The 72089-nt window shown below is 39.6% G+C and overlaps 6 protein-coding genes across 6 annotated transcripts in view; 2 read left to right on the top strand and 4 right to left on the bottom strand.

Moving 5' to 3' along the window:
- LOC311488879 (SLAM family member 5-like) overlaps positions 1-6167 on the top strand; it is a gene marked incomplete at both ends in the record, with an annotated part of 13095 nt that extends 6928 nt beyond the window's left edge. The window contains 2 exon segments of the mRNA XM_084545741.1: positions 5867-6087; positions 6090-6167. Coding sequence (XP_084401867.1) covers positions 5867-6087; positions 6090-6167 — 299 coding nt within the window.
- Positions 6168-15615: 9448 nt separating this feature from the next.
- Positions 15616-19632, top strand: LOC311489853 (uncharacterized protein; the record flags this gene model as incomplete). The annotated part of the gene is made up of 4 exons (XM_084547166.1): positions 15616-15917; positions 18837-19142; positions 19227-19511; positions 19622-19632. The coding sequence occupies exons 1-4, from the start codon at positions 15860-15862 to the stop codon at positions 19630-19632; spliced, it is 660 nt and encodes a 219-aa protein (XP_084403292.1). The 5' UTR covers positions 15616-15859.
- A 7732-nt stretch (positions 19633-27364) lies between these two features.
- Positions 27365-30901, bottom strand: LOC311488880 (uncharacterized protein; the record flags this gene model as incomplete). The annotated part of the gene is made up of 4 exons (XM_084545742.1): positions 27365-27950; positions 28035-28365; positions 29895-29962; positions 30886-30901. The coding sequence occupies 4 exons, from the start codon at positions 30899-30901 to the stop codon at positions 27637-27639; spliced, it is 729 nt and encodes a 242-aa protein (XP_084401868.1). The 3' UTR covers positions 27365-27636.
- Positions 30902-32918: 2017 nt separating this feature from the next.
- LOC311488881 (SLAM family member 5-like) lies at positions 32919-34365 on the bottom strand (the record flags this gene model as incomplete). The annotated part of the gene is made up of 3 exons (XM_084545743.1): positions 32919-33864; positions 33949-34257; positions 34344-34365. The coding sequence occupies 3 exons, from the start codon at positions 34363-34365 to the stop codon at positions 33539-33541; spliced, it is 657 nt and encodes a 218-aa protein (XP_084401869.1). The 3' UTR covers positions 32919-33538.
- Positions 34366-43318: 8953 nt separating this feature from the next.
- Positions 43319-46540, bottom strand: LOC311488882 (SLAM family member 6-like; the record flags this gene model as incomplete). Its single annotated transcript, XM_084545744.1, has 3 exons — positions 43319-44265; positions 44350-44655; positions 46351-46540. The coding sequence occupies 3 exons, from the start codon at positions 46538-46540 to the stop codon at positions 43955-43957; spliced, it is 807 nt and encodes a 268-aa protein (XP_084401870.1). The 3' UTR covers positions 43319-43954.
- A 15036-nt stretch (positions 46541-61576) lies between these two features.
- LOC311488883 (SLAM family member 5-like) lies at positions 61577-67599 on the bottom strand (the record flags this gene model as incomplete). Its single annotated transcript, XM_084545745.1, has 3 exons — positions 61577-61695; positions 61795-62079; positions 67236-67599. The coding sequence occupies 3 exons, from the start codon at positions 67597-67599 to the stop codon at positions 61577-61579; spliced, it is 768 nt and encodes a 255-aa protein (XP_084401871.1).
- Between the last annotated feature and the right edge of the window lie 4490 nt (positions 67600-72089).

A 72089-nucleotide genomic window follows, 5' to 3' on the forward strand; every position in this document is an offset into this window, starting at 1 on the left:
AGCCACTCCAAAAAGAGTAAAATGCAGAAAAGTGCGAGTACGCTTGAGAAATATTAAAACGGCGCAGAGTGTGAATTTGGAGTTATTAGAGACGCCGCATGTTTGTGCTTCTAAGTTACAAATTGCAGATCCGAAGATGAGAAAAGCTTTGGAGACCAAAGGACGACAGGTGGCAGGTATTCCGATCCGAGGAATGGACATAGAAGAGCTCGGAATCCTGATCGGTGGAGATTATTACTGGAAGATAGTGACGGGCCAAATGGAGCGCATGAGTGACACGTTGATGGCAATAGAGAGTATTTTCAGATGGCTGTTACAGGGGACAGCGACGGTGCTGAACACCACTGTAGAAACCTTGGACATCGGAGTGATGCACGTCAGTGTGGCAGAAGATATTTCCCTTTCGGATCAGCTGCGCTGTTTTTGGGAAACGGAGTCGACTGGAATTTACCCAGATAAAGAACCGCTTTCCATGGATGATGAGGCAATGAAAAAGTTTCATCAAACGGTGACTCACAAAGAAGGAAGGTATGAAGTCAATTTGCCATGGAAAAAGAATCCTATTGAATTGGCATCAAATTTAGACGTTGCTAAATGCAGATTTAAAAGTCTGACAAAGAAATTTAGCAAAGATCACTTTATGAGCGATATGATGCAGTGATTCAAGATTACTTGAATGAAGGAATAATAGAAGAAGTGACAGAAGAGAGGTCAGTAGGTCCAATCTATTACATGCCGCATCACGCTGTAGTTAAAGAAGACAGAACTACAACTAAGGTTCGAATTGTGTTTGATGCATCGTCCCATTAGAGTAACAGTCCCTCTTTTAATCAGTGTTTATTCTCAGGCCCAAATTTGAACCCAGAACTCTTGAGCATCCTTTTGAAATTTCGTGAGCACAAAATTGCGCTTATGGCAGACATTACAAAAGCATTCTTGCAAATTTCATTGAACAAAGCAGATCGAGATGTTCTGAGATTTTTGTGGACCAAAGATAAGACGTTTAGCAATGGGGAAGTCAATCTGATTACGCTGAGAATGACTAGAGTACCGTTTGGAGTGTCATCAAGCCCTTTCCTGCTAGAAGCAACTATAAGACATCATCTCGAAAGGTATGACACAATCTACCCAGAAATTGTGAAAATTATAAGAGAATGTCTGTATGTGGATGATCTGATTACAGGAACAACAGACGTAAAATCTGCTGAGAACATAGCAATGAAAGCTAAAGAAATTCTGTCTACAGCAGGAATGGTGCTCTGCAAATGGAAAACTAACTCCGGTGAATTGCAAAGGCAATGGACGGACACGGAGTTCACAGAGAGAACATTAATCGAGAGTCCATCCACATTAAAGGTACTTGGAACTGCTTGGAGAACAGATAAAGACGACTTCACCTTTGAAGTAGACGAATTGATACAATTTCTGAAAATAAGGTTAACATAAAGCGCGGAGTGCTGCAATCGGCCGCCAGACTGTTTGATCCTATTGGATTCTTATCCCCATTCACAATCAGAATCAAATGCCTGTTTCAAGAGCTGTGGCAAAAAGGACTTGACTGGGATGAAGAATTACCAACGGATCTGTGCGAGAAATGGGAACAATGGTGTGCAGAAATTCCGACTTTAAATCAGCTGTCAATTCAACGCTGCTATGACGCGTCTCTGGCAGAAGGTGAGTCCAGTGTTGAAGGCAAGGAAGTTCACGTATTTTGCGATGCCAGTCAAATTGCTTATTGTGCAGCAGCATACTTAAGAATTGTAAAATCCGATGGCACTTGGACAAGTAGTTTAATTACTGCTAAAACCAGAGTTGCTCCTTTAAAACCAACAACATTACCTAGATTAGAGCTTTTAGGAGCAGTAATTGGAGCTAGGCTCAGAAATTATGTCTTGACTCATTTGAAACTAGACAGAAGTCAATTGAAACTTTGGACAGACTCAATGATTACAATTCATTGGATTAAAAGCGATGCCAAGCAGTGGAAACCATTCGTATCAAATCGAGTGTCAGAAATTCAAAGTTTAACTTTGCCAGAAAACTGGAACCATTGTCGAGGGCAAGAAAACCCAGCTGACTTAGGCACAAGAGGATTGTCGGTGGATTCAATGATTGCAGCAGAACTGTGGTGGAGGGGGCCACGGTGTATGAATCGTATTGATGCACAGGAGATCGAAGAGTTTTCGGAAACCAACACTGAGATTGTTGAATGCATTGTGCAAAATCAATTAGCTGCAACCAAGGTAACAGAAAATACCAGCCCGATTCTTGACTTAAGCAAATACAGTAACCTGCAAAGAGTTCTACGAATTACTGCATGGGTGTATAGGTCCATTCATAATGTGCGAAATGCAGAACAGTTAAAAGACGAATTAAGCGCAGATGAGATAAGAAACGCAGAAAGATATTGGATCTCAAACACAGAACGAAAGTTTCTCTACAGATATTGAGAATTTGCATGCTGGAAAAGAACTACACAGATACTCAAAACTACTAACTCTCAATCCATTTATTGATGAATTCGGAATCTTGCGAGTTGGAGGTCGCCTACAAAAGAGTGCGTTACCACATGAAGTGAAACATCCATGGATTCTTCCAGCGCATCACAGGTTTTCTGAACTGCTTATGAGAAGAGCACATGAAGAAGTTCTACATTCGGGAGTAAGAGATACCTTAACCCAAGTTAGAGAATCAAGTTGGATTTTGAGAGGACGTCAGTTGTCCAAGAAAGTAGTGCAGAAGTGTTTGATGTGTCGTAAATCCAAAGTGAAGCCCAGCCAGCAAAGCGAAGCGCCGCTACCAAGAGAGCGCATCACGGAAGCCCAGCCATTTGAGGTAACGGGAGTTGATTTTGCCGGTCCATTACTAGTCAAGCCAAATCATCACAAAGTGTATATAGCTTTATTTACGTGTGCAGTTACAAGAGCTATACATTTGGAATTGGTGTCAGACTTAACCACAGAATCCTTTATTATGGCATTTAAGAGATTTATTGCTAGAAGGGGTATATGCAAAAACATCTATTCAGACAATGCCAAGACTTTTAAGAAAGCTGCTAACGATCTGAAGTCAATGTGGCAACTTATGAGGGGAAAGGAGTTGCAAAGTCTTTTCGCAGGAAAACAAATCACCTGGAAATACAATGTGGAGCGAGCCGCATGGTGGGGAGGATTTTGGGAGCGTCTGGTGAGACCTATAACAACCTGTATCCGTAAGATATTAGGCAAAGCCTGTTTGACATTTGAAGAGCTACAAACAGTCATTACAGAAGTGGAAGCGGTAATCAATTCACGACCACTAACATATCTCTATCCAGATAGTGAAGATGTGTCACCGCTAACCCCCGCTCACTTTTTAGTAGGCAAGAGACTCACCGCTCTACCCCCACAGAGAAGTCCTACAGATGTTCGAGGAGCGGACGCGCATTCCCTGACGAAGCGACTCAAATACCGTCAATGGATTATGGAATCCTTCTGGACACATTGGAGGAACGAATATCTTCTTCAGCTGAGGTCAGCCCATACAGTGAAGAAAAGTGCTAATCCTACAGTTAAGGTTGGAGATATTGTGTTAATACACGAAGACAGAGTACCAAGACACATGTGGAAGTTGGGAAGAATTGAACAATTGTTCATAGGAAGAGATGGTAATGTAAGATCTTGCCTAGTAAAAACATCAAATAATTTCCTGAGAAGACCAGTTCAGTTATTATATAACTTGGAATTGTGATTGGATGAACATTGCTCTCCGACCAAGTTCATCGGGCCGGAGTGTGTTGTGCCTTTTTTCTGTTCTTTGTGTGAACGCAGGTCGCGCTAGTTGCCAATAATGACGTCACGCAGGAGTGTCTTATCACAGCCGTGAATCAACGCATAAAAGCGACCTGAACCTGTGCGTCTGGGGTGGTTGGGTGCGCTATGCTGAAGCGCTTGGCAGTGTGAGAGGCGGCGCAGTGACGTCACACGACAACAGCGCCAGTTTAAAAATGGGACTATCATGCCAAACTATTTTAGCCTCTTTCTTGTTTTCTCTTTTTGTATATAGTTACAAATAAATCTTTTTGAAGAGCATTTTTGCCTTGTCCGCAAGGGAATTTCCACTACAGCATGTACAGGAAGTACAATACAATACAAAAATAAGACAACATTTCTCCCCCTCCTGTGACAGCAGCAGCATTTGGATAAAAAAAACTAGTCAGGTCTCCTCTTTAATGAAACCGCTGCAGTCATACAAGAGAGAAACTGAAACTTAAGTGTCAGTCTCATTACACTGGTATCGGTCAATATCGATACCAACGTTGGTATTGATATTATCGATATTTGGATCGATCCGCCCACTACGCAGGCCCAAGTGTTAGAACAATGACTCGTGTTCTTCTGTTTATCGCTTTTTTGCTGTCGTTCCTTCTACTACAAGGTAAAAACTTTTTGTTTTTCCTCATAAATATATTGTTTTCTTGTTGTACTGTAGCACTGTCAGGCACTGCCATGATGGTGACAACTTCACTGAGCTTCACCGCTGTTCTTTAGGAATAATACGGGCGACGTTTCACAGGTTTCGTCCATTTTTTATTTATTCACATGATAACATGGGGAGGACTAGCTCTATCTAGGAGAACAGGACACTCTGAGATCCCTTTTAAACGATGACTACAGTTCTGCTAGGAATTACAGTTAGTCACTGTTCTTAAACTAATCGTATTAAACAACAATCCAGACGTGAAACACTCATAAACGGGGTCTCAGTCTGTGACGAAAACTTCAATCGTCTTATGTGTGTGTGTGCAGCAGTTGGTATGTTGTAGGGGAGAGTGCATTTATCTCACATGTCAAACTGAAGGCAGGCGGGAGCAAGATAATATTTTATATATTTATCATTTTTGCAATAGCTGAACTTGTGGTGTCATGCAGGTACGTCATTAGTTTCTTCTAACAACTTTAGTGACAAACCTAGAATACGCTGGCCAGGTCAACACATTGTGCTGTTCTTCATGTAACATCCACATGAATGAATGCCAGGTCCAAAAGTTTCCCAGCAGAACACTGTATTTTCACAAGATGGTCAATGTAATTAACTTCTCCTGTCTGCGTTTCTACACATTTAATTGTAAAGTAGATCTTGGACAAACTGACATTACTGTTTGACAGACTGCTTCACTGTTTGTTTGCATGTTTCTTTGTGACTGACACATAATTTCAAGATGAGTCATACGTCTGTGAACTCTATCGCAACAAACGGGGAATCGAAAAGGAAGAAAATAAAAGCAACAGACACATCAGTGGTTGTTGATGCCAAAGAGGTTTTCACTGAACTATTTCAGCTAAAAAAGATAAACTGACAAAACTCTATGAAGCCAATTTTGATTATAATAAAGACATGGAATAATAACCCTAAGCAAGTAAAGAAATTTTCAGCTAAAAATGAGATTGATTGATTGATCTTTATTTTTCATTATTATGTATCTACTATTTTACAGGGTCCAGTGCTGTGACTCCTGTGTTTGTGAAGAGAGGAGATGATGTACTTCTGGAAGTCATGGATAACGCTACAAAGAGATTTGACTTTCTTGTCTGGAAATTTAAAACTAGCAGTGTTTTAGTAAGATATTCACTTGGTGGAAGACCAAGAGTCTCTGAAGGTTACACTGGAAGGGTTGAGTTCTCTGTGGAAAATTACTCAGTGAAACTGAAGAATCTACAAGATGCAGACAGTGGAGTTTATACAGCACGAATGACAGGGGACCAACAGCAAACATTAGCTGAATACATGGTCACAGTTCAAGGTAGGTTTCTTAACATTTCAGACACTGACAGAGAACATCTGCTGTCATGTTTCTAAACCTCCTCCACCTACTTTCCTCCATCAGATCCAATGTCTCCAGTTGATCTGAATCCAGACTCTGTGTCCATCAGCTCAGACTCCTGTAACCTCACTGTGACCTGCAGCACAGAGGACTCAGACATCAGCAGCACTTTCAGATGTGACACCAAAACCTGCTCTCAGGAGGGAGGAGAGCAATCAAAGGTCACCAACTCTGGAGCTTCCCTCCATGTCCACCTGTTGAATGAAACAATCCTCTGTAACCATATAGCAACCAAGTCAGCTGGACGGAGAAAATGACAAAGATTCAGGATTTCTGTTCCCTACATGCTGGTAAGACTCATTGACTGAATAACTATATTAATTTTTCTGGAATTAATTATTAATTTAATAACTGGTTTTATAGTATGCTTGGGAAGGTTAGTAGTTTTACACTTTTACACTTTGTTCTTATTAGGGTTTAATTGAGGAACTGAGATGCAAAAAAGACGTGTTCTCTAATTTTGTCTCCTAAAAATGATAATTTATATTAAACTCATTTTAAATTTAAATAAAGTCTATCTGTCAAGACATTTAGACACAGAACCTATCAGTAAATTGTCCACTGTCACTGTGTTTTGTTTGGGTTTTCCTAAAAAAATATTCATTCTTGTAATATAATACCCACTTTTAGTGAGTACAGACTTAAACTGTTCACCTCTGGACAAAAGATTTATGTTTCTGTTCATCATCACAGAGTAACTGGGAAAACAGTTTACTGTTTAAATCTAACTTCTAGGACATAGTTGGTTAAAGGTTTAATCCTCCAAGACACGATACTGCACTAGTACACGCTAAACTATGTTGAGTGATTGAAACCAGGCATCATTTTCTAATCTGTTTTTTTGTTTTTCTGTACAGACTCTGAAACCAACCACCACCGTATTATTGCCATTGTCTGTGCTGTGATTGCTGTTGTTGGCCTTATAGTTGCTGCTGCATGTTATTATCGTTGTAAGAGAGGAAAAAGTAAGTCCAAATGTTTATTATATCTTGAATTACAAACTAGAAAGATGAGTATATTTTATCTCCTGCCTTACTCATTAATAATGCTGAACCCTTCTGTATATAGTATTCATGATAGTTTACAGCTGTTCTTTAGAAACAGCAAATGTTCAGACAAGCACCTGTGTTTTAGAGTCTCTAGTCTATGTGCTGCTTTAAGCTCGTTCATTCTCAGGATCCTTCACTTGTGACCACCTACATTATGAAACATCACATATGGAGACTTTATAGTGTGTGTCTGTGTGAAATTAGAATTATTTATATGTGCAAGAAATTTGGACTCAATGTAGAAACAGCTTAAGAAATGTGAGTGTGAAAACAGAAATGCAGTAAACTAATAGAAAAGGCAGCAGTCTGAAAAGAAAAAATACATTTAAACCTAATCACCATTCATTTCTTTATCTCAGACCTGCAGATGACAGAAGGACCATAGAAAATACAGAAACTACAGTGTATGCGGTTCCTGAGGTAAGTGTCAGGTTTTGTTGGCCAATTTTTACAGTTGAGCTTTGAGCATCTGTTGGATAATCCTCTGTACACAAGTCACTGATGAATTCCTGATTTTTCTGATGAGGTGTTCTGTTTATTGTTAAAGAAGATGGATGACAGGACAGCTCCTCTAAAGTGAAGCCAACACAAGTAGAGCTCCCCCTGGTGGCTGGCTGCAGTATAGATCATAACCTCCACCTCCTCTATGTTAGTGGATGGGACTTGGGCCAAACTAAAACACTTATTTATTTGAAGTACCCTTCAAATAAATGTTTTTCAAGGATGGTTTCTGTCATTTTAGGTAGTTAATATAATCTTGATGAATGTTCAAGTGCCCATTTTTTCTGATAAGTTTTGTTTTAGTTAATTATTTGACACTATCAAAACAAGATGTGACATCATGATAACTACCAGTTTCCATCTTGGTTTTGCCGCCCGTATCCTCTGGATTTTAGCCTCAGTTTGACCACCGGGATGAAGTGGAGACGTGTCGTCCATATTTATATACAGTCTTCTGTCTTTTTTTAGCTCACACCATGTAACCTAAACCAGTGGTTTTCAAAGTGGGGGCCGTGGCCCCCTGGGGGGCTGCCAGGGGGTGCTGGGGGGGGCCTCAGACAATTGGAGGGAAGATAAGAAAAAAAAATGAAAAATGAAAAAAATATACTCAAATTATTTTTAACCATTATTATAAAATATCTAAGGATTTTATGAATCATTATTATAAAATACAATCTAATTTTTTTTTTTAAATCATTATCATAAAACATAATTATTAATAATATATCATACCTAAATGCTCATCTTTCTGATTCCCTGCCAGTCAAAACATCGTTCATGACCTCATAATCTGTGTAGATTTGGCGGTTTGCCCCATTTATCAAGCTGCTTTACTCCTCAAGCTAGCATGTAGCTAGCATGTAGCTAGCACCAAATGGACAGGTTTTTGACAAAGAGACCGAAGGAACAGACCAACAGCAGTGGAGGACACTGCTGCTGCAAAAAAAAAAATCCCTAAGAACTCCTGGCCAACTAATAATCAGAAAATATGAGGCAGCACTTATGCTAAACAAATGTAATAGTTATTGAATAGTGAATAAAATTAAGAAACATTATAAAAGGTGACGTTTCTTTACATATTTTGTAGCATTGTCTGTAGGTTTGCAAAGGGGGTCCCCGGCCAGAACTTAATGCTGTTTGGGGGGCCTTGGCATGGAAAAGTTTGGGAACCCCCGGTTTAGGATCACTTTCAATGATCATTTATTTAATATACAGTAGTATGTGGTGGCACAGGCCAGACGGTAATATATATATATACACATATTAGCATGTTTTAAAGAGCTACTTTTATGCACTGGGCCCACTGCTTGTTCGTATTTGTGTTTTGTTTGTTGAATTTCTCATGTGGTCATTTTGTGGCAACAACTTAAATAAATATTGGTTGTCTCTATGTTTATGTATGCCAGTTCACCTTAGTATTTGTATGTGGGCCATTTATGGCAATAAATACATTTTCTGGTAATGCATGATGAGTAAGGGGGGGCTCCACACAAAGAGTAGCCTAGGGGCCCATGACCACCTTAATCCTCTTCTGTACACCACAGTACTCTGTTTTTGCCTGGGTGTTTTGTCTTTAGGGTGGACCAGTCTTTGCTTAAGTGTATTCCCTGGTTTGAAATAAACTGGAATGCAGTGATTTCTGAAAATTCTCCTGAGTTTCTTGGACACTCCAGCCACGTAAGGAATAACAGTGTTCTTCCTTTTGTTGCTCTCCTCCTCCTCTGCCCTTTTTGGGATATCTTTTTGTGCCTTTGACAAAGGCCCAGTTGGGATATCCACATGTCTTGAGAGCAACAAAAGGAAGAACATCGTCACCCCCTACTGGCTGGAGTGTCCAAGAAACTCAGGAGAATTTTCAGAAATCACTGCATTCCAGTTTATTTCAATATATATATTTTATATAAGAATAATAAGAAGAAAACCTTTATTTGTCCCTCAATGGGGAAATTGTAGTTTGCAACAGCATGCAGAAATGGCAAATATATAATAGATAAAATATATATTGCACAGACTGGTGTTATTACACCATAAGGTGTAATAATATTGCACATATTAGGAGTGCTCGTTGTGAAGCCGAACAGCAGCAGGAAGTAAAGACCTGTATCTTTCCCTCACACATCGAGGGTGAAGCAGTCTGTCAATGAAGCTGCTCCTCAGTCCTGTCAGGTCACCATGCAGGGGGTGGGACTCATTGTCCAGCATGGAGGACAGTTTAGCCAGAACTCTCCTGTCACCCACCTCCCTCACTGAGTCCAAGGGGCAGCCCAGGACAGAGCTGGACTTCCTGATGATATTATCCAGCTTCTTCCTCTCCCTCTCTGTGATGCCACTGTTCCAGCAGACCACTCCGTACATGGATGGCTGATGCCACTACAGAGTCATAGAAGGTCTTCAGGAGTGCCCCTTTCACTCCAAAAGACCTCAGTCTCCTCAGAAGGTAGAGCCAGCTCTGTCCCTTCCTGTAGAGTGCGTCCATGTGGTGAGTCCAGTCCAGTCCAGCTTGGTGTTAAGGTGAACACCCAGGTACTTATAAGAGTCCACTTGCTCAATGTCCATTCCCTGGATGTTCACTGATGAGGGGAGGGCAGAACGGCATCTACGAAAATCCACCACCATCTCCTTGGTTTTCCCCGCGTTAATAAGAAGGTGGTTTTGCTGACACCAGTCCACAAAGTTCCCCGTCAGTCCTCTGTACTCTGCATCGTCATAGTCTCTGATGAGTCAGACAATTGCAGAGTCATCAGAGAACTTCAGCAGTACTCAGCTGTCGGTGCCAGGACAAAGGGGGCCAGGACAGTCCCCTGGGGGGCACCCGTGCTACATGTGAGCAGGTCAGACACAGAGTTCCTGTTTCTCACAAACTGTGATCAGTCTGTGAGGTAGTCCGGGATCCATGTAGACAGCTGGTGGTCCACATCCATCCTCTCCAGTTTGTCCCTCAGAATCACCGTCTGGATGGTGTTGAACACACTGGAGAAATCAAAAAAGGTGATTCTCACAGTGCTGCTGGGCTCTTCCAGGTGAGAGAGAGCTCGGTGTAGCAGGAAGATAACAGCATCCTCCACTCCAACATTAGGACGGTAGGCAAACTGTAGTGGGTCCACGGAGGGGCCCACCTCAGAGCGGAGATGTCCCAGTATCAGTCTCCAGTGTCTTCATCAGGTGGGATGTTAGAGCCACCAGTCTGTAGCTGCTGAGGTCTTTAGGGTGCGATGTTTTGCGCACCGGTACCACACACAAGGTCTTCCAAATCTGTGGTACCACTCTCAGCTCAAGGCTCAGGTTGAAGACATGCTTCATAACTCCACACAGTTCATCTGCACAGGACTTAAGGAGTCTGGAGCTGATACCATCCAGTCCAGCTGCTTTCCTCGCTTTTATCTTCCTGAGCTCTTTTCTCACCTGGTCTGCTGTGAAGGACAGGGAGTGGCTCCATTTTGGTGTGAAGATGTGAGTACGTGGTCTGGTGAGCCAAAGGTGTGAGGGGCTGAGTGAGGAGGGCATAAGCCAGGTGACAGCAAGTGAGGGACCAGCTGCATGGGGGGAGGAGTGGGTGCTTGATCAAACCTATTGAAATGTAGATTTAGATCGTTGACTCACTATCCGACCCCCCCCCCCCCCCCCCCAACCTGTGCATATGGTGTTTTATAGTCTGAAATGGTTTCCAGGCTTCTCCACACCTCTCTGATGTCCTGCCACTGCAGCTGCTCCTCCATCTTCCTCCTGTAGCTGGCCTTTCCCTCCCTGATCTTCTTTCTTAGCTCCTTCTGTACAGTCTTCAGCTTCACCTCATTCCCTGATCTGAAAGTTCTTTATTTTTCCTTCAGCAGAGCTTTAATCTCACGGTTAATCCACGGCTTGTTATTTGAGGAGCACCATACCACCCTGGAGGGAACCATGTTCTCAAAACAGAAGTTAATATAGTCTGTAATGCAGTCTGTCATAGCATTGATGTCCTCCCCATGTGGATCACAGAGTTCTGTTCACACAGTGGTGTTGAAGCAGTCCCTGAGAGCTGCCTCGCTCTCCGCAGTCCACCTTTTCACCATGCGTGGGACCACAGGCTGCTTGTGTACAGTAGGCTTATACACAGGCTGCAGGTGCACAATGTTGTGGTCAGCTCTTCCTAGGGGAGGGAGGGGGATTGCAGAATATGCCTCCTTGGTGTTTAGAATCAGAATCAGAATTAGAATACTTTATTAATCCTTCAAGGAAATTGTTTTGTTGCTGTTGCTCCCATAAAGTGACAGTTGCTAGTTGAATAAAGGTAATACAAAAATATATAAAAAAATAAGTAAGATGCATTTAAAGTAAAGGAACAATATTGCTCAAGTATTCACAATATACAGAGGTAGAGGTTGCAAATAAATTAATGGCGTCTGAAGTGTTAAAGGTGTTAGAGTGACCAACACTCAGTGAGAGGAGTTATAAAGTTTGATGGCCACAGGCAGGAATGATCTCCTGTGGCGTTCTGTTGTACATTTGGGTAGAATGAGTCTGTTAAGGTAAGGTACTCTAAGGTACTCCTTAGACTGGCCAGTGTGTTGTGGAGTGGGTGAGATGTGTTGTCCAGGATGGTCTTAACTCTTGCCAGCATCCTCCTCTCTGACACTGTGTTTAAAGAGTCCATCTCCACCCCGACAACATCACTGGCCTTGCGGATCAGTTGAGTCTATTTGCGTCTGCCGCTCGCAGCCTGCTACCCCAGCATGCAACAGTGTACAGGAGCGCACTGGCCACCACAGACTCATAAAACATCCTCAACATTGTCCGACAGATGTTGAAGGACCTCAGTCTCCTCTAAAGGTAGAATCGACTCTGTCCCTTCTTGTAGAGTGCCTCAGTGTTCTTTGACCAGTGCAGTTTATTGTCAATGTACACTCCCAGATACTTGTAGTACTCCACAATGTCCACCTGGGCCCCCCGGATGGTAACAGGGGTCACTGGAGCCTTTTTCCTCCGCATGTCCACAACCAGTTCCTTTGTCTTCGTCACATTCAGCTGAAGGAAGTTGTCCTCGCACCATGTGACAAAGTTTCCCACCACAGTTCTGTACTCAGCCTCCTCACCATCACTGATACATCCTATTACCACAGAGTCATCAGAACTCTGTCTGGTAGTTGAAGTCCGTGGTGTAGACGGTGAAGAGGAAGGGGGAGAGGACTGTCCCTTGTGGATTCCCAGTGCTGCTGACCACCCTGTCAGACACACTGTGTTGCAGCCGCACATACTGTGGTCTTCCAGTGAGGTAGTCAACAATCCAGGACACCAGGGGGGCATCAGCCTGCATAGCTTTGAGCTTGTCACCCAGAAGAGTTGGCTTGATGGTGTTAAATGCACTGGAAAAGTCAAAGAATGTGACCCTCTGTAATGGGAAAATATATGTATCCATGATATAACTTACAGATGTACCCTTGTGATTTAGTAACCTGTAGTGTGTGTGTTAAGAACAAACGAAAGTATTTTTGTCTTATGCCTATTATGCAAAGATAGAATATTCTGTGCTGTTAAATGTCTCTTTCCTCGAATAAGACATGCTCTCTGACTTCTTAGAAGAGCACGCGTGGGTGCGACATCCTGAGCCAGCGGCAACATCTGCTCTGGGTCCGGAGGTGCACTTCCTCAGTCTGCAAGCGAGGGGAGAGGTATATAGGTAGCATGTAGCAGGAAGGAGGCAGAGATGCAGAGGTTCATACTTGAACCAGTTCAAAGTGTCTCTCCAGTTTGCAATCTGTAATAAAACCTTTAAAACAAGGAAACATCTCTCGTGTATGACCAGTTTTTCCACAACACCCTCACAGTGCTTGCTGGTTTATCCAGATGAGCATATGCACGGTTGAGCAGGAAGATGATGGCATCCTCTACTCCAAGTCGTGGCTGGTAGGCGAACTGGAGAGGGTCCAGTTGAGTGTCGACCATGTCTCGCAGCTGTCCCAGAACCAGTTGCTTGAAGGTCTTCATTATGTTGGTGTAAAACAAGTCCAGTGTCTTATTGTCTCTTGTGGGGCAAGTGACATACTGAGTGTATGTGGGCAGAACAGATGAGGGAGAAGCGTGGTTGAAGTCTCCAGAGATGAAGAAGAGGGCCTGTGGGTGCTGTGTCTGCAGCTTGCTGGTAACTGAGAGCAGGGCATCAGAATATTGGGTAAACCAAACAACCCATCCATAAACACATGCACCAACACAGGAGAGCCAGCTCATCAGGAAACAATTTAGCGGTCCACCTACACCTGAAGGACAAAGGACACACCTTTGAAGATAACAACGTCCAAATCATAGCCAGAGAAGGCCGATGGTTTGAAAGAGGACTAAATTACTTTTAAATCTCTGAATATTTTTTATTAATTTTTATATGCAAATAATATGGGGGGCCCGGGAAGCCCGGGAAGTCCTGCCTGGTACAGTTTCCCATCCAGGTGGTGATGCTCCCACACAAGATGCTCTCGATGGTGCAGGTGTAAAAGTTCCTGAGCACCTTGAGAGGGAGGTTAAAGTCTCTGAGGTGTCTGAGGAGGTAGAGACGCTGTCTGGCCTTCTTCACGATAGTGTTCAGGTGATGAGTCCATGACAGGTCCTGTGAAATGGTCCAGCGCACCCTGCAGAGTGGCCTCCGATTGATCTGTCCACCACATCACTTCTCTCACTGCAGGGGGTTCCTGTTTTAGCCTTTGTTTGTATTTAGGCATGAGAAAAACACCGGCGTCATCTGATTTTCCAAAGGAAAGGAATTCTGTGTTACTGCCCCAGCACTAGCAATCTGTCCCTTTGGCTCCCGTTTGCTCCCACCCCCAGCTTCCTGACAAAAACAAACACATTTACTTAATGTAAATGTGGAAAAAAACAAATGCATGAATCTTTACGAAGATTGTTGGTATGATTGGTTGCACGGCCAAAGAAGCGAGGTGAGACTGTGAAGTTTAGCCAGCATGTTGTGGTGTCAACCTTTGAGGGACGACTCTGTCTGATGATCCGGGTGGATCAGAGAAACATGCCCTTTCAAGTGGACACTGCCAGCGACAGCCCCTTCCTCATCCTCATTTTCTAGGGAGGAGTGCACAAAGGAACAGGCTGTAGATCTTACACTGAGGCCTTTATATGAAATGGTTGGTTCAGAGGGTAATTTCAAGAGTGTCTCTAGTGGTTATTTTCTCAGTGATGGGTTACTGTTGAGGAAGTGGGCTCGTGTGGTCCAGGTTGTGGTTCCCTCCAAGTTCAGAGACATGGTGTTGAGCACTTCACATGAAGTGCACATCATAGTGCACTGTTTCAAAACTCTCATATCTATTTTTTATTTTCAGTTCCAGTGTCTCCAGTTGAGATAGTAGTGACCTCCATCAGCTCACATCCTTGTAATCTCAGTGTGACCTGTAGTTTATTCAAATCTCACATCAGCAAAACCACAAAAAAACCACAGCAAAACAATTCGCTGGAAACAGGACAAGAAGGAGATCAAATCCTACTGTGGGACAGGTAAGATTGAAAAGATGTAAAGATGTAAACTGTGCTCATTTTAAAGACCTTGGCATATATTGAATTATAGCATAGGTAGGATATCATTTTTTTTTCTGTTAAACATTGTAGCTTCTCCCCTCTGGTTCTAGTCTAAAATCATTTGGGGTTTGGTCTGGTCCGGTCTGTTTTGCCTATCCAGTACTATTTGTAAAATGAAAACTGCATTCATGAACTACGTCAACGCATCTGATGTTTGTTTGGGTAATTTATAGATGTCATTGAGGCACCAAAGTTGCAATTGGGATCGTTGTTGGCATCATTGTCATGATTTCCTTTTCCATTCTGCTTTTTAAAAAAGTGTGAGTACCAGTGTGTTTTTCAGTATGTATAGTCAACAGTGAAATTAGAATCGTCTTGACTGTGGCTAAACATACACTTAATACACATAAACCTCACTTATATTTTTGAGCAATGTCATAAGACTGATTAAAGTCCAACTGAAATTGTTTTGCTTCAGCAGTGTACATCTGCTCTATGAAAGAGTTTGACTGAAGTCATCCACACTTCCTGATGTGCACACCCTGCACAGCTAAAATATCGGCGTCTTTATTAGAGTATGTAAGCTAAGTGGACTTGTGTTTTACTTGACGTATCATTTTTTTTATGAGTTTAACTTATGAGCTTATCATGGCTGTAACCTGCCTTTCTCGTGAAGCGTAATAGTGGATCATCTCGCCATTATGGTTCGACAAATTAGAGACCTAACTAGAGGAGTGGGTGTTTTCTGTTCACCTTCTCTATTGTACCCCAACCACCTCTAGTTTGCTTACCCTATGCTCTTTGTAGTTACCCAATGCTCTTGCATGGTTAACCACAAACCTAAAACGGCCCTGCTCTGTAATGCCTGTAGGATGTATTGAACAGGAACCGTAATGTTTTTTCATTCACTCTGACGACCTGACTCGTACTCTTCCTTAAACTGGATCGCGTTGAAATGGCACATATATTCTTCTTATTGGCTGTTTTTGTGCTGTATTCAAGTCAAATTCAAGGTAAAATCTTATTTTTGTACTAATAGTTGATGTTTTGTATCTTTTTAATTTTAACACCTGCTTTTCGTACTATAGCGTGCAGAGGAGGAAGAAGGCCCAGTAAATGTTGAAACGTGAAAATGATGAAACAGATATTAAAGTACTATATGTCCATAGTACATTGTAACTGTAACTGTTTCTTGAGAGAGAGGAGACATGTGATTTTGTCTTGTCTAAGAATTTAATATAAAATAACAGAGTGTGTAACCATTTCCTGGGCTCACAGCTTAAAATGCCACAACAAATTTAGTTTTTCATGACAAAGTTAAAGTTAGAACTTTATAACCATTGTCATTTAATCTCCTGACTTACTGGCAGTACTATCATACACCTTAAATAATATGCAGGTTTTAGCTATATAGATTGTATTTTTTAGTGGGATCAGTAAAACATGTCACACGTGTCCGATCTTTCAGGCATGATTTCTTTAACGTATATAAAACATCCTGTAGTCAGACGGTCTCTGCTTGACTAAACTTCCTAAAAATAAGAGTTTAAAATTTAACAGAATACCAGTGGAAAAAATCAACAGACTATGTTCAGCGCTGCTTTTATGATTAAATACAGCATGAAATGATGATACAATTCTTTATATATGTACAGCATTTGTATAAATATAACAGGCTAAGATGACTCCATCTGCTAGTGATGTAGAAAACTTGAGTGAGATCAAAACTAATATGAGAATTACTATAGTTCATAAACAAAATGATATACAATGCTGTGTATATATAACATGTTTAATGTGTAGATTGTAAAAAAAATAAAATATAATTCATCATGGAGCACCAGTTGGAGAGCTCCTAGAAACCCACTGTGAGCTCTCCTGCTGCTGTTTGATGCTCTGAACTGCTACTACTGACTGAACAGCTTTCATACACCAATCAGGCATAACGTTATGACCACCTTCCTAATATTGTTTAGGTCTCTCTTGTTCCTCCAAAACAGTGATGTGACCCATCAGAGAATGGACATGGGCCTTCTGAGGGTGTCTGTGGTGTGTGGAGGGGCCTTTGAGGGGAGGGACCTCACCTTGTGCCGTTCTTCATGTTTTTTTGTTTTTTTTTAGTTGTTCCTAAAGTGTTTTTGTGTGTGTGTGCCTGTGTCAGGCTGCATCCTGCAGGGGATGGCTGCTGCCTTCAAGGAGTGTCATTGCTATGGCCTTGCTTTATATTAACGCTGATGAGGAAGACACGGAAGACGTTACCACACTGACAGTATCTCCTTCGGCAGAAGACGACAGTCACCTGTGAATAGGAGATAGGAGGCACTTATTTGTGTTCTTAGGCAGACACTTGATTCACTCACTCTACAGGTGTTTTTTTGTTTTTGTTTTATCATACCACATCTATTTCATTCACCTGAAAGTAAAAAATGAAGACAACCAGGGTAGAACCATATTTGGTTGTTTTGCTTCTTTTTATGCATACTATAAAAATACTAGGAGAGCCCGTGTCAGGCTGCATCCTGCTGGGGATGGCTGCTGCCATCAGGGAGTGTCATTGCTATGGGGTGGGGGTGCCTGGTCTGGTCTAGGTGGGTGCTACATGTCTAAGTAACATCCACAGGAATGAATGCCAGGTCCAAGAGTTTCCCAGCAGAACACTGAGTCGTCACAAGATGGTCCATGTTATTTACTTCTCCTGTCAGTGACCATAATGTTGTGGCTGATCGATATAAATAGTATTAAATTTTCTTCAAACAATACTTTTCTTACACTTGTACTGTAATCAACATGTTTGGACAGTTTTAACTATCAGCTTGCATTCCTTCACATTTAATTCTATAAAAATACGTAATATATAAAAAAAATAAACTGACAAAACTCTATAAAGAAAATGTTGATTATAATAAAGACATGGGATAATAATACACAGTACACTGAGACAAATTTAAGTTTGTCTTAGTCATTAATTTGCATAATTTTTTTTTTTCCCGTGGTGACTTGCAGAAAGAAAGAATGAAAGATTCACAGAGAAGAAGGCCGTAGAAAGTCAGAAGGGAAAGAATGGACAGATGGAAAAAAATAATTATATAAAGACTTTTACTGATCTCTTCCTTCTGTCATGTCTTCTCTCATGTCTTCTGTCATGGTTTAGTTTCTGTCATGGCTTTTCGTTTAGTCCTGTCATGTTTTCAGTCATGGTTTAGTTTTCTGTCATGTCTTTTCGTCAATTCTTTTCTCAATCACGGGTTTAGTTTCTTGGATTTTCTGTTTATTGTATTTTGTTAAGTCTTGGTTTTTTCATAGTCATGGTTTAGTGTTTAGGTTTTCTGCTTCCTGTTTTATTTTGTTAAGTTCTAAACTTCCTGTTTTGTTACCCTATGTTTTCTTTTGATTAGATCATTGGTTTCACCTTGCGTTAATTCTTCATTTGCTTCACCTGTGTCTCGTCACCCCTTTTCCTCATGTGTATATAGCCCTGCCTTCCCCTTTGTCTCTGTCGCGTCATACTGTTTGTCCGCCATGTCCACGTTCCTTGTTAAGTGTTTCAAGCCAAGTTCATGTCATAGATTTTCATGATTCATGCCATGTTGTGTTTTTTGGATTTCCTGCCCTGTCAGAACCCCCCTGGTTTTTGTAAGTTTGTTTCTTTTTTTTGTTAATTAAAACCTTTTTTTCGCCTACTCCTGCCTCTGAAGTCCTGCATTCCCTGCAACTCTTTCTGACACATTTCACTGTCACTTGTCACAAATACATATTGAGTCAAAGCAAGTAAAGACATTTTCAGCTAAAAATGAGAATCCTTACTAAATCCAGATGACCTAAATGTACATAATCATTTTTAACTGATCAGAATTCTGTTGGATTTTAGGTAGAGGAATACAGTATTTGTGATTGATCTTTAATTTCATCATTATGTATCTACTGTTTTACAGGGTCCAGTGCTGTGACTCCTGTGTTTGTGAAGAGAGGAGATGATGTACTTCTGGAAGTCATGGATAATGATCCAAAGGAATTTCTACTTCTTTTCTGGAAATTTAATACAAGCAATGTTTTAGTAGCATATTCACCTGGTGGAGGACCAAGAGTCTATGAAGGTTACACTGGAAGGGTTGAGTTCTCTGTGGAAAATTACTCAATGAAATGGAAGAATCTACAAGATGCAGACAGTGGAGTTTATACAGCACGAATGACAGGGGCTAAAGACCAAACAATAGCTGAATACATGGTCACAGTTCAAGGTAGGTTTCTTAACATTTCAGACACTGACAGAGAACATCTGCTGTCATGTTTCTAAACCTCCTCCACCTACTTTCCTCCATCAGGTCCAGTGTCTCCAGTTGATCTGAATCCAGACTCTGTGCCCATCAGCTCAGACTCCTGTAAGCTCACTGTGACCTGCAGCACAGAGGACTCAGACATCAGCAGCACTTTCAGATGTGACACCAAAACCTGCTCTCAGGAGGGAGGAGAGCAATCAAAGGTCACCAACTCTGGAGCTTCCCTCCGTGTCCACCTGTTGAATGAAACAGTCATCTGTAACCATAGCAACCAAGTCAGCTGGGCGGAGAAAATGACAAAGATTCAGGATTTATGTTTCCTACATGCTGGTAAGACTCACGGACTGAATAAATTAATTCATTTAATAACTGGTTTTACAGTATTTTTCTTTTTTGGAAGGTTAGTAGTTTTACATTTCAAGTTTGGCTGTTCTCATTAGGGTTTAATTGAGCAGCTGAGATGCAAAAAAGACGTGTTCTCCAATTTTGTCTCTTAAAAATGTAAATTTACATTAAACTCATTTAAATAAAGTTTTCTGTCCAGACATTTAGACACAGAACCTATCAGTAAATTGTCCACTGTCACTGTGTTTTGTTTGGGTTTTCTGCAAAAATATTCAGTCTTATAATATAATACCCACTTGTAGTGAGTTCAGACTTAAACTGTTCACCTCTGGACAAAAGATTTATGTTTCACAGAGTAACTGAGAAAACAGTTTACTGTTTAAATCTAATTTCTAGGACATAGTTGGTTAAAGGTTTAATCCTCCAAGACACGATGCTACACTAGTACATGCTAAACAATGTTGAGTGACTGAAACCAGGCATCATTTTCTAATCTGTTTTTTGTTTTTGTGTACAGACTCTGAAACCAACCACCACCATATTATTGCCATTGTCTGTGCTGTGATAGTTGCTGGTGTTTGCCTTATAGTTGCTGCATGGCATTATCGTTGTAAGAGAGGAAAAAGTAAGTCCAAATGTTTATTATATCTTGAATTACAAACTAGAAAGATGAGTCTGTTTTATCTCCTGCCTTACTCATTAATAATGCTGAACCCTTCTGTATATAGTATTCATGATAGTTTACAGCTGTTCTTTAGAAACAGCAAATGTTCAGACAAGCACCTGTGTTTTAGAGTCCCTTGTCTATGTGCTGCTTTAAGCTCATTCATTCTCTTGATCCTTCACTTGTGATCACCTACATTATAAAACATCACATATGGAGACTTTATAGTGTGTGTCTGTGTGAGATTAGAATTGTTTCTACATGCAAGAAATTTGGACTCAATGTAGAAACAGCTTAAGAAATGTGTTTGAAAAAAAAAATGCAGTAAACTAACAGAAATGGCAGCAGTCTGAACAGAAAAAATACATTTAAACCTAATCACCATTCATTTCTTTATCTGTGACCTGCAGATGACAGAAAGAACATGGAAAATACATTGTATGCCACTCTGGAGGTAAGTGTCAGGTTTTGTTGGGCAATTTTTACAGTTGAGCTTTGAGCATCTGTTGGATAATCCTCTGTACACAAGACACTGATGAATTCCTGTTTTTCTGATGAGGTGGTCTGTTTATTGTTAAAGACTGTATATTAAAGATGGATGACAGGACAGCTCCTCTAAAGTGAAGCCAAAGCAAGTAGAGCTCCCCCTGGTGGCTGGCTGCAGTATAGGACATAAGCTCCACCTCCTCTATGTTAGTGGATGAGACTTGGGACAAACTAAAACACTTAGCAGTACCCTTCAAATTAATGTTTTTCAAGAATTGTTTCTGTCGTTTTAGGTAGTTAATATAATGTTGATGAATGTTCAAGTGTCCATGTGGGGAAGCCTGGCCAGAGCGGTAGGAATTGGTAGGAGACAGACTCAAACATTGTTCCAGTCCAAAAAAAGTGTTTATTTCTCCGAGCCCAGGTGTCACCAAAACATACATATAATGGAAAAAAAGGAATATCTACAAAATTTACAAAAATTAAACGGTTAACAAAGCTAAACTGAATAAAACTAAACATATAGCAACTTAGATTAACTTAACGTAATGTAACGTGCACCCAGCTACACAGACATGGTTATTCTCTTCCTGAGGGCTGACAAGCAACTCCTTTTATAGTGCTACTCATTAGCACTTCACCGACATCATGTTGGTGCATACCATTAAACAGGTATGTTCACCTTTTCCATTCTGGAAAAGGTAAGTGACAAGTTGTAAATACACTTTTTTACTCAAACAGACCAGCATCTTTCTATTGGCCTTTACCTTCCATTGCTCTTTATCCTCTCTACCTAATCTTAAACAAACAAATAAACTATAACCTCATTGCAAAATACCCCCATTGATGGACCTGTCTGTGATCCTTGGTGATGAGGTCACAGAGATCTTAAAAGCAGGAAGAAATCCAAATTTCCCTCCTTTTGTTTCTGGAACACATGGTGGGTATGGTAAGTAAATCCATAATTAACTTAAATAATGCACATTTGAAATAAACTAGTTTTAACTTAACATTTGTTTGAGTCTGATTTTCTATGGAAATGTTGGAGTATGATTTGTAACCAAATACAATGCAAACACAAACAAACCCGGGATAGTAAGTGTAGGCATATTACAGCAAAGGTGGAATTTGACAAACAAATATTAAATAAACATGATTATGCAGAAATGGTAAATGAGACAAATGGTGTGGTTCTCACCCACCTTGTCACAGTCCATTTTTCTGATAAGTTTTATTTTAGTTAATTATTTGACACTATTTAAACAGGATTTGGCATCATGATGACTACCAGTTGCTATCTTGTAGTCATCGACCTTCATTAAATGGTCCTGTAGGATCGTGAGGGTGGGAAAATAATAAGTACAGTGTATAATCCAATATTTCTTTGTAACTGGTGGAGGTAGAGCAGAGCGTAGTATTAACCAAACAAAACATCCACCACTGTGTCCAGAGGAGGTGTGGGTGGGTCATTGATAATGTGGCTCCACTCTTGGACAGTACTACTCAGACTCAGACCTCAGGATTTTAGCCTCAGTTTGACCACCGGGATGAAGTGGAGACGTGTCGTCCATATTTATATACAGTCTTCTCTCTTTTTTAGCTCACACTATGTAACCTAAACTACTGGTTTCATACTAGTGAAGAAGTTTGTACTGCTGTATATTCTCAGATAATGAAAAGCAGAAATAAATTACTGCTCATTGGTATCAAAACTAAGAATAATGTGAGCATAAGACTCAGGTCAAATCTGCACTCATTATCTTTTGTTGTCATGCTCATAGAAAAGTTTAGTTTCTGAAGGATACAGATGATTGAACCCTTGCTAAACGTGTCAACAGTCTTTTTTTTTTCTTCAAGGTTTATGTGAATCAACGTTCAGCAGATGATGATTCAGGATTTTCTTCAATCTCCACCTACAGCTTCGTTGGGGCTCATACTGGACCCAAAGGATCCACTAAGACTAAATTATGAAATGTGTGGAACGTAGAGGAAGGATTTCTGTGATATTTGTTAGGAGATGGTGACGTGTTGTTGCGTGGAAATCTATTAAAAGACTGCTGCACCAGATATTCAAGTTTTTTTAATCAAATCCATGGTCCTTATCAAGCAATGTGGTTGTCCTGATAGCAATGAACAAAGTGATGCTCCTACATGTGGATGTGGGTTAGGAGGCCTTGCACTGTTATTATAATCGGAAGCAATGTATGTGTTCCTGTATTCTTATCACCTACTGCAGGTGTGCCCACACTTTATAGGATATATATATATCCTAAGTCGTATTACTTATTGCTACAGTGTTAAAAGCTCTATCCATCTTTGTTTTTATATTTATCAAGAAATTTTGCTGCAGTGCACCTTTAGGAAAATAGCGCCGTCTCTTTAAGAAAGACGATATGAGTATGGTCTTGAGTTGTTGTTGAAGTTGAGTTGTGTGTGGCTGTGGATGTGTGCTGCTGAACTGAGGACATGTTGCAAGTCGTCACACTGTTAAAATAATCGCCTAAGTCATTTTTTGTCAAAATTGGTTTTTTTTGCATAAATTATTTCCTCATGACGCCGGCCACCTATGGTAAAATTTCCTACATCCTCAGTTGATCAGATCATGTAATTTTACCCCTTTAAGATAGTGGCCTATGCAAAGTGTGTGCCTTAAGCGGATTTGCATTTTTGTGTTTCCTGAAAAACTTGAAAAAATTAGTTAGGCAATTATTTTAACAGGGTGACGAAATATAAAGTAAAAATAAATAAAGATGAACGTTTGCCTTGCTGTTTGTTTTGGAGTTGCAACGGATGAATGTTTTAGACTAACATCTAAAATAAAAAAATTCAATGGCACTTAATCTACCTGCACTACCTTCACAATGTACCGATCGACATAATGAGCACCCCTGATCTACTGCATTTCACGTATTTTTTTTTTTATGTTAAGTTTTTCACAGGCATAACATGGGACAGCTAAAAATACCTTTGTATTTCATCTTAAAAACAGTTTACCTTGCCTTGTTGGGTGTCATTCTTTTCAGCACAACCTCGCATGTGTGATTACACAGTTATTTTTTCATTCTGGCATACTGTATTAACACAGTGGACCTAAAACCACACTAAAAATATAAAATCCGAGTAGGAAAAACCTAGATTTTTCACTGTGAAAACCACAAACATATTTAACGAACCATTTTTATAACTTAGAATGCAAATCTAAACTGTAAATTTCAAAAGCTTATATAAAAATTTAGCAAACAAAGTTATTTACAGCTATTTACATTGAAATACAGGAAATGCATCAGGCGTTTTTTGCACAACTATTTAGAACCATCTGCAAAACTATCAGGCGTCACAATAAGTAATGTCTAATAAGTAAGGTAAGTAAATAAGTAAGGTCACAAATGTCTCAAATCTCAAAACTCGTTTTTCTCTCTCTCTTCAACCGTCGCCACTCCATAGATTGTATATAGCGTCACTCCCACCAATTTTCCCTCTTCCTTAGCAACCATTACCATATAATTATCTGATTGGCTGATGTGATGCATTTTTCCATCAATAGGAAAGAGGGTGTCTTGTTTTTTTTTTTTTCTCGATCACCTGAAGCCGGCTAGCGATCTCCGCTTGCTAGCGTTTTCCTTTTCGCCGTAACTTACTGCACTAAACGCGCAAGAAATATGATGACAATATTCAGGAAAAAGCATGCCGTATATTAGTTTTCATAAGTCCACTTTTACTTGGCCTATCAACACAATGTAAAAACTGGTATATAGTTTGAAGTTAGCACTTTCTGCACAAATTGAAACGGAGTCTCAGTGAGACTTCGTCTTGCTGCTACGTCGTCTTAAACTGGTCATGTGATTTGGACGCGCCGGCGCGTCCGTCGAAGCAAGTGCTAAGATTCCGATTGGCCCAGAGAAATGTCAATTATAAGAATGATCCAATGTTTTCGCAATTCTAGCCCGCATGGCATGCAGATGAAGGGCAGCCCCAGACAAGGCCAGGTATCTGATGTCTTTGTTTGGTTAGCTGCTGAGCAGGCCATACGAGCCAGCAGCATTTGGTTGGCCTATATTTCACAATGTTTGAATTATCCTCTGCTGCTCTGTGGGAATAGCACTAGCGTACGATAACAAAATATTGGTGAAATTAATTAATTTTACAGCAAATAATGTGATATTTAGAGGCTGCATTTCGGTGCTCCAGTCACTCCCACAGTATGGATATATGCTGATCTAATTATCTCCTAAAGGAATATGAATTACAGAAAAGTTATATGGGTGAGTAAACGGTTGTGAAAAACAGTAGTTCCCCTTTAAGGCTACACAGCTGTTCAGTCCCAATCCCTTGAGTTCCCTTCTCGTTGTACGTATGCTCTTACTTTCTCTATTAAACATTGCCCTGAGTTCTACTGTTTTTTTTCTTCGATTTGATTTCACCAAACGTTTAAGTGATCACAGATCACAATCACTCGGGATTTTTTTTCTGACCACATTTCTTCCTTGAAGACAATGGTTCTCCACTATTCTTCCAGTTTTTAATAATGCGTTGGACAGTTCTTAACCCAATTTTAGTAGTTTCTAAAATCTTCTCAAATGTTTTTGGATTGTCAAAAATTAGGAGGCTCGTACCTGTTTGCTTAGTTAAATGTAGGTGGCAACTTCTTTTTTTAGCCAGGCAGTGTAAAAACACAGTAGAAAGTAATGCTTAGCAACAATGAAATGTAATATTCTAAAAACAAGCACAGCAACAATGTCGACAGAACTGAACATAAATACATGAGCTTATCAATACTGTGCGTTGCAGACGAGTTTAGCCTATGTTATATACAGGGTTGGGTCAGATTACTTTGAAATGTAATCGATTACTGATTACAGATTACATGGCAAATTTTGTAATCAGTAACGTAATCTATTGGATTACCCAAAACATGTAACGTAATCTGATTACTTTAGGATTACTTTTTACACAACTTGTACAAGACATACACAATCTTATTTTCCTCTGTCTTTAATTCAAAGTTGTGGCGATGTTGCCAAGTACTGAACGTATTTTTGCCGACTGGAACAGGTCTAGTCCCAGATAGCAAGAGGCTGGCGGACCACCGTCAGCCCACTGGGGATAGACCTGGCAGTCCGCTGGAGTTTTGCTCATCGGTTCACTGGCGGTCCGCGAGCGCGTTGTCGTCAAATGCCCCAATATTTTGTCACTATTGGTCTAAAACCTTTTTCATTTATTCAGTTATACTTCATCCATCACTTTAATAACATTTCATGTATTTTCTTAATATTCATGATAAGTTAAATTTCAAGAGATGGTGGACCACAAGTGGCATGCCACCAGCGGTCTGCTATCTGCCAATCTGTTTTTTTGCTATCTGGGTTGGTTGACGTTGACGGTTCCTCCATCTTGGGTTTTGATTTGAACCTTTTTCTTGTCAAGAAACTACACAGGCAAATGGATGATAATGACATCTAGTGAACAAACAAATGGGCTGCTTGTCAAATGAAAACACTGGCTAGGCTATCATAAAAAAGTTGCATTGTTTGCATGATAAAATGTAATCAGGTAATCCCCAACAATGTAACTGTAATCTAATTACGCATTTTTGTATTGTAGTCTGGGCTGATTACAGTTACTTGATTTTTGTAATCTGATTACGTAATCTAGATTACATGTAATCAGTTACTACCCAACCCTGGTTATATAGTACTTCAGAGTAGCTGCGAAAATAAAATGAAAATAAATTCCTGCTTAAAGCATCATGGCACAGCAGTAAAGTTGACTAGACGGTACAACCCCTATTGCACATACAGTTTTTTGAGAACTGGAAAACTTTCAAGATCAGGAAGTTGAGTTAGAGTAAGCAGTAAGAAGTGTGAAGTTTCAGTTTGAGTCAGCTTACTGAACAAAACTCCTTCTGGCTGACATTAAGTACTTTTGTTAACAGTTATTTATTTTATTTATAAAATAGAGAAACTTGAATATTTGCTTGACTAACACCACTTTAGTAACATTTAATTAGACACTTCTCAATGCAGAGCATCAGTTCCGTGGGACAAAGCCTCTTGCCTTGTTGACTGCATACTGCAATGGTGTGAACCACAAGTTACAACAGGTCACAGCTTACGGTTGAAGTTAGAGTTTCACATTACACAAAAGTAACACACCCATTCAAATTAGAAATGAACACTACTCAGTTATGCTGCAAGTGGAAACACACTGCACCATTTTATTAATCAGAGAGTGATTTACACTGATCAGGCACAACATTAGCATTCCTAATATTGTGTAGGTCTCCCTTGTGCCTCCAAAGCAGACATGACTCATCAGAGAATGGACATGGGCCTTCTGAGGGTGTTCTGTGGTGTCTGGCAACACAATGTTGTTAGTGGAGGTCTTTGGGTCCTATGGGTTGAGGGGAGGGGCCTCTGTAGATCATCCCAGATCAGTTTGGCATCTAGTGAATTTGGAGGCCAGGTCAACATCTTGTGCTGTTCTTCATGTTATTTTTTAGTTGTTCCTAAAGCGTTTTTGTGTGTGTGTGTCTGTGTCAGGCTGCATCCTGCTGGGGATGGCTGCTGCCATCAAGGAGTGTCATTGCTATGGGGTGGGGGTGCCTGGTCTGGTCTAGGTGGGTGCTACATGTCTAAGTAACATCCACACCAATGAATGCCAGGTCCAAAAGCTTCCCAGCAGAACATTGTATTGTCCCAAGATGGTCAATGTGATTATGTTAGTGGTCTGCTCTAACATGCAATGTGTTGCATTTGGTGAACTATTTCTGCTTCCTGACCTTCTCCATGAGGTGGACACTGATGACGGCAGACACCATGATCATCAGACTGACGGAAAGGACAATTGTCTTCACCAGACAGATGGAGATACCTGCAGTAGAAAAACAGGGTTGTTCTGTATGTTCTGGATTCAATAATACCAACAACATGTCAAACATCAATTCCAGCCTGTGTAGTATTGTCAGCAAATGTTGTGTTTTTCAGCCTTACCGGTGTGTACGGTACAGAAATCCTGAATCTTTGTCTTATTCTGAGTCCAGCTGACTTGGTTGCTATGGTTACAGATGATTGTTTCATTCAACAGGTGGACACGGAGGGAAGCTCCAGAGTTGGTGACCTTTGATTGCTCTCCTCCCTCCTGAGAACAGGTTTTAGTGTCACATCTGAAAGTGCTGCTGATGTCTGAGTCCTCTGTGCTGCAGGTCACAGTGAACTTACAGGAGTCTGAGCTGATGGACACAGAGTCTGGATTCAGATCAACTGGAGACACTGGACCTGATGGAGGAAAGTAGGTGGAGGAGGTTTAGAAACATGACAGCAGATGTTCTCTGTCAGTGTCTGAAATGTTGAGAAACCTACCTTGAACTGTGACCATGTATTCAGCTATTGTTCGTTCAACTAGACCATCTGTTACATGTCCCGTATAAACTCCACTGTCTGTCTCTTGTAGATTGTTCAGTGCCACAGAATATTTTTTCATGGAGAACTCAAGCCTTCCGGCGTAAAGAATAGAGACCGTTGGTTTAGTTTCTGGAAAAAATCGTACTAAAATGTCCCCTTGATTGAATCTCCATAAGAGAATTAAAGCTTTCTCAAGAACATCAGCTTCCTTGACTTCTAGTAGTACATCGCTTCCCTTCTGCACAAACACATGAGTCACTGCACTGGAGCCTGTAAGACAGGAAAAAAACTAAATAACAATAAATAACACATTAAAATAAAACATACAAAAACACGATAGGACAGTGTAGACGTTGCTTTATTTTCTTCCCCCTGTAGCACAAGAACGAGCACTCTCGGACTAGTTGCTCATAAATAAGCTACTGGAACATTACATTCCAATTAGTATAATACAACTACATAATTAAAATAACTCAAGTTTGAAGGTAAATCTTTTCCTTGGATCTTTTGATTTGCTTGAGCTCGGATGAGTCAATGAGGTTTAAATACAGGAACACATTGTACATCAGGAAGCTAAAAATAAACCTCTAATCTTCCAATAGTTTGCTCAATAAAGAGGCATTAAGATTTATTGTTGTTACATTACTTTGCTCAAGCCTCTTATGTCCCCACTGCTCTATTCATTAATCTCAATAAAGAAGCTGGTATCTGTTATTAACATTTAATCAGAACATGTTCTTGTCCTACCTGGTGCCTCAATGCAGAGCATCAGTCCCAGTATCACAAAGAGAGACATTGTTGAGCCGCTTGCTTTGCAAGATGCAACAGTGTGAAGTGTTCTGCGTTAACAACTGCACCACAGATTACAGCCGTGTCACACCTGTCCGTTTCCGGTTGAGATAAAAGTTTCACATTGTTGTCAAGCAGAAGTTAACACATGTGAGCCCTGTGTTGCTGTTTACATGAAGAATTAGAGTACTGGAAAGTTTCTTTGTTTTTTTGTCCTTCACATGCCTGTCTTAGAGAAAATACACCTTCCTAATATTGTGTAGGTCTCCCTTGTGCCTCCAAAACAGTTGTGACTCATCAGAGAATGGACATGGGTCTTTGAGGGGAGGGGCCTCTGTAGATCATCCCACAGATACTTGATCAGTTTGGGATCGAGTGAATCTGGAGGTCAGGTAAACACCTTGTGCTGTTCTTCATGTTTTTTTTTTTCGTTTTTTTTTAGTTGTTCCTAAAGTTCAATTCATCATGAAACATTTGCAAATCCGTTTTTGAAAACACATACTAAATCACAGATTATTAACACCATGTTGCAGGTCTGGGGGCCTCCTAAACTCCTGCTGTTGCTGAAGTACAGCTACATTTCCTATTTGCTGATGGACACAGAGTCTGGATTCAGATCAACTGAAGACACTGGATCTGATGGAGGAAAGTAGGTGGAAGAGGTTTAGAAACATGACAGCAGATGTTCTCAGTCAGTGTCTGAAATGTTAAGAAACCTACCTTGAACTGTGACCATGTATTCAGCTATTGTTTGCTGTTGGTCCCCTGTCACTCGTGCTAAACTCCTGCTGTTGTTGAAGTGCAGCTACATTTCCTATTTCCACATTATAGCAAAAAAACAATAGGAAAAATATTTAAAAAATAAAAACAGTCGAGACGTATAATTGGAAAAAAAACAAAACATCAGCAGTTCACACTGAAGTTTTTCTAGATATGAGATTGAGCTCTATGTACATTTGATTAGTGGAGAACTGTTTATTCTTGTTTCCTGATCTTCTCCATGAGGTGGACACTGATGACGACAGACACCATGATGATCAGACCAACAGAGAACACGACTGTCTTCACCAGACAGATGGAGACACCATCAGAGAGACCTGCAAACATGATAAAAGTGTCAGAGCAAAACCAGAACAGGTTCAGCTACATTAAACTTTATGTTATTATTAGCAAAATGCTTTGTCGGTCAGTCTTACCAGCACGTAGGGAACAGAAATCCTGAATCTGGGTTGTATTCTTCTTGAAGCTAATTTGGTTGCTATGGTTACAGATGACTGTTTCATTCGACAGGTAGACAAGGAGGGAAGCTCCAGAGTTGGTGACCTTTGATTGCTCTCCTCCCTCCTGAGAGCAGGTTTTGGTGTCACATCTGAAAGTGCTGCTGATGTCTGAGTCCTCTGTGCTGCAGGTCACAGTGAGGTTACAGGAGTCTGAGCTGATGGACACAGAGTTTGTCTTCAGATCAACTGGAGACACTGGATTTGATGGAGGAAAGTAGGCAAAATTAAGGAACAAATGTCTTTTTTTGTTACTCAGTTGCTCAATTAAACCCTAATCAGAGTAGCCAAACTGAAAATGTAAAACTACTAACCTTCCAAACGATACTGTAAAACTCATTATTTAATTAATTTATTCAGTCTGTCAGTCTCACCAGCACGTAGGGCGCAGAAATCTTGAATCTTTGTGGTATTCTTCGTGGAGCTAATTTGGTTGCTATGGTGACAAATGATTGTTTCATTTGACAGGTGGACATGGAGGGAAGCTCCAGAGTTGGTGACCTTTGATTGCTCTCCTCTCTCCTGAGAGCAGGTTTTGTTGACACATCTGAAAGTGCTGCTGATGTCTGAGTCCTCTGTGCTGCAGGTCACAGTGAGGTTACAGGAGTCTGAGCTGATGGACACAGAGTCTGGATTCAGATCAACTGAAGACACTGGATCTGATGGAGGAAAGTAGGTGGAAGAGGTTTAGAAACATGACAGCAGATGTTCTCAGTCAGTGTCTGAAATGTTAAGAAACCTACCTTGAACTGTGACCATGTATTCAGCTATTGTTTGCTGTTGGTCCCCTGTCACTCGTGCTGTATAAACTCCACTGTCTGCATCTTGTAGATTCTTCAGTTTGACTGAATAATTTTCCACAGAGAACTCAACCCTTCCACTGTAACCTTCAGAGACTCTTGGTCTTCCACCAGGTGAATATCCTACTAAAACATTGCTTGTATTATATATCCAGACAAGAAAGTCAAATTCCTTTGGAGCATTATCCATGACTTCCAGAAGTACATCATCTCCTCTCTTCACAAACACAGGAGTCACAGCACTGGACCCTGTAAAACAGTAGATACATGATAATGAAAAATAAAATTCTAACTCAATATACAGCATAGTTTTTAATGTCAATACTTTATCCTACATGTTTGCTCTCCATCCTTCATATTTAACCATGTGACACCTTTTCATATGTGGCTGTTTGAGGAAATCAAGCTCATGCACCACCTAAAGACACTTGCACTACCACTGCAAGGACAGCAGAGGGGCTGCAAGGGGACGTAACGTTTTGTCTTGTTCCTGCTGACAACTATTCAATGTGTTCAAAGCTTTACTTGAAATCAAAGAGGCAAACCTCTTTCTACAGTATATTAATAACTCTTGTCACATTTTGCCCCATGACAGAGAACTCTGTACATTTCTTTTCACCTCTGCACAGTCTCCTCTGAAAAAAGGAGACTTTCTTCCACTTTGTCATTTTTCTCTCTTGTTTGATTCTTTGCTCCATCTGTCCATGTCTCAAAATGACCTCAAGCAGCCTCAGATATTTCTTCATGGTCATACATGTGTTCAGAAGACTTCACTTTGTTATAATCAATCAATCTTTAATATACCTGTAATGTGAAATATGTTTAATTAAAGGTGTGTGTAGACATTTTGATTATTTTTATATACATATATTGTGACACTGACTTGTAAGACTGAGTACTGAAGATTTATAGTTGGTGCATTTTATTTTCTCAGAACAGGAACAGGAAGCTGAGTTAATGATTGCAGAGAGAAGTGAGAAGTGTCTATTTAAATAAATTCACTTAAAATAAAACCACCTTCATTCTCACAGTGATGCCTCCTTTCTAACATTACAAAGTATTGGCACTTTTTTAAGTCTTGATCAGTTTATTTGAACGTAAACATGGATGAACAGTTACTGTCACTTTCCTCTCTCTTTCCTTCATCTTCTGTTCTTCTGAATCTTTTCCTCGTTTTAGGTCATACATACAAAGGAAGACTCTCATGCTCTGAAAAGGTACTGTCTTCTTTCATACTGCTCTGATAAGACAACATATTCTTTCAGGTTACATATGTGCATGATACAGAAAGTAAAGAAACTATATGGATTACTGTTTAGTTCTGTCTCTCCTGCTACATTTATTAATCCAAATAAAGAAGCTGGTATCATTGCTGTTCCTGTTATCAACATTTAATTAGTCAGTGTTCTTGTCCTACCTGTTGCTTCAAGGCAGAGCATCAGTCCAAGTATCACAGAGAGAGACATGCTAGAGCTTCTTTCTTTGTTAAATAGGAATGTAACGGTATAAAGTGTTTTCCACCAACCACTTCACCACGAGCTACAGTCTTGTCATCGCTGTATTTTTCTGGTTTCATGGTGTTAACTCGTTAATACACACACGTCAACTTCTCTAATTCAGTGAACTCTTAACACGCGCTCTACTGCTTGAAACTGCAGGACTTTAGAAGTTAGTCACATCTTCCCTTGGTGCTACTTTTATTAATCCACATAAAGAAGCTGCTATCATTGCTGTTCCTGTTATCAACATTTAATCAGTCAGTGTTCTTGTCCTACCTGTTGCTTAAAGGCAGAACATCAGTCCAAGTATCACAGAGAGAGACATTTTAGGACAGTATAGGACTTTATTTATACTCGTTGGGAAATTAGGGTTAGGGTTACAGTGGCAGGGAACAACAGAGCAAAATACAAAAACTAGAATAAGGTAAGACGAGAAAATATAAAAAAGTAAATATGTTAAAGGTACAAATTATATTTACACAATGTGTCGGGTTTAAAGTGGCAAACCAGCTATTACGGCTAATACTAATAAGTACAGTTGTTGATGTAGAAAGCCTCTTGATTTTTCAACTATGAAATGCAACAGTAGAAATAGTTTTGTCATCAGCCATCACTGTGTACAATCAGGGTACAAAAAGCTTCTATTTGTAAAAGTTTTAAATGGTGCATTGTTTACATCATGTTGCTGGTTTGTAGTCTCCATAATTTCTACTTCTGTTCAGGTACTGCTATACTCATTATGCATTCTTTGTGTTTTTAACTCAAAGACAACAGGGATGCATTAATTTTATAAAGAAACAAACTAAAAGCAGTGCTATAAGATAAAAAAATAAATAAATAAATAAATCCACAGGTAACTTTAAGATGTCCACTAGAAGAGATTGAGCTCTATGTACATTTGATTAGTGGAGAACTGTTTATTCTTGTTTCCTGATCTTCTCCATGAGGTGGACACTGATGACGACAGACACCATGATGATCAGACCAACAGAGAACACGACTGTCTTCACCAGACAGATGGAGACACCATCAGAGAGACCTGCAAACATGATAAAAGTGTCAGAGCAAAACCAGAACAGGTTCAGCTACATTAACCTTTATGTTATTATTAGTAAAATGTTTTGTCTGTCAGTCTTACCAACAGGTAGGAAACAGAAATCCTGAATCTTTGTCGTATTCTGAGTCCAGCTGACTTGGTTGCTATGGTGACAGATGACTGTTTCATTCAACAGGTGGACACGGAGGGAAGCTCCAGAGTTGGTGACCTTTGATTGCTCTCCTCCCTCCTGAGAGCAGGTTTTGGTGTCACATCTGAAAGTGCTGCTGATGTCTGAGTCCTCTGTGCTGCAGGTCACAGTGAGGTTACAGGAGTCTGAGCTGATGGACACAGAGTCTGGATTCAGATCAACTGGAGACACTGGATCTGATGGAGGAAAGTAGGTGGAGGAGGTTTAGAAACATGACAGCAGATGTTCTCTGTCAGTGTCTGAAATGTTAAGAAACCTACCTTGAACTGTGACCATGTATTCAGCTAATGTTCGTTCAACTTTCAAATCTGTTACATGTCCTGTATAAACTCCACTGTCTGCATCTTGTAGATTCTTCAGTTTCATTGAATAATTTCCCACAGAGAACTCAACCCTTCCAGTGTAACCTTCATAGACTATAATTTTTGTGCCAGGTGAATATCCTACTAAACCTTCACTTTTATTAAATTTCCAGTAAATAACTATATCTTTCTTTGGAGCATTATCCATGACTTCCAGAAGTACATCATCTCCTCTCTTGACAAACACAGGAGTCACAGCACTGGACCCTGTAAAACAGTAGATACATAATAATGAAAAATAAAATTCTAACTCAATATACAGCATAGTTTTTAATGTCAATACTTTATCCTACATGTTTGCTCTTCATCCTTCATATTTAACCATGTGACACCTTTTCAGATGTGGCTGGTTTAGGAAATCAAGCTCATTCATTAATTTTCTGTAACCACCTGTCCTCTGGAGGGTGACGAGAGCATCCAAACTCCACACAGAAAGGCCCCAGTCGGCTGATGGATTAGAACCCAGAACCTTTTGGCTGTGAGGCATCAGTTCTAACCACCACACCACTCTGGCGCCAATCTTTAATATACCAGTAATGGGAACTATGTTTAATTAAAGGTGTGTCAAGATTTTAATTAATTATTCAAATATGATTTGTCTCACATTTTATATACAGACATTGAGACATTGACTTGTAAGACTGAGTACTGAAGATTTTTAGGTGCATTTGATTTTCTCAGAACAGGAACAGGAAGCTGAGTTATCGTTTGCAGAGAGAAGTCAGAAGTGTCTATTTAAATACTTATACATACATTTACTTGAAACCTCCTTCATTCTCACAGTGATGCCTCCTTTATAACATTATTAAGTATTGGCATTTGAACATTTTTAAGTCTTGATCAGTTTATTTGAACGTAAACATGGATGAACAGTTACTGTCACTTTCCTCTCTCTTTCCTTCATCTTCTGTTCTTCTGAATCTTTTCCACGTTTTAGGTCATACATACAAAGGAAGACTCTCACGCTTTGAAAATGTACTGTCTTCTTTCATACTGCTCTGATAAGACAACATATTCTTTCAGGTTACATATGTGCATAATACAGAAACTAAAGAAATGATATGGATTACAGTTTAGTTCTGTCTCTCCTGCAACTTTTATTAACCCAAATAAAGAAGCTGCTATCATTGCTGTTCCTGTTATCAACATTTAATTAGTCAGTGTTCTTGTCCTACCTGTTGCTTCAAGGCAGAGCATCAGTCCAAGTATCACAGAGAGAGACATGCTAGAGCTTCTTGCTTGCTTGAATAGAAATGAAACGGTGTGAAGGGTTTTCCACCAACCACTGCACCACAAAGATGTCATCATTGGTTCATGGTGTCAACACGTAAGTGCACATAGGTCAACTTCTCTAATCCAGTGAACACACTTTTTCTGCTTCAGAATCTTTTTATAAAGACGTAAGTCAACTCAACCCTTTGTCAAGGAAGCAGCTTTGTATATGAAAGTATTTAAGTGAAAACGCAATCAACACCATTACTATCATCTGCTTCAACAAATCCAGTGGGCTTCCTTAAATTGACCACATTTGGACTTATTTCTTCCGCCAATACAACCTTGTTATTCATGACAGCAGATGTTCTCTGTCAGTGTCTGAAATGTTAAGAAACCTACCTTGAACTGTGACCATGTATTCAGCTAATATTTGTTCATCTAGACTCTCTGTCATTTGCTGTATAAACTCCACTATCTGCAACTTGTAGATTCTTCAATTTCACAGAGTAATTTTCCACAGAGAACTCAACCCGTTCAGAGACAGTTGGTTTTCCACCAGGCAAATATCCTACTCAAACATTGCTTCTATTAAATGTCCACACAACAACCATAAATTTCTTTGGGGCATTATCCATGACTTCCAGAAGTACATTAATGCCTCTCTTCACATACACATCAGTCACAGCACCGGACCCTGTAAATGAAAAATAAAATTCTAACTCATACAATAGGGGTTGAATGACTTCGGATTTTTTAAGTCGACTAATGTGTGGTGAAAGTCGAGTCGACTAGGCGATGACATTACACATAAAAACACAGTCGAAAGAAATGCGTTGCAACAATTAAATCTATATTCTTGACCTGAACACATACTGTAGCGTCTCTAACAAAGGAAGGCTTTTTTGCAAGTTTACTGAAGCTTGAACATAGGCTACTGTCGGCTGCAGACCACGTCAACACCATAAACACCGTCAGTCTGACACTTCTAATATGCGGCTCTCACTGAGCAAATGACAAATAAACACGCTCTATAACCACAACAACAACAATGGCCGCGTTTCCCAAACGAGTTAAGAAGCTCTTAGCGCTAAGATCTTCTTTGGAGCGCTCTTAAGAACGCTCCGAAAGAAGAACGCGTTTCCCAGAGTCGCTCTTAGCTTAAGAAGATCTTTCACTAAGAAGGAAACGTAAGATCGATCCGACCCACTCTTAACAGCCTTCTTAGCGATCAAATGCTCAGTGATCATAGCCTTCCACCAGGGGCGTCTAGATATCTAGGCTACAGTGATCAAGCTGCGTCAGGGAAATTTATATCCTCCACTTTTTGAAATAATAAAACAATGTTTAATGTTGAAATGCACTCATAGCTGTGGAGCACTGGCGCAAGAAACATAGGCTAATAGTAGAGAAGGAAAAAATATATAGGCTATTATTGAAGTACACGTTTAAGTTTTCCACACATCTGCATATGAGTTTACACATAAAAAACATCAACCACCCTGTGGCATTTCACAGATATCAAGGAAACAGATGTAATTGAACTCAGCTGAACCTAATCCAGAGAGGCTTCACCTGCTACTCTATATAAAGGCGTTGCCAAAGTCCGCGTGTGTGAGAAACCATGGCTGCAATACAGCACATTCTCGCTGCTAATCAACAGCGTCGCCGAGCGCGGAGCCAGACGGTTATTGCAGGCCGCCTGGTTAAGCCTCCCCGCATGCGGACACTGGGCCGTGCTGGTTGGCGCACGGGGACAGGGCACGGTTGTGCGGGGACAGGGCACGGCTGTGTGGGGTCGTCCTCTCCTACTCCGCTCCCGGATGGCTCCTCTTCCTCACTTTCTGAGAGGCCCTCGTCCCCCTCAACGTCGATGCCCCCTGTGATGCCTTCAGAGGCCGTCTTCCCTATGATGGAGAGGACTTTCTCTTCATCGGGAGTGAGGGTCGTCCCACCCGGTGCTCCACCACCCGTGCCCATGGCTTCCCTTCTCACCTTGGCACTCTTCTTTTTGGTCAGGCTCTGAAACTCCTGCCACTTCTTTCTGACAGCACCCCAGTCACGCAGGCCACATGGGCTGGAGGGGGACATCTTCTCCGCTATAGCCTGCCATACACGGTTCTTCACCGTGATGTTTTTTTCCCCTTTTGTTCCTCCAAATAAAACCTCACGGTGCTGCCACACCTCGTCCACTAGGACGCCCATCTCCTCCGCGGTAAACGACGTTGCCCGCTTGTTCTTTTTGCTGCCAGTTTCATCCATTCTCACATGTGTGTGCCAATATTCATGGGGGTATATATGCGCTAATGGGCTTGATTACTACTTGGATACACCTGATGGCATACACACACTTAAAACAAAAATTAACTTAATGCTATATCCACGTGCAAACACTTTGTTTGAGCAGGAGAGACGCTTATAAACAACGCTGTGTGTGACTGCGCGCTGCGCTCAGCGCTGATAAAGGAGTGGGTGATCGATTAGCCTGGCATCGATTGATTCAGTTTCAGCACCACCGCGGTTGACAGCTCCAGTTAAGAGCTTCTTAAGAAGCTTCTTAGGCTTGATCTTAAGGTTCTCCTAAGAAGGCAGTTAAGAACGCTTCTGGGAAACACCCGTATCTTAGCGCTCCTTCTTAGCCGAACCCTTCTTAGGAGCCTTCTTAAGTCCTTAAGAACGATCGCATTTGGGAAACGCGGCCCTTGTCAAGATGATAACTGAAGTTGGAAGGAGAGCGTTATTCTCCACAGTGACACGAGTCCTGTACCGACATGGACTGAAAGGCCACTCAGCGAGGAAGAAGCCATTACTCCAAAAGAAACATAAAAAAAGACAGATTACAGTTTGCAAATGCACACAGGGACAAAGACCTTAATTTTTGGAGACATGTCCTGTGGTCTGATGAAACTAAAGTGGAACTGTTTGGCCATAATGACCATCGTTACATTTGGAGGAAAAAGGGGGAAGCTTGTAAGCCTGAGAACACCATCCCAACTGTGAAGTATGGGGGTGGTAGCATCATGTTGTAGGGCTGTTTTGCCGCAGGAGGAACTGGTGCACTTCATAAAATAGACGACATCATGAGGAAAGAACATTATGTGGAAACATTGAAGCAACATCTCAAGACATCAGGAAGTTAAAGCTTGGGCGCAAATGTAGTACTTCACAGAGTGTTGTAAGACAGGATAGTTGTAGTGACCAATCCTGTGGTCACTACTGGTTACTGATTGCTTTAGTTTTGACTGCTCCTCCAACACGTAATAAACCAACGAAATCCTTTTTGTGGTTGAAATAATAATATTCATTTATTTCTTTAACGAAGCCACTTGTATACAAAATAACAAAGAAAAATGCTCCAACCTAGAAGTACCTTAAAAAAAAAGGCCTTTTTAAATATACAGCATACTTTTTACATACTTTTTTTGTATCCACTTTGTCATTTATCTCTCTTGTTCCATCTTTGATTCTTTGCTGCATCTGTCCATGTCTCAAAATGGCCTCAAGCAGCCTCAGATATTTCTTCATGGTTGTACATGTGTTCAGAAGACTTCACTTTGTTATAATCAATCATAAAACCAGAACAGGTTCAGCTACATTAACCTTTATTTTATTATTAGCAAAATGTTTTGTCTGTCAGTCTTACCAGCATGTAGGAAACAGAAATCCTGAATCTTCGTACAGCTGTCTTGGTTGCTATGATTGCAGCTGATGGACACAGAGTCTGGATTCAGATCAACTGGAGACACTGGACCTGGAGGAAAGTAGGTGTGAGGAGGTTTAGTAACATGACAGCAGATGTTCTCTGTCAGTGTCTGAAATGTTAAGAAACCTACCTTGAACTGTGATGTTGTATTCAGCTATTTTTTGTCTTTTAGGCCCTATAATTCGTGCTACATAAACTCCACTGTCTGCATCTTGTAGATTCTTCAGTGTCACTGAATATTTTTCCACAGAGAACTCGACCCTTCCAGTGTAACGTTCAAAGACTCGTAGTTCTCCGCCAAATACATATACTACTAAAGGGTAGTATATATTAAATATCCAGTAAAGAATTCGAAATTCCTTTGGATCATTATCCATGACTTCCAGAAGTACATCGTCTCCTCTCTTCACAAACACAGGAGTCACAGCACTGGACCCTGTAAAACAGTAGATACATGATAATGAAAAATAAAATTCTAACTCAATATACAGCATAGTTTTTAATGTCAATACTTTATCCTACATGTTTGCTCTTCATCCTTCATATTTAACCATGTGACACCTTTTCAGATGTGTCTGGTTGAGGAAATCAAGCTCATGCACCACCTAAAGACACTTGCACTGCCACTGCAAGGACAGCAGAGGGGCTGCAAGGGGACGTAACGTTTTGTCTTGTTCCTGCTGACAACTATTCAATGTGTTCAAAGCTTTACTTGAAAATCAAAGAGGCAAACCTCTTTCTACAGTATATTAATAACTCTTGTCACATTTAGCCCCATGACAGAGAACTCTTTACATTTCTTTACACCTCTGCACAGTCTCTTCTGAAAAAAGGAGACTTTCTTCCACTTCGTCATTTTTCTTATAACATTACATATTAGTTTAGGTCTTAATTTGTTTGCAGCTTATTTCAATATGAAGAAGCAATTCCCATAAAGCCCTCCCTCTTTTTATATCTGTATCATGACTATACATATAAAGAAAGATAAACTACTGTCATCTTCTCTTCTCTGATAGAACACTTTCAGGTTGCATGTGTGGAGTAAACAAGAACTAGTTCAAAGTTCAGTTCGCAGGGATAAGAGTGAACTAGTTCAAGTTCATAGTTCACATTTTTTTAATTTTATACTAAGTTCATAGACTCCAAAATGAACAGTTCGTGTTCATTTTCTCTGTTTTTGTTTTTTTAATAAGCAGCTTCAACCTACAGTATTCTTGTTCAATAGAATCTCTGACTGACCTGCCCATCCATCCTCAGCACTTGATATTTTTTATGCCAGGATCTATACTGCTTTTTTGATTAACCATTGACTGTATATACTAGGAAATAATGTTTGTGTACCTGTTGCTTCAATGCAGAGCATCAGTCCAAGTATCAGAGAGAGAGACATGGTAGAGCTTCTTGCTTTGTCGAATATAACATGTAACAGTGTGAAGTGTTCTCTTAAATGCACATAGGTCAACTTCTCTCATCCAGTTAACTCTTAACACACTTTTTACTGCTTGATCTCTTTTGATGAAGACTGAAATCAATTCAACTATGAAACTATTTCTCAACAAAGCAAGTTTAAATGTAAAAGTATGAACCAACATAAATACTATCATCTTCTACAAATCCTCCAGGTTTGTCTGTATTAAACATGTGTAGCAGTACGATGCGTGTCTGCTCTTGAATGCAACCTGCTGCTGTTGGGCCCTCACAGGGTTTTTATGGCCAATCAGGGCCTGAGGCTAGGGCTAAGCTCTTTTCTGAGAGTCGTCTCTATTGCCACGGCTACCAAATAAGACTCAACTCTTTCGGCTCCCTATTGTAGCCCAACACAGCAAACATATATGGTTTGTGTGTTGATAAGCCTTTTTGATTTAATGTTTTTATGAGAAGCCTAATAATTGTCTAATTTTGTGCAGTTATTGTCTTACAAAAGTATTATTACTTTTGTTTAATATTTTAATAAAACTGTTGAAACAAATGAACAAAACGGTGGAATCAAATCCACACATGTAAAAATGGAACCAAACTCAGAAAACAAACGGTACAAATGCCTTTAGTGCATACTGGCATTGAGAACAATCAGATGCCTCAGCTTTGATGGGCTGATGCGATTCCTTCTCTCCGTAAGTATCTGCCCTGTTCACTGCTGTGTACTGTCTTCATCAGTGGTCCACAGTCTGTCCCCTCTCTGGTTTTACATAATGGTACGATCCTAAGTCCACATGGTGTGCCCATCAAAACAAAGTTCTGCCCCTCTTTCCTCACACAAGCAGAGATGAATGAGCAAAAGGGAAAAAAAAAGAATAGTGGAGCCGACTCCCAACAGGTGAGAGCCGATTCTTCTGATTCATTACCAAGCATCGGCTCTTAGAGTCGGCTCTTTTGCACATGACACATCACTTACTCCTTGCTTCTCTCTCTGGGTCCTTTGGTCACTGCTGATTGTTATTTACAGTGGATGGTGGCCCATTCATTCTACACTTCGGTCATCCTAGCTATAGAGATGGGATTTATGGTTCTTTGAAGTTCAAAAGACTGGCTCATTGTTACAATCATTTATTTTTTAGAAGTCAACCAGGGGTAACTCGTTTTTATCAAGGAAACAATGACTGGTAGCAAACATTCCACAAGGTGGTGCCATATCCTCATGCTTGAACAGTGAAAAAACTTTGTGGCACAATAGAAACGACACAGGCTACAGATAACTTCCATGCAAAACAACTTTACTGTAAAAATGTCCAAACAAGATAACAACACAGAAAAAATATAAAAATAACACCTAAGAATAAATAAAATGTATGTATATACAATAAAATAAATAAAACTATGAAAAATAGGACTTGATAAAAATGTGAATGCAAAATTCTAGAACAATAACATTCTAGAATAATAAAGCAGTTGCATCCGTTTCAGCTTCTCCTTCCTCAGGGACTGGCTGCTGGCTGGGTCCACTGCTGCTTTGTATTGGTCACTTGGTGCAGACTGCTAGCATGCTGCCTGTAGGGCTAATCCTTAACGGGATGTTTTAATGTGTGAAAGAGACCTATTTTTATGTTTTTTCCTTTTCTTTATGATGCTTTGAATTTAGTCTTTAGATTCAGATTTTGGTTTTTTTTCTGTTACTTTATTGATTGTTATTTTCTGTTATTTTGTTTACCTGATTCAGGTTAGGTTTCTGTTTAGTTTGATGTAGCTTTATAATTCATCATTTAATGTTACACATTATTTGGTAATTGTGTCTGGTAAGCTTCTTCTTTTGTTTACTTTATTTTCCATATTGTAAATTTAAAAATTAGTTTTCCTTGTTTTTAGATTTTTCTTGGTCGACTGAAAATATCTTTTTTCATCACGGTTTCTGATCCTGTTTGTGATTTTGCTCATTTTTGTTTTTTTACATTCGATTTGTGTCATGTAAGCCCCATTAATTTTATTTTCTTTCCCTTTCAGTTGCTGTGAGCCCAAGGTGGTGGTCCTGGTGCCCTGGAGGTGGTCCCACTGTTATTGTGTGAGCGAGTGCAGCTCCTATACTCCAGGCTGTGTTAACTTGTCCTCCCAAGAAAAATACACTTTGCATTTAGATTATAGAAAATATTTAAATATTTGTGTTTTTTTTTTTTTTTTATAGAAACATTTGTGATGACATCTCAAACACTGGAATATAAAGGGTAAAAAGTCAGAAATGAATCAAGTATTTGATATTTATGAATAGGACTGTGAAGGTTCTCAGTCATCCAGGTCGTGATATATATATATATATATATATATATATATATATAAAAAAAGGTTTAAAAAAGGCAACTGGACTTGTAGAGTTTTTCAGAAGACGTTTCGTCAAAACTCATCCGAGAAGCTTCTTCAGTTCTGAACTGCAGTCTACAAGTCCAGTTGCCTTTTTTAAATCTTTTTTTGTTTTTGGATATTTATGAATAGGACTGAAGTTGATTAAAATATTTATGTGAAAAAAAAAAGAAATATTAACATGTGCTATTACTATGGCATTTTCGAAGAGGACACTTTTTGTCCCTTAATGGTAAAAATAGAGTATTATGGAATTTGTTTTTGAAATATCAAAATTTGTTACAAAATACACACATTGCCAAATATCATAGCAACAAGCATAACCAATGTTGAGTAATCAAAAAAATAAAACTTGAAAAGGACACTTTTGTCCCTATCAGGGCGTTTAATGTTGAGTAACAACACATCCACACATCACAGCCGCCTTATCAGAAAGAACCACATCTGAGGTTTACTGTCCTCTACATTATTTATTTTATATATACTTAATGTATTACAGGATATATATAGAATGTTATATTTTAACTGAAGATGACCTCAGGTTTCAACAGAAAGACAGTACAGACCAGACAGAGGAGAGAAAGCAGAAGTGGTGACACCTCGATTTCAAAACCAGTTTTGGCCTGAGAACCAACTTCATTAACAAATATGTAGAGGCTTTTGTCATGTCTGATGTAAATACAGTGTAAATTTATGAAATATTTCTTGTGCATTTGGATGTCGTAAAATCATGTTTACAGTGTTTGTTGTCTCTTGTCTCTGTTTCTTGTCTCAAGCTTGCTGGACTCTTGTTAGGTGGGTCTGATCTGGAGTCTGGGCCCCCACCAATCTGTACTGTGTTTATTGCTTGTATTCATTCCAAACGATTTTACAATTTTAACTGGGCCCCATAAATATTGTTTTTTGGGGATTTTTCCAGATGACATCCTCATCCTCCACAGGTAACTTTAAGATTTCCACTAGAAGAGATTGAGCTCTATGTACATTTGACTAGTGGAGAACTGTTTATTCTTGTTTCCTGATCTTCTCCATGAGGTGGACACTGATGATGACAGACACCAGGATGATCAGACCAACAGAGAACACGACTGTCTTCACCAGACAGATGGAGACACCATCAGAGAGACCTGCAAACATGATAAAAGCGTCAGAGCAAAACCACAACAGGTTCAGCTACATTAACCTTTATGTTATTATTAGCTAAATGTTTTGGCTGTCAGTCTTACCAGCATGTAGGGAACAAACATCCTGAATCTTTGCCATTTTCCTCGTCCAGCTGACTTGGTTGCTATGGTTACAGATGATTGCATCATTGGACAGGTGGACACGGAGGGAAGCTCCAGAGTTGGTGACCTTTGATTGCTCTCCTCCCTCCTGAGAGCAGGTTTTGTTGACACATCTGAAAGTGCTGCTGATGTCTGAGTCCTCTGTGCTGCAGGTCACAGTGAGGTTACAGGAGTCTGAGCTGATGGACACAGAGTCTGGATTCAGATCAACTGGAGACACTGGATCTGATGGAGGAAAGTAGGTGGAGGAGGTTTAGAAACATGACAGCAGATGTTCTCTGTCAGTGTCTGAAATGTTAAGAAACCTACCTTGAACTGTGACCATGTATTCAGCTATTGTTTGGTCTTTAGCAACTATCACATGTGCTGTATAAACTCCACTGTCTGCATGTTGTAGATTCTTCAATTTCAATGAGTAATTTTCCACAGAGAACTCAACCCTTCCAGTGTAACCTTCAGAGACTGTTGGTCCTCTAACAGGTGAATATTTTACTATAATATTGGGTGTATTAAATTTCCAGGAAAGAAGGTCAAATTCCTTTGGAGCATTATCCATGACTTCCAGAAGTACATCATCTCCTCTCTTCACAAACACAGGAGTCACTTCACTGGACCCTGTAAAACAGTAGATACATAATAATGAAAAATAAAATTCTAACTCAATATACAGCATAGTTTTTAATGTCAATACTTTATCCTACATGTTTGCTCTCCATCCTTCATATTTAACCATGTGACACCTTTTCAGATGTGTCTGGTTGAGGAAATCAAGCTCATGCACCACCTAAAGACACTTGCACTGCCACTGCAAGGACAGCAGAGGGGCTGCAAGGGGACGTAACGTTTTGTCTTGTTCCTGCTGACAACTATTCAATGTGTTCAAAGCTTTACTTGAAAATCAAAGAGGCAAACCTCTTTCTACAGTATATTAATAACTCTTGTCACATTTTGCCCCACGACAGAAAACTTTTTACATTTCTTTACACCTCTACACAGTCTCTACTGAAAAAAGTGAGACTTTCTTCCACTTTGTCATTTTTCTTATAACATTACATATTAGTTTAGGTCTTAATTTGTTCACAGTTTATTTCAATAAAAAGAAGCCATTTTTATAAACCCCTCCCTCTTTTTATATCTGTGCTCTCTTGGTCCATCTGTTCATGATTCTACATATAAAGAAAGATAAACTACTGTCATCTTCTCTTCTCTAATAGAACAACACATTCTTTCAGGTTACATGTGTGTTTTACTAATCATTAGATAAAAACTCAATCAACTTGTGCCCCTACTGCTACTTTTATTAATCCAAACAAAGAAGCTGCTATCATTGCTGTTCCTGTTATCAACATTTAATTAGTCAGTGTTCTTGTCCTACCTGTTACTTCAAGACAGAGCATCAGTCCAAGTATCACAGAGAGAGACATGGTAGAGCTTCTTGCTTTGTTGAATAGAAGTGTAACAGTGTGAAGTGTTTTTCACCAACCACTGCACCACAAGTTACAGTCTAGTCATCTCTGTGTTTTTCCGGTTTCATGGTGTTACCTCATAAATGCACGTAGGTCAACTTCTACTATTTGTATATAGAGGTTAGTTATATGGTTTAATACAGTCTCTTTTGCTTCTGGCTTCTCAAAGTCTGGCTGCTGGGTGGGTCCACTGCTGCTTTGTATTGGCCACTTGGTGCAGCCAACGTCGTGTGTAAGACTGCTAGAATGCTGCCTGTAGGGCTAATCCTTAACCGGATGTTTTAATGTGTGAAAGAGACCTATATTTCTGTTTCTTTCCTTTTCCTTATGATGCTTTGCATTTAGTCTTAGTTCCAGATTTTGTTTATTTCCAGTTATTTTGTTTAACTGATTCAGGTTAGGTTATTTCTTTTAGTTTGATGTAGCTTTATAATTCATCATTTAATCTAGAATCCTTTATTGTCATTATGTGGGAACATAACAAAATCTTGTGCGGTAGCTCCTGGCTTAAATAGTGCAATATAAAAGACAATAGAATAGGCAACAATTTTTAACTATAAGAATAAAATAAGATAAAAAGTAAAAATACAGCTGTACAAATATAACATAGGAATGAATAGTTAGCAGCAAACCTTGTACACAGTGCAAACATTGCAATGATTGTAAAGTGTCCATGGCGGGGGTGGGTGGGGTCAGGGGGGAGGGTTGAGTGTGTGTGTGTGTGTGTGTGTGTGTGGGGGGGGGGGGGGGGGGGGGGGGGGGGGCTGGAGGGGGTTTGACTGACTTCATAGCTCTGGGAAGAAGCTGTCTCTGTCTGTTGGTTGTGGTTTTGATGTTTCTGTACGTTTTCGTGAAGGAAGAGGTATAAACAGCCCATGGCCCGGGTGGGTGGGGTCTGTTGCGATGCGTCTGGCCCTCCTCTGGTCTCGGGCAGCATAAACAGAGTCCAGATCTGGTAGACGACAGCCCACAATCCCCTGTGCTGTCCTCACCACCTTAGCTAAGTCCTTCCTGTTCTGTGCAATGTTACACATTATTTGGTAATTGTGTCTGGTAAGCTACTTCTTTTGTTTACTTTATTTTCAATATTGTAAATTTAATAATTTGTTTTCCTTCTTTTGGGATCTTTCTTGGCTGACTTAAAATATAATTTTTCATCACGGTTTATGATCCTGTTTGTTGTTTTGTCCTATACTCCAGGCTGTGTTAACTTGTCACCCTGAGAAAAAATCCACTTTTCATTTAGATTAATGAAAATATGTAAATTATCTGTCGAAAAACTGGTGATGCCATCGCAAAAGTCAGAGATTAATCAAATATTTGGTATTTATGAATAAGACCGAAGTTGATTAAAACATATGTGATTTTTATGGCATTTTTGTGGAGGACACTTTTGTCCCTTAATGGTAACAATGTAACAATTTAGGTTAGACAGTGTAAAAACTAGAGTACTATGGGATTTGTTTTTGAAATATCAAAATCTGTTAAAAAACACACCTTTGCTAAATATCATAGCAACAAGCATAACCAACGCTATGTAATCAAAAAATAAAACTTGAAAAGGACACTTTTGTCCCTATCAGGGCATTTTAATGTTGAGTAACAACACGTCCCCACATGAGAAAACTAGTTTCATTTGATTAGTGGAGAACTGCTTATTCTTGTTTCCTGATCTTCTTAATGAGGTGGACACTGATGACGACAGACACCATGATAATCAGACCAACAGAGAACACGACTGTCTTCACCAGACAGATGGAGACACCATCAGAGAGACCTGCACACATGATAAAACTCGTTTTTATCAAGGAAACAATGACTGGTAGCAAACCTTCCACAAGGTGGCGCCATATCCTCATGCTTTGATAGTGAAATCACTGTTTTGAATTTTCCCTCACCTAAAAAACATTGTGGCATATATATCATAGCAACAAGCATAACCAACGCTATGTAATCAAAAAAAATAAAACTTGAAAAGGACACTTTTGTTCCTATCAGGACGTTTAATGTTGAGTAACAACACATCCCCACATCACAGCCGCCTTATCAGAATGAACCACATTCTAGGTTTACTGTCCTCTACATTGTTTATTTTATATATACTTAATGTATTACAGGATATATATAGCATGTCATATTTTAACTGAAAGCTGACCTCAGGTTTCAACAATATGAGCAGAAAGACAGTACAGACCAGAGAGAGGCGTGAAAGCAGAAATGGCAATCCCTATCTGATAAGCCGTGAGAAAACTAGTTTCGGCCTGGGAACCAACTTCATGAACAAATATGTAGAGGCTTTTGTCATGTCTGATGTAAATACAGTGTAAATTTACGAAATGTTTCTTGTGCTTTTGGTTGTCATAAAATCATGTTTACAGTGTCATGACTCTTCCAGTAGTTGTCTCTGTTTCCTTTTGATGGTGGTTTACAGGTGAATGAATGGAGGGTTGTACGCCTCATGATCTACGCCTCATGATCTACACCTCATTTTATAAAGAAAAAAACAAAAAGCAGTAGTATAAGACAAAAAAAATAAAAAATTACAAGAGATTAAGCTCTAGCAACATGCCCCAGGCAGCAGAGAGAGCTAGCGAGTGGCTGTGGTTACGTAGGAAGCATGCTAGCTGGGGAACTAGCTAAAGGTAAGTATGGCTGCGTGACTTCAGTATGTTTGCAAATCATGTTAGAAGTAGTCGGTTTGGTTCATGGTTCAGTCCGCATCAACGGGGCGAACCATGGTAGATTTGTTTGTTTGGCTCGTGGTTCATAAAAGGACTAGGCTAATGATTGACTATTAGTTGTTGATAGACAGTTGTTGTTTAGGCCAGGTTCCTGATGTCTTCATGTTGCTTGGTAGCTATGGTTAACTGCTGATCGGACCATACAAGCCAGCAGTGTTAGGTTAGCTTATATTTTCACAAGGTTCAAATTATCCTCTGCTGCTCTAAAATATAAATACACAATATAAACTACACAGGCTACAGATAACTTCCACGCAAAACGACTTTAGTGTAAAAATGTCCACACAAGATAACAATACAGGAAAAAACATAAAAATAATAAATAATAAATACAAATAAATAAAATGTATGTAAAAAAATATAATATGAATAATCAGAGCAATGTTAACAATAACAAAATGTAAACGATAAGTGTGAACAAAATTAAAGACATCCCTGAAATAATAAAGCAGTTGCATCCGTTGCAGGTTCTACTGCCTCTCCTTCTTATCCTTTGGCAAATTTGAGTTAAGGAAGACAAGTGATCTATCTAACTTTTGCCAGCTTGAGGCAACTTCTCTCTGATAATATTTGTCCTGTCTTAGAGAATACTCTTTCAGATGGAACAGCTGTTTCCACTAAACAGAGCTTCTTAAACCATGACTTTGGTAAGGCTGGGGTCTCCATGACAGCATCTGCTGTGGGGTTTCTGGTTGTCACTGCTCCAGCTACCTGCTCGCAGATAGAACAATTTAATAATGAAATTGTGATATTAGACGTCCTCCTAAATTTAAAGAAAAAAAAATGTGATTTATATTTGTCACTTTTACCTCTTCATGGATATAACTCCTCACAACTGACTCTGGTGCAGCACTGTCTTCTCCTTCCTCAGGGACTGGCTGCTGGGTGGGTCCACTGCTGCTTTGTATTGGCCACTTGGTGCAGACTGCTAGCATGCTGCCTGTAGGGCTAATCCTTAACGGGATGTTTTAATGTGTGAAAGAGACCTATTTTTATGTTTTGTCCTTTTCTTTATGATGCTTTGATTTCAGTCTTTGGATTCAGATTTGGTTTTTTTTTTCCTGTTACTTTATTGATTGTTATTTTCTGTTATTTTGTTTAACTGATCCAGGTTAGGTTTCTGTTTAGTTTGATGTAGCTTTATAATTCATCATTTAATGTTACACATTATTTGGTAATTGTGTCTGGTAAGCTTCTTCTTTTGTTTACTTTATTTTCCATATTGTAAATTTAAAAATTTGTTTTCCTTCTTTTTAGATTTTTCTTGGTTGACTTAAAATATAATTTTGATCACGCTTTATGATCCTGTTTGTTGTTTTGCTCATTTGTCAGATTCGATATGTGTCGTGCAAGCACCATTAATTTTATTTTCTTTCCCTTTTAGTTGCTGTGAGCCCAAGGTGATGGTCCTGGTGAACTAGTGGTGGTCCCACTGTTATTGTGCAGCTCCTATACTCCAGGCTGTGTTTACTTGTCCTCCCAAGAAAAATCCACTTTGCATTTAGATTATAGAAAATATTTTAAATTTTTGTGGGTTTTTTTTATAGAAAAATTTATGGTGACATCTCAAACACTGGAATATAAGGGGTAGAAAGTCAGAAATTAATCAAATATTTGGTATTTCTGAATAGGACTGTGAAGGTTCTCAGTCACCCAGGTCATGATATATCAAAAAAAAAAAAAAAAAAAAAAGGGTTTAAAAACGGTCCTTTTTCTAAACTTTTTTTTTTGTGAGTAGGACTGAAGATGATTAAAAGATTTATGTAAAAAAAAATAAATAAAAAAAATGAAAAACAAGGACACTTTTTGTCCCTTAATGGTAAAAATAGAGTATTATGGGATTTGTTTTTGAAATATCAAAATATGTTAAAAACGACACACCTTTGCCAAATATCATACCAACAAACATAACCAACACTGAGTAATTAAAAAAAATAAAACTTGAAAAGGACACTTTTGTTCCTATCAGGACGTTTAATGTTGAGTAACAACACATCCCCACATCACAGCCGCCTTATCAGAATGAACCACATTTGAGGTTTACTGTCCTCTACATTATTTATTTTATATATACTTAATGTATTACAGGATATATATAGCATGCCATACTTTAACTGAAAGCTGATCTCAGGTTTCAACAATATGAAGCAGAAAGACAGTACAGATCAGAGAGAGGCTTGAAAGCAGAAGTGGTGACACCTCGATTTTGAAACCAGTTTTGGCCTGAGAATCAACTTCATGAACAAATATTTAGAGGCTTTTGTCATGTCTGATGTAAATACAGTGTAAATATACGACATGTTTCTTGGGCATTTGGATGTCGTAAAATCATGTTTACAGTGTCACGACTCTTCCAGTAGTTGTCCCTGTTTCCTTTTGATGGTGGTTTACAGGTGAATGAATGGAGGGTTGTACGCCTCATAATCTTTCTTTCTTTCTTTTCTTTCTTTCTTTTACCTTTATTTAAACTCGTTAGTACACTGAGGCGAGCCTCATTTACAGTGCAGACGAGAGTACAGAGCAAAACAGACAAAATACACAACAGATATTCACAATAAAATACCATAAAGAACAGAATGAAAAAAAAGGATCAGAGGAAACAATTGCAAACGGTGGACAGGGAATTAGTAATTAATGATTTGAAGTGATTGAATGGGACGAGTGAGTTTAACTTAAGAGTTAGCTGTAGATGATTCCAGATGTGTGGGGCATAAGCTGAGAGGGCAGACCTCCCCAGCTCAGTCCGAATTTTGGGAATATACAATTGCAACCAGTTGCTAGAGCGGGTATTGTAAGTGATTGTGGACTCAACAAGTAATGAAGAGATGTAGATGGGAAGTTTGCCGATGAGGGCTTTATAAATGAATAGAAACATGTGGGAGTCACGTCTTTGAGCTAGGGAGGTCCACCCTACTAAGCCATACAGAGTACAGTGATGGGTGGAGTAGGTGGCACCAGTAATGAATCTAAGGGCAGAATGGTAAATGGTATCTAGGGGTTTAAGAGTGGAGGCAGAGGCATGCATGTAAATGATGTCACCATAGTCTAAAACGGACATGAAAACAGCTTCAACTAATTTCTTTCTGCATGCCAATGGAAAATTAGATTTGTTTCGATAAAGAAAACCAATTTTTTGACCTAGTTTTTTTACAAGATGATCGATATGAGAGTTGAATGTAAGTTTATCATCAATCCAAATGCCAAGATATTTATACACAGAGACTCTTTCTATATGGGAACCATGTTGAGTGCGGATGTGAAGATTAGAGCATGTGTTGTTAGAATTTGAAAAGAATTCTAATCTACACCTGGACCTGATGTGCTCTGTCCCATTACAGAAATGTCCCCTTATTCTGTAGCCTGACTAACGCTCTGAGGGGAGTTTCTTGTCTCTTGTCTCTGTTTCTTGTCTCAAGCTTGTTGGACTCTTGTTAGGTGGGTATAATCTGGAGTCTGGGGCCCCACCAATCGGTTCAGTGTTTATTGCTTATATTCATTCCAAATGATTTTACAATCTTAACTGGGCCCCATAAATAATGTTGTTTGGGGATTTTTCCAGATGACATTCTCATCCTCCACAGGTAACTTTAAGATTTTCACTAGAAGAGATTGAGCTCTATGTACATTTGATCAGTGGAGAACTGTTTATTCTTGTTTCCTGATCTTCTCCATGAGGTGGACACTGATGACGACAGACACCATGATGATCAGACCAACAGAGAACACGACTGTCTTCACCAGACAGATGGAGACACCATCAGAGAGACCTGCAAACATGATAAAAGTGTCAGAGCAAAGCCACAACAGGTTCAGCTATTAACCTTTATGTTATTATTAGCAAAATGTTTTGTCTGTCAGCCTTACCAGCATGTAGGGAACAGAAATCCTGAATCTTTACTATGTCATTTGACCAGCTGGCCTTGATGCTATGGTTACAGATGATTGTATCATTCAACAGGTGGACACGGAGGGAAGCTCCAGAGTTGGTGACCTCTGATTGCTCTCCTCCCTCCTGAGAGCAGGCTTTGGTGTCACATCTGAAAGTGCTGCTGATGTCTGAGTCCTCTGTGCTGCAGGTCACAGTGAGGTTACAGGAGTCTGAGCTGATGGACACAGAGTTTGTCTTTAGATCAACTGGAGACACTGGACCTGATGGTAGAAAGCAGGTGGAGGAGGTTTAGAAACATGACAGCAGATGTTCTCTGTCACTGTCTGAAATGTTAAGAAACCTACCTTGAACTGTGACCATGTATTCAGCTATTGTTTGGTCTTTAGCCACTGTCATTCGTGCTGTATAAACTCCACTGTCTGCATCTTGTAGATTCTTCAATTTCACTGAATAATTTTCCATAGAGAACTCAACCCTTCCAGTGTAACTTTTGGAGACTGTTGGTTTTCTACCAGGTGAATATGCTACTAAAACTTTGCTTGCATTAAATTTCCAGGCAAGAAGTATAAATTCCTTTGGATCATTATCCATGACTTCCAGAAGTACATCGTCTCCTCTCTTCACAAACACAGAAGTCACAGCACTGGACCCTGTAAAACAGTAGATACATGATAATGAAAAATAAAATTCTAACTCAATATACAGCATAGTTTTTAATGTCAGTACTTTATCTTACATGTTTGCTCTTCATCCTTCATATTTAACCATGTGACACCTTTTCAGATGTGGCTGGTTGAGGAAATCAAGCTCATGCACCACCTAAAGACACTTGCACTGCCACTGCAAGGACAGCAGAGGGGCTGCAAGGGGACGTAATGTTTTGTCTTGTTCCTGCTGACAACTATTCAGTGTGTTCAAAGCTTTACTTGAAAATCAAAGAGGCAAACCTCTTTCTACAGTATATTAATAACTCTTGTCACATTTTGTCCCATGAATATGATTTGTCTCACATTTTATATACAGACATTGAGACATTGACTTGTAAGACTGAGTACTGAAGATTTTTAGTTGGTGCATTTTATTTTCTCAGAACAGGAACAGGAAGCTGAGTTATCGTTTGCAGAGAGAAGTCAGAAGTGTCTATTTAAATACATTTATTTTAAATTAAAAATCACAGTGATGCTTCCTTTATAACATTACATATTAGTTTAGGTCTTAATTTGTTCACAGTTTATTTCAATATAAAGAAGCCTTTCTTATAAACCCCTCCCTCTTTTTATATCTGTGCTCTCTTGGTCCATCTGTTCATGATTATACATATAAAGAAAGATAAACTACTGTCATCTTCTCTTCTCTGATAGAACAACACATTCTTTCAGGTTACATGTGTGTTTTACTAATCACTAGATAAAAACTGAATCAACTTGTGCCCCTACTGCTACTTTTATTAATCCAAATAAAGAAGCTGGTATCATTGCTGTTCCTGTTATCAACATTTAATTAGTCAGTGTTCTTGTCCTACCTGTTGCTTCAAGGCAGAGCATCAGTCCAAGTATCACAGAGAGAGACATGGTAGAGCTTCTTGCTTTGTCGACTATAAAACGCAACAGTGGAAATAGCTTTGAATCAACCACCACACCACAGACTACAGTCCCCTCCCTCAAGTCCCTCAAGCTCGTTTGGAAGTGAAAGTGGGAACCAACATGAATACTTTCATCTTCCACAAATCCTCCAGGTTCGTCTGTATTATACATATTTAGGATTTATGTTTTCATTAATACACAGGATTAGATGTTACAGTCCCTTGTGCCAAAATCCCAGGCAAAACACATTTAGAGGCCCTGCCCAACTGAGAAACCCTAACAAACCTATAGTCATGTGATATGACGCTTAACCTACAATCTAAATTACCTAAGTAAATGCTGCTGGCTTGTAGGCCCACAGAGCAGCAGAGGATAATTCAAACATTGTGAAACATAAGCTAACCTAATGCTGCTGGCTTGTATGGCCCGCTCAGCAGCTAACCATAGCTACCAAGCAACATGAAGACATCAGGAACCTGGCCTAAACAACAGCAGTATGCAGCATGTCATTGGGGTTTTCAAGTGGGAACCTCCCTTCACCGATGTTTCGTTAAGTTAGGCCCATGACAACTCGAGAAGGCTTAACAGTGAATTCCAGCGTCCTGGAGTCACCCCCTTCCACGCTGCCACTGCAAAACCCCATTTTTCTCACCATTTCTCACCATTAATATTAGACAAATTAATACGACCTAGTCATTCTGTACGCTAATATACACAACACACTGGTCATACAAACAAAGGAAACCTCTGCTCAGCTGTGCCCCTGGTGCTCTTGTAGAAAGAAGATGGTGTGGACAGAACTCACCACTGAGGTTTATAGATGTGACAAAGTGTTAAAGGAGGTTTAATGTTGATTTGCTGGTTGATACAACACATCCCCACATCACAGCCGCCTTATCAGAATGAACCACATTTGAGGTTTACTGTTGTGCTTCTGTTTGTCATAGCATGTCATATTTTAACTGAAAGCTGACCTCAGGTTTCAACAATATGAGCAAAAAGACAGTACAGACCAGACAAAGGCGTGAAAGCAGATGTGGTGACACCTTGATTTTATACGCCGTGAGAAAAACTAGTTCCGGCCTGAGAACCAACTTCATGAACAAATATGTAGAGGCTTGCTTGAATAGAAGTGTAACAATGTGAAGTGTTTTCCACCAACAACTGCACCACAAGCTACAGTCTTGTCATTGTTGTGTTTTTCCGGTTTCATTTGTGTTAATTCGTCAATTCACACAAGTCAGCTTCTCTAATCCAGTGAACTCTTAACACGCTCTTCACTGCTTGAAACTGCAGGACTTTACACATTAGTCAGGTCCTCCCTTGGTGCTCCCTTTATTAATCCAAATGAAGAAGCTGGTATCATTGCTGTTCCTGTTATCATTTAATTAGTCAGTGTTCTTGTTCTACCTGTTATGTAAATAAAGTCATATTGTTAAATCTTTTCACAGTGTGAAAAGTATTTTCTACGTGGAGCCCACTGAGAATGAATTTCCTCAGTGAGACAGAGACCAATCTGTCAAACAAACACGGACGCATTTAGCTTTGATGCATCATCTGCAATTTGATGATGTACAAGTTGCTCCTAATCTTTCCCAATCCACAGACTTCAAAGCCATGAAGCTGTAGAACAGATCTCTCCCTGCTTCATTCAGGCAGGAACGCCAAAATTAAGATATCCAACCGAAACAAGACTGTTTGCACATCTCTCGCCAGTTTAGTGTTTTATACTCTCGTGCAACTCTGTCTGCTGTCTTTCCAGAATCACAGATGCTGCACAGGTTCTTTGAAAGTACTTTGGAGGAAGTGATTTAAGGAACTGAATGCAATGAAGCTGCGATCAAAGCCAGACAAAGAAAGCAGAACTGATTGGTGACTTGCTGGTCAGTTTGTGGCCTCATCAGATGCACCTCTGCACCGTTAAACTCTATCTGCTGACGCTTTTCACGTAAATCAAGTTGTTAAAAGCAAAAACAAAATCTGTAAGATATCACTGCGTTTTGTATACCTGAGGATTTCAAGCTGTTTTTTCTTTTGGACAAAACAGTCAACTTTAACACATCATCTTAAACTCTTGTGACGCACCTTTAATTACATCTTTTTCATATTTACCCACTAAGCCTCTTAATCTACTTGAGAAAGTCAGAAGACAGGTCAATAATGAAAGTATGTATGTAAAGAATGCTCTTTTTTACAAAAACATGTGACCAATAAACTTTTGAATTGAACTGAATTGAAAAACAAACATTAGTCATAAAATAGTCTTAAGCCCAGATTCACATCAGATTTACTTACTTTATCTTTTTGTGTGACTGTGACCATATAAATATCATATTGGTATTTTCTAATGACGACCGGTGGCGATTCTATTCGGTTACATTTGAAACCTGTAGGCAGATTTTTCCAGTAAATAGTTAACTAACATTACAGAAAAGTCCAAATCTCAGTATTTTAGTAACTGTACCTTAGTTGACTGTTCGTTATGTGTTAATACTTTAATCACTTTAGCTAATTCCCATTCTCTCACCTTATAGTATAGCACATAGCCAGTGCTGTAGTTTAAAGTTTAAAGACCTGGGGCCCCAAGATGTTGGCACCCCTTCCCTGTCGGTTGTAAAAAGTCTGCATGGGAGCTTAAATGTAAAACAGGTCCATATATTTGTGTTACTGCCTGCATTATGTAGATGGTAGCATAACAATGTGCATGAAAATTTAACAAGGAGTGAAATGAAACTGCCCGAGCTCTGCCTGAATGCTTTCTGCATGCGTCGTGTGTCTCCATCGACTCGTTAATAATTCAGAGCAAGGTGACAAAACTGTGGTTTTAGTGATTGATGAGTGAAGGGAGGAAAGGAACACTGGTATTAAACAGTGGTGGACAGTAACGAAGTAAATGTACTTGAGTACTGTACTTAAGTACAGTTTTTGAGTATCTGTACTTGAGTATTATTTTTGGGGGATACTTTTACTTTCACTCCACTACATTTGAAGGACAAATATTGTACTTTTCACTACATTTCTGCTGATGCTCTCGTTACTCGCCACCTGCCACTAGGGCCTGTTTTGTGTTTTCCCTTGTCTTGTCTTCTCTGTTTCTGTAGGTATCTCAGTGGGTGGGGCTAATCTTGGGCAATTGGGAGCACCTGGCCAGTCTCCCTGAGCTGATAAAACCAGGCGGTCACAGTCCTCACTCTCTCTCTCTCTCTCTCATCTTCCACCTGGGCTCCTCCAATATGGGTTTTGGTTCCGTTGGTTTCGGCCTGTTTGTTTTGTTTTAACACTCACCAACAATGCACACACATTATTATGCATCCATCAACAGACACACTGATCCTCACGTTCAAATCTCACTAATTCTTCTGAGTTCTTTTGGTTGTTTAAATAAACTGGTTGATTTTTATGTTTAACTGCGTTTCTTTGGTATTTTGTCATGGCTTACGAGCCAGGTCGTGACAAAATACTTTTACTTAAGTATTTTTTTAAGCAAATACTTTAGTACTTAAGTAATATTTTGACTAAGCTACTTTTACTTATATTGGAGTAATATTTGACAAGGAGTATCTGTACTTTTACTCAAGTAGTCAAGGTGTGTACTCTGTGCACCTCTGGTATTAAAGCAAGGTTGAATTACCAACTGGGAAGAGTAGGCAACGCGCCAAAGCCAAAGAGCTCTGGACTTAGCGCAGATCAGAAATGTTGTGCTTCATTAGAGATTACTTTGGGAATACGTACCTCTGAATGGAGCATCGTTATGCAGGTAAAGGTGCATCTGTGATCTTGAAGCACTGTCTTAAGGCCTGTCTGTGTAACTGTGTAAAATTTGTTAACCTGAAACAATAAAGAGGTAAAAGATTGAGATTTTACTTACACATTTTTGAAATGGGTACTCCGGCTTCCTCCCACCGTCCATAGTCATGCTGGTTAGGTTCATTGGTGATTCTAAATTGGCCATAGGCGTGAGTGTGAATGGGGGGCGGCTGTGGCTCAGTAGGTAGAGCGGGTTGTCCACGAACCAGCGGTTCGATCCCCGGAATGTGCCACATGCCGAAGTGTCCTTGAGCAAGACACTGAACCCCCAGATGCTCCCAGTGCGTGGCACTGGTGTGTGAATGTGTGTGTGCTTGTGTGAGCGAATGGGTAGATGTGTCTATGACTGTAAAGCGCTTTGAGTACCAATAGGTAGAAAAGCGCTATACAGAAAAATAATGGTTGTCTGTCTCTCTGTGTTAGCCCTGAGATAGACTGGAGACCTGTCCAGGGTGTACCCTGCCTCTCGCCCTATAACAACCGGGATGGGCACCATCGCCCCCTGCGACCATCCAGAGGACAAGGGGTTACAGAAGATGAATGAATTTGAAATGGAGCTAAAACAACGGCACCTGGACTTGTTTGAGTTTTCTTGAAGGCATTCAAGTAGTTTCTTTAGTTCTAAACAACTGGTGAAAGTGAAATGGCTTTGTTTTTTGCAAATTTTGCAAAGGATTATCTCATCTTTAGTCATATAGTCAAAATAACTATTTTATGCCGCCATTAAATTCCTTTTTTAAAAGTAAACGAACGTTATAAATGTCTTTAGTGCATATTGACATTGAGAAAAATCAGATGCCTCAATTTTGACGGGTTGATGCGATTTCTTCTCTCTGTGAATATCTGCCGCTGTCTGCTTTTACATAATGGTACGATCCTAAGTCCACATGGTCTACCCATCAAAACAGAGTTCTGCCCCTCCTTCCTCACACAAGCAGAGATGAATGAGCAAAAGGAAAAAAAAAGAATGGTGGAGCCGACTCCCAACAGGTGAGAGCCGGCTTTCTGATTCATTACCAAGCGGCTGTTTTGCACATGACACATCACTACTCCCTGTTTCTCCCTCTGGGTCCTTTGGTCACTGCTGGTTGTTATTTACACCGCATGGTGGCCCCATTCATTCTACACTTTGGTCATCCTAGCGTTATAGAGATGGGATTCATGGCTCATTGAAGGGAGCTGGATCTCGAGGAGTCGTTCCTTTCAAAGAGCCGTTCAAAAGACTGGCTCGTTGTTACAATCATTTATTTTGTAGAAGTCAACCAGGGGTAACTCGTTTTTATCAAGGAAACAATGACTGGTAGCAAACATTCCACAAGGTGGGGCCATATCCTCATGCTTGAACAGTGAAAAAACTTTGTGGTACAATAGACACAGGCTACAGATAACTTCCATGCAAAACAACTTTAGTGTAAAAATGTCCAAACAAGATAACAATACATAAAAAATATAAAAATAATAAATAAGAATAAATAAAATGTATGTATATAAAATAATATAAATAAAACTTGAAAAAAATAGGACATGATAAAAATGTGAATGCAAAATTGTAGAACAAGCAAAACAATGTTAACAATAACAAAATTTTGTACAAACAGCCATGTTCTATTGTAACAATATAAGTGAAACAGAAACTTATATTTCTCGATTTTCACAAATCCTTCAATAGAACGTTTGAAAATCACACTTAAGAGAATCCAGTTATTTAACTATTGCAATTACAACAGGAAACACACTTTATAAGGTGCACAATCTCCACCTCCAACACAGGTAGGTCGATAGCAGGTCTTGTTTAGCAGGGGAGGTGGGTGGCTCATCCTGACCAGTGGCAGAGGATGCTCCAAAATCTTTTAGAAGTGCCCCTGAAACTGCAATTGAAACTGACATCAAAAGACCATAGACTACAATATAACTCTTAGGCTGCGTTCAGACTGCCAGCCAAAATCCGATTTTTAGCCCATTCAGATTTGAATCGGATCTCGATTTTGAAGTCTGAACAGTGACAGATCACATGAAATCCGATTTTTGCCAAACGGTTGCAAACCACATCCAGAGGTAGTTTCATATCGCATTCGTATCGGATATGGACAGATGCGTCTCAGTCTGAACAGCTCCCAACACTCAGATGGGTTTTGACTGTCCGTGACGTCACTTACGCGACGCCAGGCCAGAACCAATGCGCCAGACCGCGTGCCTATTTCCGTTGTGGAGGAGCCACGTTACGGCCACGGACAGTGATATTACAGCTATCACAATGGAGGAGGACTTTGAAAACAATTCGCCTTGGACAGAGGAAGAAACTGCATGCCTTATAAATCTTTACACTGACGTGACGTACATCCATCGTGTTGTTTGTTGTTGTTTTGCTTGTTTTGCTTGTCGCTGTCGCAATTATATGACGTCTGACAAATACACGTGCTGAATGACGCTTCCGCTCGTTGCTACAGCAACCTATCAGACCGGTGAAGAATGTGGCCCAGTCTGAACAGAACCATATCCGATTTGGACACTTGCTAAAGGCAGCGTGAACAGTCAGCCCTAAAAATCGGATATGAGAAGGAATCAGATTTGAATGAGATCCGTCTGCAGTCTGAACGCAGCCTTATACAAAACATCCATGAATTGCAATTTTAAATAAACATGCCCTTACATGCTAAATGTCAGTCATTAGATGCTATATTAATCTATCTTTCAGAGAGGAACAATTAGCTCCTTGGTTACTGCCTCGAATTCTATGCTTGGTACACTTTTAGTTCTGACTGGTTAAACTAAGTTTGACACGAAATAGAGTTGTAGCAAATGGCAAATGTTCATCTTTGAAACTACCTACAGATATGAATTAATTACAGGACCCAACTTGATGGAAATAAATAATAACTAAACTTGTAACAGTTTTGTTGCAAAGCATAATCTTACGGTGAAATTAGATCTGGTGTTTGTTAAGACGAATTACTGTTGTATAAGCATTGCAAGCATCATAGCAAAAAGTCTAACAAACGTATACCAACAATTAACATTAGCCCTTCATTCATGACATGGATACTGTAATCATACAGAGAGAACATACCTTTATCTTTTGCTCGTTTCTCCTCTTCTTCTTTTATTTTTTTCCTAACTTGGTCACCTGATGGCTTTGACCTTTTTCTGTCCATCTCTGTTTTTTTGACACTCGACAATCAACAGATTTCCATCCCCCAACGCTGTCACTCACGACCAGAAGTCAAGACTAAACCAATTCACCTTGGTGACCACATAATCGTTTTGTATTACCTGTTTTTATTTGACCATTTCACACAATTCATAAAAACAAAAACATGCAGTTATGAGTTATAGGCCTGTATTTATAACATTATGAATGAAATGTGTGTTATATGGAAGAAAGTCAAATTGTGACTGACTTTAGCCCTTTTATACAGTGGACCTTTTCATTCACCAATGTTCAGAGAGAATATACTCAGAGGTGTCTGGTCTAACTCTGATCAGCTGTTCTCCATCTCTGGATGGGTCAGCTCTGAGCTTGTCAAGCCTGCTTTATGCAATTGGGCCCCACAAATATTGTTTTTAGGGAATTTTCCAGATAATATCCTCAAAAATAATTCTCATCACAAGCATTTTATTTACTAAGTGAGCCCTTGGATCACTGGGTACAATCAGTGGTTGATCAGCAACACACACCCTGTGGAGTGACAACATTTATGTTTACCTTCAGTGTTACTTGGCTAAAGAAATTCTGAATATCCTTGAAGTGTTGCATACATTTCCTTCATCATGAAACTTTAGCAAAGCTTCTATTTGTAAAAGTTTTAAATGGTGCATTGTTTACATCATGTTGCTGGTTTGTAGTCTCCATAATTTCTGCCTTTGTTCAGGTACTGCTATATTTATTATGCATGATTTTGTGAGTTTAAATCAAAGACAACAGGGATGCATTCATTTTATAAAGAAACAAACTAAAAGCAGTGCTACAAGAGAATAAAAATTGACAGGTAACTTTAAGATTTTCACTAGAAGAGATTGAGCTCTATGTACATTTGATTAGTGGAGAACTGTTTATTCTTGTTTCCTGATCTTCTCCATGAGGTGGACACCGATGACGACAGACACCATGATGATCAGACCAACGGAGAACACGAAGGTCCCAGACAAGATGGAGACACTATCAGAGAGACCTGTAAACATGATAAAAGTGTCAGAGCAAAACCAGAACAGGTTCAGCTACATTAACCTTTATGTTATTATTAGCAAAATGTTTTGTCTGTCAGTCTTACCAACAGGTAGGAAACAGAAATCCTGAATCTTTGTCTTATTCTGAGTCCAGCTGACTTGGTTGCTATGGTTACAGATGATTGTGTCATTCAACAGGTGGACACGGAGGGAAGCTCCAGAGTTGATGACCTTTGATTGCTCTCCTCCCTCCTGAGAGCAGGTTTTGGTGTCACATCTGAAAGTGCTGCTAATGTCTGAGTCCTCTGTGCTGTAGGTCACAGTGAGGTTACAGGAGTCTGAGCTGATGGACACAGAGTCTGGATTCAGATCAACTGGAGACACTGGATCTGATGGAGGAAAGTAGGTGGAGGAGGTTTAGAAACATGACAGCAGATGTTCTCTGTCAGTGTCTGAAATGTTAAGAAACCTACCTTGAACTTTGACCATGTATTCAGCTATTATTTGTTCTCGATCCCCTGTCACTCATGCTGTATAAACTCCACTGTCTGCATCTTGTAGATTCTTCAGTTTCACTGAGTAATTTTCCACAGAGAACTCAAACCTTCCAGTGTAACCTTCAGAGACTCTTGGTCTTCCACCAGGTGAATATGCTACTAAAACATTGCTTATATTAAATTTCCAGACAAGAAAATCAAATTCCTTTGGAGCATTATCCATGACTTCCAGAAGTACATCATCTCCTCTCTTCACAAACACAGGAGTCACTTCACTGGACCCTGTAAAACAGTAGATACATGATAATGAAAAATAAAATTCTAACTCAATATACAGCATAATTTTTAATGTCAATACTTTATCTTACATGTTTGCTCTTCATCCTTCATATTTAACCATGTGACACCTTTTCAGATGTGTCTGGTTGAGGAAATCAAGCTCATGCACCACCTAAAGACACTTGCACTGCCACTGCAAGGACAGCAGAGGGGCTGCAAGGGGACGGAACGTTTTGTCTTGTTCCTGCTGACAACTATTCAATGTGTTCAAAGCTTTATTGAAAATCAAAGAGGCAAACCTCTTTCTACAGTATATTAATAACTCTTGTCACATTTTGCCCCATGAATATGATTTGTCTCACATTTTATATACAGACATGGAGACATTGATTGTAAGACAGAGTACTGAAGATTTTTAGTTGGTGCATTTGATTTTCTCAGAACAGGAACAGGAAGCTGAGTTATCGTTTGCAGAGAGAAGTCAGAAGTGTCTATTTGAATACATTTATTTAAAATAAAAACTCACAGTGATGCTATCATTGCTGTTCCTGTTATCAGCATTTAATTAGTCAGTGTTCTTGTCCTACCTGTTGCTTCAAGGCAGAGCATCAGTCCAAGTATCACAGAGAGAGACATGGTAGAGCTTCTTGTTTTGTTGAATAGAAGTGTCACAGTGTGACATGTTTTTCACCAACCACTGCACCACAAGCTACTTTCTAGTCATCGCTGTGTTTTTCCGGTTTCATGGTGTTTCCTCTTAAATGTTCAAAGGTCATCTTCTACTATTTGTATATACAGGTTAGTTATATGGTTTAATACTCTCTTTTGCTTCTGGTTGTCATAGTATGTCACATTTTAACTGAAAGCTGACCTCAGATTTCAACAGTATGTTTTAACTTCTCCTTCCTCATTGACTGGCTGCTGGGTGGGTCCACTGCTGCTTTGTATTGGCCACTTGGTGCAGACAACGTAGTGTGTAAGACTGCTAGCATGCTGCCTGTAGGGATAATCATTAACAGGATGTTTTAATGGGTGAAAGAGACCTGTTTTTCTGTTTCTTTCCTTTTCCTTATAATGCTTTGAATTTAGTCTTTAGTTTCAGATTTTGTTATTTTTAGTTATTTTGTTTAACTGATTCAGGTTAGGTTGTTTCTGTTTAGTTTGATGTAGCTTTATAATTCATTATTTAATCCAGAATCCTTTATTGTTATTATGTGAGAACAGACTGAAATTTTGTGCGGTAGCTCCTGGCTTAAATAGTGCAATATAAAAAGACAATGGAATAGTCAACAATTTTTAACTATACGAACAAAATAAGATAAAAAGTAAAAATACAGCTGTACAAATATATATACATAGGAATGAATAGTGAGCAGCAAACCTTGTAAATATACAGTGCAAAACATTGCAATGATTGTAAAGTGTCCATGGCGGGTGGGGGGGTGGGGGGGCATGGTCATTATTTGGTAATTGTGTCTGGTAAGCTACTTCTTTTGTTTACTTTATTTTCCATGTTGCAAATTTAATAAATGGTTTTCCTTTTGAGACTTTTCTTGGTTGACTTAAAATATAATTTTTCATCATGGTTTATGATCCTGTTTGTTGTTTTGCTCATTTGTCAGATTCGATTTGTGTCATGTAAGCTCCATTAATTTTATTTTCTTTCCCTTTCAGTTGCTGTGAGCCCAAGGTGGTGGTCCTGGTGCCCTGGTGGTGGTCCCCCTGTTATTGTGTGAACGAGTGCAGCTTCTATACTCCAGGCTGTGGTTATTTGTCGCCCTAAGAAAAATCCACTTTTCATTTAGATTAATGAAAATATTTCAATTTTTATGTTTATTTATTTATTTTTTAACGGAAAAAAATTGTGACAAACACTGGAATATAAAGGGTAGAACGTCAGAGATTAATTAAATATTTGGTATTTATGAATAAGACTGAAGTTGATTAAAGATTTATGTAAAAAAAGTGAAAAAAATATTAACATATGCTATTTTCATGGCATTTTTGTGGAGGACATTTTTGTCCCTTACTGGTAACAACGTAACATCATTTCTTTAAATCTGACACTACAAAAAAATAAATAAATAAAAAAATACAGGAAGATTAGTGTTGCTACTAATCACTGACATGTCCAAGGCTCTAATAATCCTCCCCAAGAAAAATCCACTTTGCATTCAAATTATTTTGTGTGCGTGTTTTTTTTTTTTTGTTTTTTTTTAAGAGAAATTTTTGATGCCATCACAAACACTGGCACTATAACACTATAAAGGGTTAAAATTCTGGAATTCTGAAATTGATCAAATAGTTGGCATTCATGATTAGGACCGAAGTTGATTGAAAGATTCATGTAAAAAAAGCAGAAAAAAATATTAACGTGCTATTACTATGGCATTTTGGGAAAGGACACTTTTGTCTCTTATTGATAACAACATAACAATTTAGGTTAGACAGTGTAAAAATAGAGTATTATAGGATTTGTTTTTGAAAAATTAATATCTGTTATAAAATACACACCTTTGCCAAATATCATAGCAACAACCATAAGCAATGCTACATAATCAAAAAAAAAAAAAAAAAAAACTTGAAAAGGGCACTTTTGTCCCTATCTGGGCGTTTAATGTTGAGTAACAACACATCCCCACATCACAGCCGCCTTATCAGAATGAACCACATTTGAGGTTTACTGTCCTCTACATTGTTTATTTTATATATACTTAATGTATTACAGGATATATATAGCATGTCATATTGTAACTGAAAGCTGATCTCAGGTTTCAACAATATGAGCAGAAAGACAGTACGGACCAGACAGAGGCGTGAAAGCAGGAGTGGCAATCCCTTGATCTGTTAAGCCGTGAGAAAAACTAGTTTTGGCCTGAGAACCAACTTCATGAACAAATATGTAGAGGCTTTTGTCCTGTCTGATGTAAATACAGTGTAAATTTATGAAATGTCTCTTGTGCTTTTGGATGTCGTAAAATCATGTTTACAGTGTCATGACTCTTCCAGTAGTTGTCTCTGTTTCCTTTTGATGGTGGTTTACAGGTGAATGAATGGAGGGTTGTATGCCTCATGATCTACACCTCATTTTATAAAGAAACAAACAAAAACTCTGGAGTGGCAGACCGGGGTGGTGGTCCCCATTTTTAAAAAGGGGGACCAGAGGGTGTGTTCCAACTATAGGGGGATCACACTCCTCAGCCTCCCTGGCAAGGTCTATGCCAGGGTGCTGGAAAAGAGGGTCCGGTCGATGGTTGAACCTCAGATCGAGGAGGAACAATGCGGTTTTCGTCCCGGACGTGGAACCATGGACCAGCTCTTTACCCTCACTAGGGTGCTGGAGGGGAAATGGGAGTTTGCCCAACCAGTCCACATGTGTTTTGTGGATCTGGAGAAGGCTTACGACCGTGTCCCCAGGAGCATCCTGTGGGGGGTGCTCCGGGAGTATGGGGTGGATGGCTCCTTACTAAGGGCCATTCAGTCCCTGTACCAAAGGAGTGCGAGTTTGGTCCGTGTAGCCGGTAGTAAGTCGGACCTGTTCCCAGTGAGGGTTGGACTCCGCCAGGGCTGCCCTTTGTCACCGGTTCTGTTCATAACTTTTATGGACAGAATTTCTAGGTGCAGCCGGGTGGGGGAGGGTGTTGTGTTCGGTGATCGGAGGATCCCGTCCCTGCTTTTTGCGGATGACGTGGTCCTCTTAGCTTCATCGAACAGCGACCTTCAGCTCCTGCTGGGGCGGTTCGCAGCCGAGTGTGAAGCGGCTGGGATGAAGATCAGCACCTCCAAGTCTGAGGCCATGGTCCTCAGTCGGAAAAGGGTGGATTGCCCACTCCGGGTCGGGGAGGAGGTCCTGCTTCAAGTGGAGGAGTTCAAGTATCTCGGGGTCTTGTTCACGAGTGAGGGTAAAAGGGAGCGAGAGATCGACAGGCGGATCGGAGCGGCATCTGCAGTGATGCGGATGCTTAACCGGTCGGTCGTGGTGAAGAGAGAGCTAAGCCGAAAGGCGAAGCTCTCAATTTACCGGTCGATCTACGTTCCAATCCTCACCTATGGTCATGAACTTTGGGTAATGACCGAAAGAACAAGATCACGAATACAAGCGGCCGAAATGAGTTTCCTTCATAGGGTGGCCGGGCTCAGCCTTAGAGATAGGGTTAGGAGCTCGGACATACGGGAGGAGCTCAGAGTAGAACCGCTGCTCCTCCACGTCGAGAGGAGTCAGTTGAGGTGGCTAGGGCATCTGGTAAGGATGCCTCCCGGACGCCTCCCGGGAGAGGTGTTTCGGGCATGTCCCACCGGTAGGAGACCTCGAGGCCGACCCAGGACACGATGGAGGGATTATATCTCTCGTCTGGCCTGGGAACGCCTGGGGGTTCCTCCGGAGGAGCTGGCGGAAGTGGCTGGGGAGAGGGCTGTCTGGGCTTCCCTGCTGAAGCTGTTGCCCCCGCGACCCGGACCCGGATAAGCGGAAGACGACGACGACGACAAACAAAAACTAGTGGTAAAAGAAAAAACTAGAAGAGATTGAGCTCTATGTTTATTTGAATAGTGGAGAACTATTTATTCTTGTTTCCTGATCTTCTCCATGAGGTGGACACTGATGATGACAGACACCATGATGATCAGACCAACAGAGAACAAGACTGTCTTCACCAGACAGATGGAGACACCATCAGAGAGACCTGCAAACATGATAAAAGTGTCAGAGCAAAACCAAAAGAGGTTCAGCAAATGTTCTCTGTCAGTGTCTGAAATCTTAAGAAACCTACCTTGAACACTGACCATGTACTCAGCTACTGTTTGGTCTTTAGCCCCTGTCATTTGTGCTGTATAAACTCCACTGTCTGCATCTTGTAGATTCTTCAGTTTCACTGAATACTTTTCCACAGAGAACTCAACCCTTCCAGTGTAACCTTCATAGACTGTTGGTTTTCCACCAGGTGAATATGCTACTAAAACATTGCTTGTATTAAATTTCCAGACAAGAAGTAGAAATTCCTTTGGAGCATTATCCATGACTTCCAGAAGTACATCATCTCCTCTCTTCACAAACACAGGAGTCACAGCACTGGACCCTGTAAAACAGTAGATACATGATAATGAAAAATAAAATTCTAACTCAATATACAGCATAGTTTTTAATGTCAATACTTTGTCTTACATGTTTGCTCTCCATCTTTCATATTTAACCATGTGACACCTTTTCAGATGTGGCTGGTTGAGGAAATCAAGCTCATGCACCACCTAAAGACACTTGCACTGCCACTGCAAGGACAGCAGAGGGGCTGCAAGGGGACGTAACGTTTTGTCTTGTTCGTGCTGACAACTATTCAATGTGTTCAAAGCTTTACTTGAAAATCAAAGAGGCAAACCTCTTTCTACAGTATATTAATAGCTCTTGTCACATTTTGCCCCATGAATATGATTTGTCTCACATTTTATATACAGACATTGAGACACTGACTTGTAAGACTGAGTACTGAAGATTTTTAGTTGGTGCATTTTATTTTCTCAGAACAGGAACAGGAAGCTGAGTTATCGTTTGCAGAGAGAAGTCAGAAGTGTCTATTTAAATACATTTATTTAAAATAAAAACTCACAGTGATGCTTCCTTTATAACACTACATATTAGTTTAGGTCTTAATTTGTTCACAGTTTATTTCAATATAAAGAAGCCATTCTTATAAACCCCTCCCTCTTTTTATATCTGTGCTCTCTTGGTCCATCTGTTCATGATTCTACATATAAAGAAAGATAAACTACTGTCATCTTCTCTTCTCTGATAGAACAACACATTCTTTCAGGTTACATGTGTGTTTTACTAATCATTAGATAAAAACTCAATCAACTTGTGCCCCTACTGCTACTTTTATTAATCCAAATAAAGAAGCTGGTATCATTGCTGTTCCTGTTATCAACATTTAATTAGTCAGTGTTCTTGTCCTACCTGTTGCTTCAAGGCAGAGCATCAGTCCAAGTATCACAGAGAGAGACATGGTAGAGCTTCTTGCTTTGTTGAATAGAAGTGTAACAGTGTGACATGTTTTTCACCAACCACTGCACCACAAGCTACAGTCTAGTCATCGCTGTGTTTTTCCGGTTTCATGGTTTTACCTCTTAAATGCTCAAAGGTCAGCTTCTACTATTTGTATATACAGGTTAGTTATATGGTTTAATACAGTCTCTTTTGCTTCTGGTTGTCATAGCATGTCATATTTTAACTGAAAGCTGACCTCAGATTTCAACAGTATGTTTTAACTTCTCCTTCCTCATTGACTGGCTGCTGGGTGGGTCTACTGCTGCTTTGTATTGGCCACTTGGTGCAGCCAACGTAGTGTGTAAGACTGTTAGCATGCTGCCTGTAGGGCTAATCTTTAACGGGATGTTTTAATGGGTGAAAGAGACCTGTTTTTCTGTTTCTTTCCTTTTCCTTATGATGCTTTTAATTTAGTCTTTAGATTCAGATTTTATTATTTTCAGTTATTTTGTTTAACTGATTCAGGTTAGGTTGTTTCTGTTTAGTTTGATGTAGCTTTATAATTCATCATTTAATCTAGAATCCTTTATTGTCATTATGTGAGAACATAACGAAATTTTGTGCAGTAGCTCCTGGCTTAAATAGTGCAATATAGAAAGACAATGGAATAAGCAACAATTTTTAACTATAAGAATAAAATAAGATAAAAGTAAAAATACAGCTGTACAAATATATACATAGGAATGAATTGTTAGCAGCAAACCTTGTACACAGTGCAAACATTGCAATGACTGTAGAGTGTCCATGGCAGAGGGTGGGCGGGGTCAGGGGGGAGGGTTGAGTGTGTGTGTGTGTGTGTGTGTGCAGGGCGGGAGGGGGTGTGACTGACTTCACAGCTCTGGAGAAGAAGCTGTCTCTCAGTCTGTTGGTTGTGGTTTTGATGTTTCTGTAACTTTTCAGTGAAGGAAGAGGTACAAACAGTCCATGGCCAGAGGTGGGTGGGGTCTGTTGCGATGCGTCTGGCCCTCTTCTGGTCTCGGGCAGCATACACAGAGTCCAGATCTGGTAGACGACAGCCCACAATCCCCTGTGCTGTCCTCACCACCTGAGCTAAGTCCTTCCTGTTCTGTGCAATGTTACACATTATTTGGTAATTTTGTCTGGTCAGCTACTTCTTTTGTTTACTTTATTTTCCATATTGCAAATTTAATAAATGGTTTTCCTTTTGGGACTTTTCTTGGTTGAAAATATCATTTTGATTATGGTTTATGATCCTGTTTGTTGTTTTGTTAATTTGTCAGATTCGATTTGTGTCATGTAAGCCCCTTTAGTTTTCTTTTCTTTCCCTTTCAGTTGCTGTGAGCCCAGGGTGGTGGTCCTGGTGCCCTGGAGGTGGTCCTCCTGTTATTGTGTGAACGAGTGCAGCTCCTATACTCCAGGCTGTGTTTACTTGTCGCCCTGAGAAAAATCCACTTTTCATTTAGATTAATGAAAATATCTCAATTTTTGTGTTTATTTTTTATTTATTTATTTATTTTAACGGAAAAATTTGTGATGCCATCACAAACACTGCAATATAAAGGGTATAACGTCAGAGATTAATCAAATATTTGGTATTCATGATTAGGACTGAAGTTGATTAAAAGATTCAAGTAAAAAAAAAAAAAGCAGAAAAAAAATATTAACATGTGCTATTACTATACTGTCTTACATTCCTTTGAGTGTCTCAGGGAAAAGCACAATATGGAGAAACAGGATCTCTTCAGATATTTTCAATTGAGAGATTACTTTAATAAAAACATTAGAACTATTGGAGAAGAAGGAATGAACCTGATAGAGATATTTGTCAATGCTTATAAAGGAAACTTTAAAACTAATCTCCCGGATTGATTCAGCTTTACAGAAGGACAGAGGTCTCTCCACAATGTATATTAAATCAAGATGGGAAAAAGACGCTAATATACAGTTAACTGAGGATGATTGGTTAAATATTTGTAGGACTTTGTCCATACCTCTAGCTCCGATCCGTGGAGGGAATTCACCTGGAAAAACATTATGAGATTTTTTATAACTCCCAGAATCAAAAGTTTACAGACCAATAACCCAGCTCAAGGACGATGTTGGAGAGGGTGTGGTGATATGTCAGCTGGCCACTTTCACATTCCGGGGACGTCCCATAATATCATCTTATTGGGAAGACGTTATAGCAGCAATTGAATCAATAATTAATTTGCAGCCTGATCTCAGTTTCAGTGTTATATATTTAGGAAACATACCTCTTGAAATAAATAAACAAGATAGATACCTATTACAAGTATTACTGGCAAGTAGCAAAAAGGCAATAACCAGGAAATGGCTGAGCAAGGAGTGTCCGACAATTCCAGACTGGATAGGAATAGTGGAAGGAATTCATAACATGGAAAGGTTAACATTTTACCTGAAATACAATACTGAAAAAGGTGACCAATACTGGAAGAAATGGAGGGACTACATAGATGAGAGATGATCTTAACACTGAAAGTATATTCTATGTGGGGAAAATTTGTAGTTTTTATTTTTAATTTCTGCATTGGGACACTGAATTCTCGCTCTGGGTCATGAGCTCCTCTCTCTCTCTCTATAAATACACATTTATTTCATTATTATTTATTATGTTTTTCTTTTTTTTTTTTTCTGGTGATCTTGTGGACTGCACGGAGGCACTGTGGACTTAAATGGAGAACTGTGGGTGCCTAAAAACTGAACTGTTTATTCTTGTTTCCTGATCTTCTCCATGAGGTGGACACTGATGACGACAGACACCATGATGATCAGACCAACAGAGAACACGACTGTCTTCACCAGACAGATGGAGACACCATCAGAGAGACCTGCAAACATGATAAAACTCGTTTTTATCAAGGAAACAATGACTGGTAGCAAACATTCCACAAGGTGGCGCCATATCCTCATGCTTTGACAGTGAAATCACTATTTTGAATTTTCCCTCATCTAAAACACTTTGTGGCACAACAAAAACTACACAGGCTACAGATAACTTCCATGGAAAACAACTTTAGTGTAAAAAGTTCCACACAAGATAACAATACAGGAAAAAATATAAAAATTATAAATAAGAATAAATAAAATGTATGTATATAAAATAATCGAAATAATCAGAAAAATGTTAATTATAACAGAGTGTAAACGTAAGTGTGAACAAAATTAAAGACATCCCTGAAATAATAAAGCAGTTGCATCCGTTGCAGGTTCTACTGCCTCTCCTTCTTATCCTTTGGCAAATTTGAGTTAAGGAAGACAAGTGATCTATCTAACTTTTGCCAGCTTGAGGCAACTTCTTCTCTCTGATAATATTTGTCCTGTCTTAGAGAATACTCTTTCAGATGGAACCGTTGTTTCCACTAAACAGAGCTTCTTAAACCATGACTTTGGTAAGGCTGGGGTCTCCATGACGACATCTGCTGTGGGGTTTCTGGTTGTCGCTGCTCCAGCTACCTGCTCGCTGGGGTGGGAGATAGAACAATTTAATAATTAAATTGTGATATTAGACGTCCTCCTAAATTTAAAGAAAAAAAATGTGATTTATATTTTTATATATTTATATTTGTCACTTTTACCTCTTCATGGATATAACTCCTCAGAACTG

This window comes from Chelon labrosus, assembly GCF_963514085.1.
Source record: "Chelon labrosus genome assembly, chromosome: 6".
In the NCBI taxonomy this organism is placed as follows: domain Eukaryota; kingdom Metazoa; phylum Chordata; class Actinopteri; order Mugiliformes; family Mugilidae; genus Chelon; species Chelon labrosus.